General features: G+C 41.4%; 1 protein-coding gene across 1 annotated transcript; it reads right to left on the reverse strand.

Moving 5' to 3' along the window:
- Window positions 1–34,830: 34,830 nt before the first annotated feature.
- LOC140465015 (E3 ubiquitin-protein ligase RNF182-like) lies at window positions 34,831–60,593 on the reverse strand. The gene is made up of 2 exons (XM_072560802.1): window positions 60,539–60,593; window positions 34,831–36,276 (listed from the first exon to the last, which is right to left on the reverse strand). Exon 2 carries the CDS (start codon window positions 36,114–36,116, stop codon window positions 35,379–35,381), a length of 738 nt encoding a protein of 245 aa, XP_072416903.1. The 5' UTR covers window positions 36,117–36,276; window positions 60,539–60,593; the 3' UTR covers window positions 34,831–35,378.
- Between the last annotated feature and the right edge of the window lie 10,809 nt (window positions 60,594–71,402).

Consider the following 71,402-nt stretch of genomic DNA (forward strand, 5'->3'; position numbering starts at 1 on the left):
CAAACTTCTGAAAATTCTCACTTGTAAGTCGAACTCAGTTATTCAATATTCATTCCTCTGGGCACAACTTGCATATAGTGAATAAAGTACATGCACATTTTTTTAAAAATAGGAAAACATTGAAAATAAAATAGACATAAATCTGAATTATAGATTAGATTAGATTACTTACAGTATGGAAACAGGCCCTTCGGCCCAACAAGTCCACACCGACCATCCGAAGAGCAACCCACCCAGACCCATTCCCCTACATTTACCCCTTCACTTAACACTACGGGCAATTTAGCATGGCCAATTCACCTAACCTGCCTATTTTTGAACTGTGGGAGGAAACCGGAGCACCTGGAGGAAACCCACGCAGACATGGGGAGAATGTGCAAACTCTACACAGACAGTCACTTGAGGCGGGAATTGAACCTGGGTCTCTGGTGCTGTGAGGCAGCAGTGCTAACCACTGTGCCACCTATTATCACCTTCTTTAACTAAAATTTTGTCAGTGATGTCACCTTTAAGCAAACTTTACGCTAAAACACATAGAGTAACTCCAATCTTTTTTATTATTGTTTCCCATTATAAAAATAGTTTTATTAAGACATTTAGAATAGTTTATCATCTCAACTACATTAGAAATAATAATGGTCGCAAACACATAATCTTTTTCAAAAGATATTATTGATGACCATGATCTAGCTCAGACAGATTTATTTACAGCACTGTTATTTCTGTTAAAATAATTATTTGAAACCATGAAGAGGAGCATTCTGATTAGCTTTTAATATTACAATTAAAAAAGCTCTTATTGATCCTGATTTAATTTTTTAGGCCTTTTTCATGTAAATGTGATACAACTAGAAAAGGTTGAGAGTGCAAAAGAGACTTTAAGGAGTTGCATGCAACTTCAGTAACATGAACTATAGACCCTGATATAAGACAACATATTCCAGTGTCTTTTCAGAGATGTTCCTTTGATATTCTATTCTGACAAATTTATGGACAGACCTGTTCATATCTCAGTCTCCTGAGGGAGTGATGTAATCACATACAGTACTGACATACCTCCAGGAACACCAAACTAAATTGGTGCCATTCCATTGAACATTTGAACAACAAAGAGAATGTTGGTGGACAGACCAGGCTGGAGCTGTCCTCTGCTTTGATTGGAGCACGTAGAAAGGGAGTGTATGGGATTTCCTCCCTTGCCACTTTCTGACAGCAAATATCTTCCAGCCTCAAGTCATTCATATTTTGCTGTAAAATCATCCAGTCTGCATCAGACGTGGTGGGAGCTTCTGTGACAGGTCAAAGATCTTACCTGTAATGTGAAGGGCTAATGTTTAATGTGTAAATAGTCAGTTTGCTTCATTAGTGATGTAAGATATTATATGACAACACACTCTTGAGGAACATGATACTGTACTGTGTTAAGTTTTGTGTTAAACCTACTCTTGTGAATAGTTTGGAGATTGGTTAACAAAAGGGAAAGAGCTTGCACTAGTTCACATAATGCCAACCTGGGACAGTAAATGACAACACCTTGCATGGTCACCTCATTTTCTAAGGGTTGGTGAGAAATATGGGCATGTGCAGGCACATGTCAAATGGATTGGGAGAGGTTCTGGGGGAAGCCTATTAGATTTGTAGTAAAAGCTACCAGGAAGACTATTTGGATGGTTGGGACCTAGTGACTTGTTTAGGTGGAGACAGCACGACACTGGCCAAGAAGGACTCCCTGTCACCTTCCATCGTGCTGGAAGTTGCTCAATAGGGAAGAAAGTGGATATGCCCATGCTCAGAGTGAGCAGTGCAAATTATTCAACTTCACTGTTAATAGGACTTTTAAAGGAAAGGAACATTATTCACATCCCCATGCGCTGCACATGAAACAGATCTGCTCTTTGGGCATGTTAATCAGTGTCTCCCCTCCATGTGTAGCACCTCGCTGCTACAGACATTGTTGCCCAACTCATTGACAACCTCACTTTTAGACACAGGCCACAAACAAAGAGTGTTGTACAAAGAGGGCCATTGTGTGAGCATGGCCCAATGTCATGAAGATACATTGTTCCTCTTGATTCCATATGATGCAGCAGGTCCTCAATACAGACTTCCATCTGTGGAACTTCACTTGGGCAATGAAGTGATGTCACCATGCAAGTCAGACCTTCACAGAGAGACTAACAAACAGATGTAAGTTTAAAACAGTGAAATTTATACAGTAGTGCAAAATGAATTATAAGCCCAAACAGGTCTTTTTCTTGTCTCTATCATGTTATAATTTAATGTCCACCTTAGTTCTGCAGCTGGGGTTGAAGACAGCGTACTCAGCAGTTGAGACCATTAACCATGGAGGTAAGTTTGGACAGATCAAATACAAGCAGAGGTAAGTTGACCCTGCAAGAAATGTCTTGGGTTTGGGATGTGGGGGGACGGCAGGCAGGGTTAGAGATAGAGGGCCTGATCATCTCTGGTGTGTCCTGAGAGGAAATTTCTGAAGGCTCTATGTGATTCCTCCTGCAGCTGGCTGCCTCCTGGCATTGCTCTGTTTCCTTGTTGGGAAGGGACACCTGCAGTACGCACCAAGTCTTCCGTCTCCTGCTGCCATGCCTTCTGTTCTGAGCACCAGTGGCTGGGGCAGTAGATTGTAGGTGTGTATGCTCCTCTGGCAGCCACTGAGGATACTGGGCCTGGCCTTCCATTGGAGCCACGAATCTATTCATGGAGGCAGACAGACAAATCACAGGACTTTCTGCACTGATGCAGCTTCTGAACAATGAACACCATTGCTCATTCCTAGCTGCTGCTTCCTGTACCTCCTGTGCGTACACTACAGGGTCATCTGTTGATGGGAGCTGAACTGGCACATGGTCTCCAGCAGTCCTCCGAGTGCCTGTAGTGTGGATGTTTCATCCTCATCCAGCTGTGGCTCTCTTACACTAAGGTATCACCAGATTGAGGTTTCACACTTTCTCAACCTAATGGTGCCACTGAGGTTTCAGCATCTGAGTTGGTAGTAGTTACAGGAGATAGCCTTGCCAATGTTTCTGATACCCTAATCCTCAGAGGTCCAGAGGGTAGCTAGAGTTGCCCACTGAAAGACACGAGAGAGAAATTGCCAAAGACAGTGGCTAGATGCAATGTGCAATGAGATAGGGTGGTTAAGAAAAAGCATTTAGCACACTTGCCTTCATTGCTCAGACCTTTGAGTATAGAGGTTAGAACATTATGTTGAGATTGTACATGACATTGGTGAGGCAACTTCTGGAGTACTGTGTCCAGTTTTGATCACCCTGTTATAGGAAGGATATTCTGAAGCTGGAGAAGGTTCTGAAGAGATTTACCAGAATGTTTCTGGGAATGGAGGATTTGAGTTATAAGGGGAGGCTGGAAAGTCTGGGATTTCTTTCACAGGATTTATTTTACGCAGAGAGTGGCTCATGTGTGGAATGAACTTCCAGAGGAAGTGGTGGATGCATGTACAATTAAAACCTTTAAAAGACATGAATAAGAAATGTTTGGAGAGATATAGACCAAACACAAGTAAATGGGACTACTTTTAGTTTGGGAAATTTGGTTGGCATGGACAAGAGTCATAGAGATGTACAGCATGGAAACAGACCCTTCGGTCCAACCCATCCATGCATCCAGATATCCCAACCCCCAATCTAGTCCCACCTGCCAGCACCTGGCCCATATCCCTCCAAATCCTTCCTATTCATATACCCATCCAAATGCCTCTTAAATGTTGCAATTGTACCAGCCCCCACCACATCTTCTGACAGCTCATTCCATACACGTACCACCCTCTGTGTGAAAAAGTTGCCCCTTAGGTCTCTTTTATATCTTTCCCCTCTCACCCTAAACCTATGCCCTCTAGTTTTGGACTCCCCGACCCCAGGGAAAAGACTTTGTCTATTCACCCTATCCATACCCCTATAATTTTGAAAGCCTCTATAAGGTCACCCCTCAGCCTCTGATGGTCCAGGAAAAACAGCCCCAGCCTGTTCAGCCTCTCCCTATAGGTCAAATCCTCCAACCCTGGCAACAGCCTTGTAAATCTTTTCTGAACCCTTTCAAGTTTCACAACATCTTTCCGATAGGAAGGAGAGCAGAATTGCACGTAATATTCCAATAGTGGCCAAACCAATGCCCTGTACAGCCTCAACATGACCTCCCAACTCCTGTACTCAATACTCTGACCAATAAAGGAAAGCATACCAAACACCGCCTTCACTATCCTGACTACCTGCGACTCCATTTTCAAGGAACTATGAACCTGCACTCCAAGGTCTCTTTGTTCAGCAACACTCCCTAGGACCTTACCATTAAGTATATAAGTCCTGCTAAGATTTGCTTTCCCAAAATGCAGCACCTTGCATTTATCTGAATTAAACTCCATCTGCCACTTCTCAGCCCATTGGCCCATCTGATCCAGATCCTGTGTAATCTGAGGTAACCCTCTTCGCTGTCCACTACACCTCCAATTTTGGTGTCATCTGCAAACTTACTAATTTGTACCTCTTATGCTCGCATCCAAATCATTTATGTAAATGACAAAAAGTAGAGAACCCAGCACCGATCCTTGTGGCACTCCACTGGTCACAGGCCTCCAGTCCTAAAAACAATCCTCCAACACCATCCTCTGTCTTCTACCTTTGAGCCAAAGGTAGTTGGACCAAAGGGTCAGTTTCCATGTTGTATGACTCTGAGTTTATGAGTGACACTGACAGCAGGATTAATGTGAGAGTTGCAGTGGAATGGTGAGTGGTACTTACTTAGTTTTGGGACATAGATATCTCAGTGGTCCCAGTATTCTCCTGTGTTAGTCCAGGATTCTCTCCTCGACAGAGGCCAAGAAGCCTCATAACAGGTACCCCAACACTGCACATGCTTGCTGTGCCCTGTTATCATCTGCCTTCTCCTATGTGAAGAGAACATGAACAATCGAGTTAGTACAGGCACAAGTGGGTGTGAGGTGGTGAGGGAGTGAGAAGGCAGCACAGCGGCCATGCAAAGTTAATGGTGTGTGAGAACAGCTGAGGGAAGGTGTTGCAGGTAGTGGTGAAAGTGGGAAAGCTGAGTCTTCATGGGAGGTGGGTACAGTAACACAGAGTGAGTATGAGATGGCAAAGAGTGTGGCATTTATCCTGGTGCAACAGAGAAGGCCACTGAACATCTTATGGCACTGCTGGCCATTCCTCCTGACTGTGGAGGATGACCCAAATAGCAAACTTGGACTGGGCTGACAGGCTTTGCTGGTATGGCCTCCTCTGGAAGAGAACAGGCCTCTTCTGCACCTGCTCCTCGACCAAGACCTCCAGGTCTCTGCTGGAGATTTACAGTGCCGTCTTCTCCTTTTCCAACATCTTCCAGAAACCTCTTTGAGCGAGCTGCAAAGCTTCAGAATGCTAGTGCTCATTGAGGTGCACAGCAGCACTTTTAACAATAGCGTGGCCAGATTGCATGGCAGTTTTTCAGCAGATGAGTGGCAAGTTGTTCTGTGAACAATTTGGTAAGATGGGATCCAGAATCGATGCCATAGGGGCAGGGTAGATAGTAAATGAAAAGAGTTTAGCATGATAGGGTGAGAAAATTCGCTAGTATTGCAGAAAACAAACCTTCCGAAATCTTCAACAAAACTTGGACTGAGCCAAAATGACATGAGATTCAGTCCAATACTCCCCTTTCTCTCTTGGCTGTCCTCCTATGCATCTGCCAGCTGGGAACAGGTTTGACCTGAAACAATGAGGTTGAATATCAAACCAGTGAGGATATGTTTATGCAAATTCGGTCTTGAGGTTGTTTAGTAAGATGCACATTGGGTCAGCTCATTGACATACTTCTATTAGCGAGACCTGTCTGCAAGGTAGATGAGCCAGTTCATTGGCAATCACGTTTGATAATAAGCCTTGTAAGTGCTATATTCCAAACCACACAACACATTGCTTTGGTCAAAGTTCGAAAATGAATTAGAGGTGGCTTTGCAGTGAAGGTCAATGCTTTAAAATGTTTGACAGTTTAGATTTATGGTTTAAATGTATTTACCACCGTAATTCACCATACAATATATCCCCACGTGTCAGACATAAGCCAGCAGCCACTTTATGATGACTGACATCTCTGCTAGCTCTTGCCCTGCCTCACCGCAAGCCACTCTTCTCTTACTGAGGCACCACCACGGTGCTGCGGGGACTCCTTTGGCATTGGCTGCATCACAAAGGGAGACGGGGGATAGCAGATATCTCAGGGACTCATGCTAGTTCATTGTTCTGGTGGCAGAGCCCAGCCATTGTCTCGAATTGGACAAGGTGGTTTTGGAATTGACTGCCTCCTGGAAAATCGCGCGCCCCATGTTCCACCAGCACCATTTCCACATTCTCCATCCAGAATATATCCTGATATCCGGATTGGCTCCCCAGTGGCAAAATCCAGTTTATTACATCTGGTGATTTCCCAACAGATATTTTCAGAGCTATTGAATATTTCTAGCATCTTCTGTTTTTATTGCAGTTTTCCAGCACATTTACGTCTGTACACTTATATTATGTAAAACTAGCTTGCTGTTCATAAAGAGAATGTTCTGGAAGTTGGGAAGATGTGTGTCTGACCTGCAAGTATAGTGAGTCTGGCAAAACACAGTGAAAGTGAAGTCCTAGGTTATCAGATGTGACTTGGTTTTCCTTGCTAATTAACAAGAGTTAGTTTAAATATTACTGACTGCATATTTCCTTAATTCCATAATGTTATGCTGAACATTGTTTACTTTATTCCTCTTGTACTACACCCTGGGTAAGACCATCTGAAAACTGGCTGATAGGGAAGTAATTTGGTCCTTTATTAGTCTGAAGGGTTTGAAAGGGAAAAATATATCTAAAAAGTGAACTTCAGCAGAAATTCATGCAAAGTGTGAAAGGAGGTGTTTGCTGTATGAGAGCTAAAGCACACTAGTAGAATCTTTAGAGGCCTAGATGTGGGTATAGCTGAGACTAAATAGTCACTTAGCAAGGCTACCAGGTTTTTTTTGTTGTCAAGGTTGGCATTAAAATGTTTTTCACTGTCATGAGTCTGAGCTTGCAAGATTAAAGATTTTGAGAGTTTGACTTGCCTTGCATGTGGATGGATGTGTTAATGAAATCTTTTTTGATTGAATTGTTGAAATAATAGTCAGGAACTGATTGGAATGTCCAGACAACCCACTGTTAGTGGGTTAGTGCCATTTGATACTTACAAGGGCAGTGGTGACTGTTGTCAGGAGCAGGGATTCCAGGCAGGTGGAATTCATGCTCTCTGCTGGTCAAACAAAAGCTGGAAGCTCTCCGTTCCAGCAGTGGTAATTTGAACCTATTAGCAACCCACAATCAGTGAGGGAGCCCAGGCCACAGATGAGTGAGGGCAAAATCGAGGATGCGGGTGGAGGAAGAGTGTTGACAGCAAGGATACAGTGCAGTGGCCTTCTTTCCAAGTGCCAAGTCCCCTGGCACCCTACTTACTTGGCACTCTTCCCCTTACCCAACTGGCATCCTACTCCCTACCCAGATGGAACCCTGCCTACCTGGAACCCTACCCCTTACCCATATGGCACCCTAACATCCCATTTTTTAAATTTAACCTGGTTTTCTAATCAACACATTCAGAGCTGTTATTACACCCCTCTGAAGCAGGTGGTACTTGAACCTCGGTCTCTTGGTCTGGGGATAGGGACACCAGCTTTGTGTCACAAGACAGCCTCCTAACAAATGTTTTTCCTAAAATTAAACCTATTTTTCTAATTAACCTGTTCAGAGATGTAATTACACATCTCTGGAACACATAGGACTTAAAACTGGATATCTCAGTCCAGACGTAGGGACACATGAGGGCCCAAACATCACGTTTAACTGATGTACTTGTATTTACAGCAGCTGTGAAAGTGGTTTTAAACTTAAAATTACTCCAGCTGACCATTGTAAAAAGGAGGTGTGGTTTGCCTTCCCCCAACAGCTGCACTCTATGAACAAACTGTCAGAATGGAAGTACAATTCTGCATTTCTGAAGAAACCCTGATCAAAATCTCTTCGAAGATATGTAGAGCCCCTCCTCTTGTAAAAGTGAAGGGGCAGAGTGGCAATCTGTGTGAAATTGGCACTCCTCGGAAAACCTTGCCTAATGTAAGAAGCACTTTGAGAAGTTCAAGTGATCAGACATGGAGAGGAAAGGTCTACTGAACCAATATTTTGGAGTTCTTTGAAAGAAATAATATGTGTTTTGGATAAGGGGGATCCAATGAATGTACTTGAGTTAACCTTCCAGAAAACATTTGTTAAGGTCCCACATCAAAGGTCATTGTGGCATATAAAAGGCAGTAATATATTTGCAAGGATGGAAGATTAACTAGATAACAAGAAACAGAGAGTAAGTATAAGTTGTTCATCAAGCCTGAAACGTCGATTCTCCTGCTCCTCAGATACTGCCTGAACTGCTGTGCTTTTCCAGCACCACACTCTCGACTCTCAAGGTCCTACTAGACATGCTGGCACAGCACTATGCCAGAACACTAACCCAGGCAAAGGCAGCTACTGGACAGACACTAATGGAGTACACAAGGATGTTTGGTTGATGTTTCTGTGGAATATTGGATAATTAATAAAGCTGATTTGGAATGTTTCATATTGGGTTTTATTTCAGCACTTTGTTGTTGAATGAGGTATTCAATTGTGTTCGCAGTTGGATGAGATATTTAGCAACAGACCACCCAGAGAAGATGTAATGATCATTTATTTCCTTTGTCCTTTCCCACTTCTTCCTTATCCCACTTCACTGTTCAATTACTTGATGTATGCCCGATGGAATAGGCTGTATTCTCACGAGAGTGAGATTGTGCTGGATGCAGCCCTGACAATGCTTTGTCAAGTACTGCTCGGCTCTTTGAAAAGAACTCAAGAGGGCAGAAGTGTTATTGAGGCACCCCAGTGGTCTGTCAGATGACAATGTTGAAGAAAAGAATAGAATATCCTTTATTGACACGTATACTCAAATAGAGGAGTAGAGCAAAAAGTTTATAATGTCACATCTCATGGCATTGTCTTAGGCACAAAGTATTTTAGGTACAAATCCTACATACAAAAACAGGAATATAAAAGAAAATAAGTTGTATAAGCTTGTCGTGATGTATAGCTTAAGTTAGAAATAAGACACAGTTAAAAGGATAAACATTACAGTCAGAAAAATAAATTATATACAAACGTTTTGTTGCAGTAGCTCAGCACAGGGGATTCTACATGTGGTCTGACTGACCTCACAAGCTGCTGACCACCCATACCAGACCCAAGCCCAACAATTGTCCTCTCTGGAATGAGAGAAGAAATTGTATTTCACACTCTTCATGAAAACTGTGTCAATCGCCTTGATTTACACAAAAGTGGATGGTGGACTGTGTGATATTGCAGACACCATCTGCTCCAGGCTAGAAGAAATGGAGGAATTTATAAACATAGTCACCTTCACAGCTTTTGGAAATCCATCTGCTCTGAGGCTACTGACTGGTATCCACCTGGTGGCAACTTTCAGTGAGTACTTCTTCAAAGGTAATGAAGTAATAATGTTGTTCAGTGGGATTCAGGTAGTTGAATAGCTCCATGAAGCCTTTGGGTCTTTGTGGTATCCTCCTGAGAGCCTTTCTCTCCTTGCTCTTAGAGTAATAGACTTATTCAGCACGGAAACAGATCTTTCGGTCCAATGGTTCAGGCTGACCAAGTTTCCCAAACTAAAACTAGCTCCATGTACTCACATTTCCCTCTAAACCTTTCCTATTCATGTATCTGTCCAAATGTTTATCTAATTTTGTAACTGTGAACCTGCATCTACTACTTCCTATGACAGTTCATTCCAAATATGAACACTCACCCTCTGTGTGAAAAGTTGTCCCATGGGTCCATTTTAAATTGTTTTCCTCTCAACTTAAAATAATGCCCCCTAGTTTAAACTCCCCAAGCCTAGGGAAAAGACCTTTGCTGTTTGCCTTATCTACGCCCTTCATGATTTTATAAGCCTCAATAAAGTCAAGCCTCAACCTCCCACACATCAGTGAAAGAACTCCCAGCCTGTCCAAACCCTCCCTGTAACTCAAACCCTTCAGTCTCAGTAATATTCTTGTAAATCTCTTATGCGCTCTCTCCATTTTAATAATACCCTTCCTAAAGGAAGGCAACCAGAACTGTGCACAGTACTCCAGAAGTGGCCTCACCAACGTCCTGTACAACTACAATTGTCTCAATTCCTATTCTCAATGGTGTGAGCAATGAAGCAAGTGTGCCAAGAACTGCCTTTTCTACCATGACTATCTGTAACACAACTTTCAATGAACTATGTGCCTGGCCCCTAGGTCTCCCTGTTCAACAACACTCCCCAGGGCACTACCATTAACTACGTAAGTCCTGCCCTTACTTGCCTAACCAACATGCAACACCTCACATTTATCTAAATTAAACTCCATCTGCCTCTCCTCGGCTCATTGGCCCAATTGATCAAGATCCCGTTGTGCACTAAGATAACCTTCTTCACTATCTACTATACCACCAACTTTGGTGCTATTCACAAATTTACTAATTATGCTTTTTATGTTCTCATCCAAATCATTTATATAAATGGCACACAGCAGTACTCTTAGCACCGATCTCTGCAGAACACTGCTGTTCACAGGTCTCCAGTCTGACAAACAACTCTTCACCATCACTCTCTAGCTCCTATCATTAAGCCAATGTTATCTCCAACTGGCAAGCTTTCTCTGAATCCCATGTGATCTAACCGTACTAACCAGTCTATGGGACCTTGTCAAAGGCCTTACTGAAGTACAAGTAGACAATGTTTATAGCTCTGCCACCATCTACCTTCTTAGTCACAGCCTCAAAAAACATAATAAAGCTTTTCAGACTCTTTGTACAGACTTTTCCTCTCCTTATTCTCTCCATCACATTGTCACATTCCAAAGGGAATAGTGACTACTACAGGCATGATTGGTCTACACCTATCACCAAACGTTTCTAATAATTCAGCAAAGAGCCACTGGAATTGAGTCAGCAACTAACCTGAAAGCAATTAATGATCCTTTTTAAGATCGATTAGGCCTTTCCTGAGTTCTAAAACAACATGGGCTCCCACCACAGGCATCTCATACTTCAGTACTTGGGATCGGGCAGCCTAACTCCGGCCCTGTTGAAGCCACAGTTTTGCACCTTGTAGCAATAAGAAGAAATGCAAACTTATTAGTTTCATGAGGGAATTTAATTAGAAATGCAGACCCTGTTTATGGCACTATATTAATATTTGAATGAACCATTTTATTTGAATACCTCATTCTCCTGAACCCAGGTTTCTTGCATCCCTTGGAATATTTTACAATAATTGAATTAAAAAGGAGAATACTGAGTATTATTGAATACTGAGTATTATTAAACACTTTTACGTTTCACAACTAATAAATCCTTAACTGGAAAAGGAAGAACCAAAAGATCAACAGACCAACCAATCAGTTCAATTTTAAGAACATCTAATTTGCTTCTTATTCTCTTTAACCAACATTGCTTCCAGTTTCTATCCACATTCCAGCCAAACAATTACACCTAGCACCTGCTTCCTCTCTTTCTGATTTAGTATCACCCCCACTCCCCCTCTATTTCCCAGAAGGAAAATATAGATGTTTTTAAAACTTTGAAACAAACGTACTGGCCATAGTAGAGCTCCATTTTGAAGTATGCCAAACAAGTTGGACTGGTATGTGTCATTTACAAGATTTACTAGTTTCCCTATATGTTCCTGTCCCTTCAACACTTTCCCTCCACCTACTTGAAGTTAGGGTAATTCTAACAAAGAATCAGTGAATTGGGTGCAGGTAAGAAGTAAAAATTATTGAAAACCAAGATCAACTCAACTGAATCTCCCCCAAGGAGAAAGTGAGGATTGCAGATGCTGGGGATCAGAGTCGAAAGTGGGATTCTAGAAAAGCACAGCAGGTCAGGCAGCATCCAAGGAGCAGGAGAATTGATGTTTCGGGCATAAGCTCTTCATCCTGATAAAAAGCTTATTCCCAAAACGTCGATTCTCCTCCTCCGCAGATGCTGCCTGACCTGCTGTGCTTTTCCAGTCCCACAGTCTCAACTCTGAATTTCCTCTAACCCATCTACGTCCTGCTTTAATGGAGGCAGTGGAGGGGAGCCAGAGACAGATCTGCTCTGAGTGTGGCTCAGTCAGTAAAAGCTTTGAGTGCGTATAGGCCTCACTTTTAACTGCATTTTAATTTTTATTCATTTGGTTGGGTTTCCTGGACCCTGGAAACAAAGCAGATAAAAGCAGTGTTGAAGGGCTGATTCATTGAAACCAATCTGCAGCACTGCTGATTCAAGACAAAGAACTGGCATCTCAATAGTTTTTCATACTGTCCACCGTAAGGAATCTATGTCTTCTGTGTGCTTTTTCTTGTGTTATCTGGTCAAAGAGTCATGGGTTACCTCATATTACAACAGAATCTGGACCAGATGGGCCAATGGGCTGAGAAGTGGCAGATGGAGTTTAATTCAGATAAATGTGAGGTGCTGCATTTTGGGAAAGCAAATCTTAGCAGGACTTATACACTTAATGGTAAGGTCCTAGGGAGTGTTGCTGAACAAAGAGACCTTGGAGTGCAGGCTCATAGCTCCTTGAAAGTGGAGTCGCAGGTAGATAGGATAGTGAAGAAGGCGTTTGGTATGCTTTCCTTTATTGGTCAATGTATTGAGTACAGGAGTTGGGAGGTCATGTGGCTGTACAGGACATTGGTTAGGCCACTTTTGAAATATTGCAGACAATTCTGGTCTCCTTCCTTTCGGAAAGAAGTTGTGAAACTTGAAAGGGTTCAGTAAAGATTTACAAGGATGTTACCAGGGTTGGAGGATTTGAGCTACGGGGAGAGGCTGAACAGGCTGGGGCTGTTTTCCCTGGAGTATCGGAGGCTGAGGGGTGACCTTATAGAGGTTTACAGAATTATGAGGGGCATGGATAGGATAAATAGACAATGTCTTTTCCATGGGGTGGGGGAGTCCAGAACTAGAGGGCACAGGATGAGAGGGGAAAAGATATAAAAGAGACTGAAGGGGCAACTTTTTCACACAGGAGGTGGTAAGTGTATGGAATGACCTGCAGAGGAAGGGGTGGAGGCTGGTACAATTGTAATGTTTAAGAGGCATTTGGATAGGAAGGGTTTGATTAGATTAGATTACTTACAGTGTGGAAACAGGCCCTTCGGCCCAACAAGTCCACACCGCCCCGCCGAAGCGTAACCCACCCATACCCCTACATCTACATTTACCCCTTACCTAACACTATGGGCAATTTAGCATGGCCAATTCACCTGGCCTGCACATCTTTGGACTGTGGGAGGAAACCGGAGCACCCGGAGGAAACCCACGCAGACACGGGGAGAACATGCAAACTCCACACAGTCAGTCGCCTGAGGCGGGAATTGAACCCGGGTCTCAGGCACTGTGAGGCAGCAGTGCTAACCACTGTGCCACCGTGCCGCCCACGGTGGAGGGATATGGGCTGGGTGCTGGCAGGTGGGACTAGATTGGGTTGGGATATCTGGTCAGCATGGACGAGTTGGACTGAAGGGTCCGTTTCCATGCTGTACACCTCTATGACCCTATGACTCTAGATGTACAGCACAGAAACAGACCTTTTGGTCCAACTCATCCATGCCAATCAGATATCCAAAATTAATCTCATCCCATTTGATGGCACTTGGCCCATATCCCTCTAAACCTTTTCTATTCATATACCCATCCAGATGCTTTTAAATGCTGTGTTTGTACCAGCCTCCACCACTTCCTCCAGCAGCTCATTCCATGCAAAGTTGTTCCTTAGGTCCTTTTTGTATCTTTCCTCTCTCACCGAAAACCTATGCCCTCTAGTTCTGGACTCCTCCATCAAAGGGAAAGGACCTTGTCTACTTACCCTATCCATGCCCCTCATGATTTTATAAATCTCTTTAAGGTCACCCCTCAAATCCAAAGTGACAAATGTGTTACTTATTTATTTAAGATCATTCTTAGTTGTCAAAGTGCAAAGATTGTCCTATTTTGTTTCTCTGTAGAATGGATCAAATCCATGGGTTTGTTTAATAACATAGGGATAATATTATGAGTTGATGCTGCCTACAGGGACCTTTGCCTGCTCGTGGGAAAATTGGACACATGTTATCCGTAAATTTACCATTTGATTGTTTTTCCATCCAGAAGTCTTGCTTCATCTAACTAGTGCACTTCTGAAATTTTAAATTAGAGAAGAGTTAAATAGACAATAGATGCAGGAGTAGGCCATTCAGCCCTTCGAGCCTGCACCGCCATTCAATATGATCATGGGAGTTGACTGTCCAAGTTACTCCTGTGGAAAATTTCAAGACCCATGAGTGAATCAGTGTCTCTGCAATACAGTCAGTGAGGTGAGTCTCATGCTGCAGCCAGAGGTTTCAGTGATCAAGAACCACTGTCAATGTAAGTTATTGCATATTATTGCAAATTTTAATGATTCATCTCATTGCATCTATTATGTAGTTTTTTTAATGGAGGTAATGAGGAAAGATCAGTTATAATCATTTCACAAGGATGAGTCTCAGCTGTCATAAAACCTGTGATCTAATACCCAAGAGCAGGAATGACAGGATTATATAATTAATTTCAAAGGGGTTCCACCTGAGCAACAGCTCATTTCCATGCTTAGATAACTTGTCTTCAAAGGCCATTTAGAATGATTTTAGCTTCAAGTAACTAAAGTGAATGTTAATTCATGTGTAAGAGATTCAAATAATAATCCTTAAATTACAACTCCTACCTTTGAGCCTCTCTCAATAGGAGTACAGCTGGGGGAAACTGGGTGTAAAGGCAATTATCAATGGTGAGGTAATTGTGCTGATTTTCACAGGTGACTATTCAACCTTTGCTGCTGTTGAGTACAAGTTCACTTGTAGAAACTAATCTGGCAATTTCAGATCCTCTTAATTTTAAGATAGTATATAATACAAGATATCGCCAATGATTTTTTTGTAGGAACCACCTGGTAGAATTTATGGTTTAGAAATCAAGTGGTCTCAGTAATAGTCAATCAGTAAAGCTGAAAATGTCTTATGTAAACAGACTGCCACAAGCAAAAACATCAAGAACAGAATAGATGTTATAGCTCAAAACTTGGTCAATATGCAGCGTGAGCTCATCTCTTGCCTCATGAATTAACTGAATGAATTGTGTTATTCAGTTTTCAATTGTACAAATGCCTGGATTGGACACTGGTCCATTTAAGGGTGTTTCCACTTCCTTTCATTTAAGAACAGTATAATTCACAGACCGATAGGCAACACAGATACCTGCTGTTGTCACTGTATTAGAGGTAGTCTAATCCATTGGGACATCTCTTTGTTTTCTATCTTTCTTTTTTCAAATCTCCACAGATATATGCAAAGTTGTTCCTGTGAAACTTCGTACAGTTGTTTACTTGGCTATTGCGTGCTTTAAAAAGTAAACATTGAGAAATAATGTATTAAAGTTAATGAATTGGAAGTAATCAAGCTGCCCTTTTAATCATCAGTATTTCCCAGATGTTACATGGCTTCCAAACATGTCTTCTAACATGTCAGGTTGTTAGTGATTTAATGATGATTATTATCTTCAGAAGTTATCTTTTCAATATTTTTTAAATGATTTATGTTTTTGAATGTATTTTTTAAGCCCTGCTCCATACTAAAGATGAAGCAAACCAGATTGTGAAACCTTTGAAAAGGTGGCTTATGGTTTCGTTTATCACTTTCCTCAGTTAAAGTTAACTATACTGCCACATCCACCCATCCACCCACCCACCACCTCGTACGTTTTGTGACTTTAGATAAGTAATAAAAAAAATTTATCAGCCAAAGTGTGATATTGAGCAGAGCTGGAGACAGCGAGCTGATACTGTGTAGTAGATGTTTCCCTTGATGAGCCAAAGATTTATTTCATTGGTGCTTACGGAAAGACAATTGGGGTGCCTTGTTGAGCTTTTCATGTTTAATATCGAAGATGTGACCAATTCATATAAAATTATGAAGCTGAATATTACTAAACATTAGCCCAAGTGTTATTTTTGTGGGTGTCTTGAAAGTTCTCCCTGTGAGCTCTATTGCTTTCTTATACTATCTTCCTAAACTATTCTCATGACCTACATACACTGACCCTTTGATGTCCTACTCATTGATTTTTCTCTCTCTCTCTCACTCCAGGTAGAAGTACTTGTCACTGCCAGGACCTCCCAGATTCCTGATGCTAGCGCTATCTTTAAAGCACAGCGATACATCTGTTCAAGTACTTATATTCCATCGCTGCCCTGCACGGTTCAATTTTAATTGCTCCACACATTTCAGATGGATGATAATTGACACCCTGCTCTGTTGACAGGACCTGTTGGATGAGGGGAGTGTTGTGCAGTCACTGTCTGTAGAACATGCTCTGTGATGCTGATGATTAATGGAGGTCTGGAGGTGCAGCTACAAGATAGAATTGCCAGGTAACCGCTCTGACTTTCATGTCGGGAATTGTCACCATTTAGTTTCTCTTCGGTGAGTGGGAAAATGGGAAATTGCGTATCAGTGAGGTGAGATGATATATTAATGAGGATATTAATACATGATAGTATATGCCACTGTTTGCAAATTAGGGCTATGGCTAAAGGGGCTAAAGAGGAACTGAGGCCATTGAAGGTGCAGGGTAAGGAAAGGCCACAGGCAGAGAACTGTGAGGTGTGGCTGTTGGATGGGACAGGGAGAGGCCATGGGTGTTAGGGGGAGGCAAGGCCAGAGTGGGAAGTGGAAAAAACTGAGACCACAGGGAAGGGTCAAGCACAGGCTGGCAGGGGTCCACAATACTTCCTACGATTTCTGAGTAAAATAAAAATAGACTGAGATCCTGTATGACCCAGAGAAGGATTGCTATGGCAACATTAATGACAGGTAAGTTATTTTCAGGCTTTCAGCCTTGTTTCTATTGGATAAGGGGCTTTATGATTCTGACTCATATGTTTTATAATTCAGTAACTATTCATCTACACATACTGAACAGATCTTTCTCTGGTTTCATGAATTTTTACCTACAGCTTATATTTGAAACATGCTATTGTTACCCACACACATTATTTAAGTATCATAATTAATAGCCTTGTATTAATCAGTATGAGAAGACATAGAGAGCAGAATTTTAAGTAGTCAAGAGGGCTCTTATTCTCCAGCTGTTGTCAGTAACATGATATCTAAGGTTCAGGAGTCAGGCCAGAGGTGAGCGATGGAATTGACAGGAAGGACACAAGGGTGGCTCTCAGTAACCATCCTCCTCCCCAAATCCACATCCCTTGATCAGGAACTGGGTACCTGACAAAGAGGGACACACTCCTGTGGCCCCAGGAACTAGGAAGCAATCCCACCAACCCTGTGAACCTCTGTCAGCTAGATAAAGATCAGTGACTGCAGGATGAGGCCCCTTGTAAGACTTTGCAAAGGCTTGGAACAGTGTTGGGGTGGCTGGGCTATCTAAGGGTCTGTCTTTCCTGGGCTTAATCATGACATGCAGATGCCAGTGTTGGACTGGGGTAGTTAAATTTTTGACAAAAGTCACATAACATGAGGTTATAGTCCAACAGATTTGTTTGAAATCACAAGCTTTTGGAGCGCGGCTCCTTCGTCAGGTTAGCCTGACAAAGGAGTGGCACTCCAAATGTTTGCGACTTCGAATAAACCTGTTGGACTGGAACCTGCTGTCACGGGTCTAATCCTGACCAAGGCAGAAGGTGACAGAATTCCTCCAGTAACTTTCAGCTCAATTAAGTGTCTGTCCAGCCACCAAACCCACTTCTGCAGAGGGCACTAAGTTCCAACCAGTTAGTGAATTTACAAACAACTTATTGTCAGCTGTCCAGAACAACAAGGGTTATATTTTTTTCAGTGACGGGCTAACATTTCAAATGCCTAAAATACAACTACTAACATCATCAATACATTTGAGACTGGAAATCAAAGACATTTTTATCAAAATGACAACTATCCTGTAACCTGACTTCCCAGGCTCATTGTTATTTCAAATTTCTTGGCCAGTTTAGGAGTGTGATGTTGCAACAGTGCCTCCTGGAGTCCAAGTTGTTGTAATCTGCATACCTCTTTGAAATATCTTTGTCTTTCTGGCTTTGAAGTTCAGTGCAACTACACATTTAAGATTGCAGAAAATCTGCAAATATTCGAGTGTTATTTTTAATGGCACCCCTGCAGCTTATACTTCTCTAAAGAGGCTAGAGAAATAGGCAGCCAACTTGCTTGACATTGACTGACCTTTTGTAAAGGCCATTGGTTTGCACTCACTAAACTGCACACATCTTCCCCCAGCCACTGTGGGGGGGGGGGGGGGGGGGTGTACATTGCCAGATTGAAGGAAAGCTTTGAGCTTCAGCTTCAAGAGAAAACCCAAATCTATGATGAACTTTACATTTCAGTGGGTAGAACCTTTGGAATTTTACAAGTGTCTCATGGCTGAAAAAGCAACAGGGTGCCCATGCTGATCCTGAGAAGGAGGGCCCATTGTTTCTTCTGACCATCAGGCATTTAACAGGACAACAGGGGGTGGTGGAGGGGGTTCCTTCATCCAGAATCAGGAAGCTGACAGGAGCTGCTTGCCAAACAGAGGCCAGCAAATCCGATGATCGGCTATGCCACAGGAAAGACCATGGCTGCCTATTGGGTTGCAATCCTGGAGGATCCAGGCCAAAGGTAGGTGAATTATGAAGGGGAAGGTATGTAGTGAGTTTTGAGAGTAAGGCTAGTGCTGGCACCCAGGAACCAACCTCTGCCAATGACATGGCCTTGGGTAGATACTGAGTGCCTTTGATTGAGCTCCCGCCTTCAAGAAGCATCCCCTTCAATACAAGCAAATGAGCAACGCACACACTTTATTCATTTGGAAAGGATGCTGGTTAGCAGGCTCTACCCATCTCCTCTGGAATGCTTCAATTCTGGGGATTGAAACCATCCTGTAATGTAAACATGTATATTCCGTTACACTTAGACGCTTAGTACTTTCAGAACTGGTTGTGCCATAGTAATGTGGGTCGGTGTTAATAACACAGCATTACAACATTGTGAGACAAACAGTGTTGCTGTGGCCAGTGGCTGGATTTCTTAAAACCTTGTGTCATATTGTGTGTTCCTTCTGACAGTTCAAACAAAATATCTAAACACTTCCATCCAAAGATGTGCAGGCCAGGTGAATTGGCCATGCTAAATTGCCCATAGTGTTAGGTAAGGGGTAAATGTAGATGTAGGGGTATGGGTGGGTTACGCTTCGGCGGGGCGGTGTGGACTTGTTGGGCCAAAGGGCCTGTTTCCACACTGTAAGTAATCTAATCTAATCTAATCTAATCTAATCTAATCTCATTCAAAATGTTTTTGTGAACTTGTGTTTTGGCCACAGGGGTGAAAGATTAAACAGTCTGTGCTCAGTCAACCTACTTTGTAAATATTTATTATTCTTCTACACACGAGCCTGAGCAAAATTCACATTGATTTGACAGTGACAGATACATACATCAGCACCATATGTATTTAACAATTACATACATGTGTACATATGTCGCTTATTTTTCATAAATCAACCAAACTTGCCCTGGTTCGTAAAGGACAGACACAATTAACAGTCCAATAAATATTGCTGTTTTTCAGATGGTTTGTGTTTTCCTCTTGTGTTGACTCTTCCCCAACATGGTGCACCATTATCCGATGATTGAGTCTGGAAGACAAACTGTTGAGGAAGACACAGATGTGGAGGTGATTTGCTTCTCCCTCCCACAGGTAAATACTATGCCTTATTTTGCTGACAAGCTCAGTGCTGAGCTGAGGAACTTTATACATGTGGAATTCACACATGAACTTACATCCATGCAATTTGCAAGAAAGCAAATTGTACTTCATCACTGTGCATTGTCACTGTTTAATCCATATAAACAAAAGAGTTAGTACAAGGTTTTTTTTAAGATCAATCCAGTCAAACTCGGAGACCTTTGTTTGTTTCTATGAACTATAATCGTATGGGCGGCACAGTGGCACTGTTATCTCACAGCACCAGGGACCCGGGTTCAATTCCAGCCTCGGGCAACTGTCTGTGTGGAGTTTGCACGTTCTTCCTGTGTCTGCGTGGGTTTCCTCCGGGTGCTCCGGTTTCCTCCCACAATCCAAAGATGTGCAGGTTAGGTGAATTGGCTATGCTAAATTGCTCATAGTGTTAGGGGATGTGTAGGTTAGGTGCGTTAGTCAGGGGTAAATTTAGGTTAATAGGGTAGGGGAATGAGTCTGGGTGGATTACTCTGCGGAGGGTCGGTGTGGACTTGTTGGGCCGAAGGGCCTGTTTTCACACTGTAGGGATTCGGATTCTAATTCTAATAATCATTGACTGTTCCAATTCAACGTTACAATAGGAATTCATTGTTAATTTCGGACATTTATATTATAACTAGATTAGCTCTTAACTTAGTGTGGGATTTGAACAGTGGATTATTGGAATGGAATCTCAGACTGAAATCACCATAGCATATTGTCAGATCCATAATAGGTCAGACATGCCATAGCTTTGAGTATTTATAATCCATATAACGTATACATGGTGATCTGTGATGACACTTTTCTTATCAGCAGTTCACATTTTAAGCATTTTAGGATATTTCCATTGAACCGAAGCAATACCAATTGACCAGATTATTTGAATGTTGAGCCTAGCTGACCATATATCTTTAAGTTGCACTTATTATTATATTAGAATTAATTGAATGAGTAATATTCATACAATATTCTTTTATTCACTGACTGCTGAATTCACTGAATTACACGGCAGAAGGAAGCCATTCTACCCATCATGTCTGCCCATCATTGTACATTATGATGTCGTGCCATTTGCCTGCCTTTTCCTCAGACTCTCTACATCATTTGAATCAGACCAATCATTCAATACCCTCTTGAACCTCAACTGAACCTACCTCTGCCATTCTTCCAGGCAGCACATTCCAGATGCACACCACTCACTGCAGTAAAGAACTCCTCATACGTCACACTTGCTAAATTTGCACATCACTTTAAAATCTGTGCCCTCTTGTTCTTGATCCTTTTGCAATCAGGTATCCACTCTATCTAGACCTCTCATGATTTTGCAGACTTAAATAAGATCTCCTTCCAGCCGACTTCTCTCCAAGTAAAAGTTTGAACCTTTCCAAGCTATCCTCATCCATGATGTTTTTTATGGCACCATATTTGTAAAATGCCTTCAAACACTGTCTCCAATGCAGTCACAGTCTTCCAAAAGTATGGATTCTGAACTGGACACAATACTCCAACTGAGGTATAAAAAGCATCTTATATAAGTTCAGCATAATCTCCTGGTCTGGAACTTTGTCAACCTATTAATCAAACCTAATAATGCATGCTTTATTAACTACTCTCTCCACTTACCCTTTCAGTGATCTGCACATATGTGCATTCAGGTCCCACAGCTCCTATGCACCCTTAAGTATTGTACATCCTATTTATTTAATATTGTCTGTCCATGCTTTTTTTTAACCAAAATTCTCCTCACATCTCTGCATTGAACTTAATTTGCCACTGACCTGCCCACTCCACCAACTTGTCAATGAGGTTCCACATTGTTTCCAATTCTTCCAAGTTTTCTATCATCATCAAATTCTGAAATGGTCCCCTGCACTCCAGCGTCTAAATGATTAATATATAAATTAAGTATAGCCACCATCATAGTCCCAGAAAACCATGGGGCTGCTCAGAGAGGGATAACGGGTGGTGTTTTAATCCGAAGGTGGGACTTTCATGGTGACCTCAGCTAGTATAGAAATTGAACCCAAGCTGTTTAGCATTACTCTGCATTGCCAATTTAGCTAACTGATCCCAGGAAAAGCAAGGGTCCCAATACCAAGCTCTAGTGAACTCCACTACAAAAGTTTCTCTGTCAGCCTTTTCTGTTAAGTCTTCAGAAACTCTAGCAAGTTAGTCAAACACTATTTTGTTTTTAGAAACTCATGCTGGCTCTTCCAATTAATCCACGTTCTTCACATGTGAGTTTTTTTTTTAATTCATTCATGGAATGAGACCTCCGCTGGCTAGCTAGGCTAGTCTTTATTGCTCCAACCCTTAATTATCTAGAGAGCAGTCAAGAGTCAATCACATTGCTGTTTGTCTGGAATCACATGTCAGCTGGAACAGGTAAGGATGACTGTTCCCTTCCCTAAAGGGAATGGGTGAACCAGATGGGCTGTTCCCAACAATTGGCAATGGATTTGTGGTCATCATTAGCCTCTTAATTCCAGATTTTCATTGAATTCAAATACAACCAACTGCCATGGCAGGATTAAAACCAGGATCCTTAGAACAATACCTGAGTTTCTGGATTAACAGTCCAGCAACAATACTACCAGATCATCACCTTTCCAACCCCATTAGTGACTATTAATGCTATCTTAAATAATTGCTTCTAGAAGCTTCCCCTTCACTGAAGTTAAGCTGATTGGACAGTCATTACTGGGCTTATCCTTAAAACCTATTTGAACAAGGACAAAATGATTGGCAAATCGCAACCATCTGGCACCTTCACTGACCCTCCAGGAGATTGAAAGATTAAGGCCAGTGTCCCTACAATTTCCACTTTCCCTTTCTTCATTACCCTTGGCTGCATCTCATCTGGTCTCAGTATTGTCATCTTTAAGTATCAATAGCCTATCCAATACTTCCTCCTCATAATTTTGAAATCCTCGAGTGACAGAGGACAAATCCTCCACTATTACTATCCCTTGGATAAAGTTAAAAGTTACAACACACCAGGTTACAGTCCAACAGGTTTATTTGGTTCTGTTGGACCATAACCCATCGTTGTATAATTTTTAAACTTTGTTTACCCAAGTCCAACACCAGCACCTCCATATCATGACAATCCCTTGGGGAGCAACTACCTCCTTGATAAAGAAAGATGTAAAATATTCATTTAACTCCTAAATCGTACCTCTTGCCTCCATGTGCAAATCCCCTTTCTGGTCCCTAATTATCTTTTATCACCCTTTTACTTTTGATGTCTTTGACTTTGAGATTTCCCTTTATGTTGAATGCCAGTATTTTCTTTCTTTTTTTTGTTACCTGAACTTCCTGTATTCCTTTTTGTTCTCAATTTAATTTTCTACACCAGTCGTAAGCACACCTTTTTTAAAAATGTTAATTTCTATCTTCTTTTTCATCCCAAGAGTTTTCCCTCCCTTTCCCTTTTAAGGGAATATATCTTGATTGTACCCAAAATATATCTGCTTAAGAAGGTGGCCCATTGGTTGGCTATAATTTCTTCCATCAAACCTTTGTTCGAGTCGATCTAACCAGCTTCATTTATTTTTCACTGAGGATGCTCTCCCTCCAGTGGTTTATTCTTACTCTGGATTGCCTAATGTCTTTTTCTATCATCATCCTATGACAAAATGAACACTGCCTCCTAAATGTTCCCCCACTGATTCTTAATCTACTTGGCTCACTTCTTTACCAAGAACCTGTCCAACAGTGCATCTTTTTAAGTTGAACTGAACATAAGAAATTGAGGTTTGAAGAAAAAGAAGAAAGCATAGGTCAGGCGTGGACAGCAGGGATCAAGTGAATCTCTAGAATAATATAAAGGCAGTTGGACTATACTTAAGAGGGAAATCAGGAGGGCAAAACTTTGGCAAATAGGCTTAAGGAGAATCCAAAGGGACTCTACAAATACATTGAGGACAAAAAGGTAACCAGGGAGAAAATAGGGCCCCTCAAAGATCACCAAGGCCACTTATGTGTGGAACTGTAGAAGATGGGGGAGATACTAAATGAGTATTTTGCAACAGTATTTACTGTGGAGAAGAAAATGGAAGATAGAGAATTTGGGGAAATAAATAGTGATATCTTAAAAATGTCCATATTTCAGAGGTGATGGTGCTGGATGTTTTAAAATGCATAAAGGTGGATAAATCCCTAGGACCTGATCAGGTTTCCTGAGAACTCTATGGGAAGCTAGGGAAGTGATTTCTGGGTCCTTTGCAGAGTTATTTGTATCATCGATAGCCCCAAGTGTAGCGGTTGGCTAACATGGTCCCACTAATTAAGGTAAGGAAAAGCCAGGGAACTACAGACAAGAGAGCCCAACGTCAGTAGTGGGCAAATTGTTGAAGGGAATCCTGAGGGACAGGATTTATGTGTATTTGGAAAGGCAAGGACTGATTAAGAATAGTAAACATGGCTTTGTGCGTGGGAAATATTGTCTCACTAATGTTATTGAGTTTTTTGAAGAAGTAACAAAGATGAAGGCGCAGCGGTGATCTATAAGGACTTCATTAAAGCACTCAACAAGGTCCCACATGGTGGACTGATTAACAAGCCATATGGATACAGAACTGGCTTGAAGATAGAAGACAGAGGGTGGTGGTGGAGGGTTGCTTTTCAGACTGGAGGCCTATGACCAGTGGAGTATCGCAAGTATCAATGCTGGATCCACTGCTCTTTGTCATTTGGACATAGGGGGTATGATTAGTAAGTGTGTAGATGACACCAAAATTGCTAGTGTAGTTGACAGCAAATTAGGTCACCGCAGAGTACAATGGGACCTTCATCAGATGGGCCAATGGGCCAAGGAATGGCAGATGGAGTCTAATTTAGATAAATTTGAGGTGCTGCATTTTGGAAAGGCAAATCAGGGCAGGACTTGTACACTTAATGGTAAGATCCTGGGGTGTGATGCTGAACAGAGAGACCATGAAGTGCAGGTTCAAAGTTAATTAAAAATAGAGTCTCAGGTAGACAAGATAGTGAAGAAGGCATTTGGTATGTGGTCAGTGCTTTGAATATAGGATTTGGAAGGTCATGCAGGATTTGGAGGCTGTACAGGACATTGGTTAGGCCACTTTTGGAATATTGTGTGCAATTCTGGTCTCCCTCCTATCAGAAGGATGTTGTGAAGTTTGAATGGGTTCAGCAAAGATTTACAAGGATGTTGCCAGAGTTGGAGAGTTTGAGCAATAAGGAGAGGTTGAGTAGGCTGCAGCTGTTTTCCCTGGAGTGTTGGATTTTGTGTTTATATATTTTGTGTTTTGAAGTTTATAAAATTGAGGGGCATGGACAGGGAGAATAGCCAAGGTCTTTTCCCCAGAGTAGGGGAATCCACAAGTAGAGAGCATGAGTTTAAGGTGAGAGGGGAAGGAAGTAAGAGGGACCTAAAGGGCACCTTTTGACACTGTGTGTTGTGTGTATGGACAGAGCTGCCAGAGGAAGTGGTGGAGGTTGGTGCAATTACAACTTTAAAAGGCATCTGGATGGGTATATGAATAAGAATTGATTTGGAGATGTCGGTGTTGGACTGGGGTGTACAAAGTTAAAAATCACACAACACCAGGTTATAGTCCAACAGGTTTAATTGGAAGTACTAGCTTTCGTAGTGACGCTCCTTCATCAGGGGGTTGTGACAATTACCTGATGAAGGAGCGTCACTCTGAAAGCTAGTGTGCTTCCAATTAAACCTGTTGGACTATAACCTGGTGTTGTGTGATTTTTTAACTATGAATAAAAAGGGTTTAGAGGGATATGAGCTAAATGCTGACAATTGGACTAGATTAATTTTAGATATTTGGTTGCATGGACAAGTTGGACAGAAGGGTCTGTTTACATGATGTACATCTCTATGACTCTATATAACTGCTGTGGGAGGATTTTCTGAATGCTGTCTATGAACTTCTGCCACTCCCTGCCCTTAATGTTACCACTGTCCTAGCCTACATTCTGATAGTTAAAAGCCCCAAATATAACAATTCTACAGTGTTAGCATCACTCTGAAATTTCCCAATAGATTTCTCCTTCTGTATCCTTGTTGATAGTTGGTGGTCTATAGAATTTTTGTTCCTTAGCTCGAGTCAAATTGATTCTGTCTTTGAACCCTCTGGGAATCCTCTTTCTTCAGCTAGCATTGCAATTCTCTGCTTCACCAAAACTCCCATACTACCACTACCCTCCAACAAGCCCCAAACCCCCAACCCACCTCAACTTTCCATGTTGTTCTACATTTACTAAACACTTGTATCCAGAATGTGTGTTCTCACTACATCAACATATTTTCACAAGTCAGTCCCTAAATTTATTTACTAGATTCTGTGCATTCTCATACATGCACGTAACTCTGATTTTAATTTCATTACGTTCTCCCTTACGCTCACTTCACCTATTCACCTTTCTATTCTCTATACTATTGTTATGTCTCTTCCAGTATTTAGGGTATTCCATGGTACCTTGTCAAATTTCTCCTTTGATTCCCACACCCTGCCAGGTTAATTTAAAGTCTTCCCAACAGCAGTAATAAAATGTCCTGCAAGTAACTCTGTCCAAGATCTGATCAGAAGCAAACACATCTGGTTTATACAGGTGCCATCTTCCCATTCATCAGTTTTATCGTTTGTTTCTATACTCGTGCATGTAGAACTAGGAGTAATATTAAAATTACTATATTTGAGTTCTTGCTCGCTAAATTTCTACCTAGCTCCCTAAATTTTGATTACAGATCCACATCTCCCTTCCTACTAAAATAATTGGTACCTATGTGGACTACTACTAGATTTAGATTTATTGCTTCATGTATGTAAAATATACAGTAAAAAAATGTTTTCTCATATGTTATACGCAAAGTATTGCCACATACTGGCTATTCATCCATCCTCTGAAGAATGCACTATCACTACTTTTGACATTATTGATACTGGTTCCACACAGGGGACATATTATGCTGGAGTCAAGTCTGTGGCCACAGAAGTGCCTAACAAATGAATCTCCTATCTTTATTGCCTCCTTTCTTCTTCCTGTCCCCCTGCACAGCCAAACCATTTGTGGAACCACAAACTTGGCTCTGTCTGCACTCCCCTGAGGAATCGGTGCTCTCACAACAGAAAGCAGGTTTGGAAGCAGAACCCTAGGGTACTCCAACATCACCTACCGCCTCCTCTTGGAATGTCTGGCAATCATCCATCGTTTTGCTGCCTCCAGGCCATTAAGCTGTTGTGTAACCACCTCTCTGAAAGTGTTATTACATAACACTCAGACTCACAGATGTGTGATATTAATTCCAGCTGCTATTCAAGCTCCGAAACCCAGAGCCCAAGTTTCTGCACTAGTACAGTCTATGACTTCCCACAAATTGCTGGCTATATATTCCACTTGACCAAGCTGAGTGGCCATGTCTTAAAATTATTTCCTTTCCACTAAATTAATTCTATTTTGGATTACTTAATTGATAACACTGGATTCCTCATTCCTGGTGTTTCTTTCTTAAATCCAAATAGAGCTACTTATTTAAAAATAATAAGCTTTCCTTTTAAGCTACAATTTAAAGACAGTCCGTAACAGCAGTTTTTCATCAACCAATTATTTTACAGATTTTCTGTGATGTTGCAATTATTTTACTTTCCACTCTCCTTACAAACCCAGCGTTGGCCAAATCCAAATAGCAGAATCATTTGCCTCCCAACTTCCAGGTAACCGATGTCAGCCTGTAGACTTGCCCACAATTTATAGCCTTCCACTCTGAGCTCCTTCCTCACATGTCCAATGCATTCTCTCTGTAACTGTTTTCTCTCAAATGGTACTGACTGGTATAAAATTACTGGCAGCTCCTCATTCAGAACAGGTTCTGTTCTTGAGTCAATTTTCAAATTGATTTGTACGCACGTTGGAACACAATGCAGGACAACATAAAGGAGCAGTTCGTAAATACAGGAAGTGTTTGTAAATAGAGTCATAGAGATGTACAGCATGGAAACAGTCCCTTCGGTCCAACCTGTCCATGCCGACCAGATATCCCAACCCAATCTAGTCCCACCTGCCAGCACCCGGCCCATATCCCTCCAAACCCTTCCTATTCATATACCCATCCAAATGCCTCTTAAATGTTGCAATTGCACCAGCCTCCACCATACCCTCTGGCAGCTCATTTCATACATGTGTGAGAAAGTTGCCCCTTAGGTCTCTCTTATATCCCCGACTCCAGGGAAAAGCCTTTGTCTATTTATCCTATCCATGCCCCTCAATTTTGTAAACCTCTATAAGATCAGCCTCAGCCTCTGACGCTCCAGGGAAAACAGCCCCAGCCTGTTCAGCCTCTCCCTATAGTTCAAATCCTCCAACTTTGGCAACCCCCTTGTAAATTTTTTCAGAAGCCTTTCAAGTTTCACAACATCTTACCAACAGGAAGGAGACCAGAATTGCACACAATATTCCAACAGTGGCCTAACCAATGTCCTGTTCAGCCACAACATGACCTCCCAACTCCTGTACTCAATACTCTGACCAATAAAGGAAAGCATACCAAATGCCTTCACTATCCTATCTACCTGCGACTTCACTTTCAAGGAGCTATGAACCTGCACTTCAAGGTCTCTTTGTTCAGCAACATTCCCTAGGACCTTACCATTAAGTGGATAAGTCCTGCTAAGATTTGCTTTCCTAAAATGCAGCACCTCACACTTATCTGAATTAAACTCCATCTGCCACTTCTCAGCCCATTGGCCCATCTGGTCCAGATCCTGTTGTAATCTGAGGTAACCCTCTTCGCTGTCCACTACCCCTCCAATTTTGGTGTCATCTGCAAACTTACTAACTATACCTCATATGCTCACATCCAAATCATTTATATAAATGATGAAAAGTAGAGGGCCCAGCACCGATCCTTGTGGCACACCACTGGTCTTTAAAATTACACCCATGTATGAAATAGTTTATGTAAATATGAGCATTTGTAAATTGGATGTTTATAAATTGGGGACCCATGCAAAACAGGAAAGGTAGCAAACAAGAGAAATTAGGATTGTATTAGATTCAAGGAGGGAGAATAGAAGTTTGGGCAAAAAAACCACCAGATCTGAAGATTGGGAGCAGTTCAGATTTCTGGAAATAAAGACAAAGGGGTTGATGAATTGTTGGTCATCTCTCACAATTCGACACCAGAGCAGTTCCTGTGGATTGGAGAGTTGGTAATGTAATCCTACTATTTAAAAATAAGAGCTAGAGAGAAAACAGGAATTATACAGTATTTAGCCTGACATCAGTAGTGTGGAAAATATTGGAGTTGATTATAAAGACTTGGAAAATAATAAGAAGATTGGACAGAGTCAACATGGATTTACAAAAGAAATCATGCATGACAAATCTACTGGAATTTAATCAGTTAATGAGTGTGGCTTATTTGGACTTTTGCAAAGCTTTTGATAAGGTCCCATATAAGAGATTAGCATGTAAAATTAAAGCAGATGGAATTAGGAGTAATGTACTACTGGACAGAAAACTGGATGGCAGAAAGGAAACAGAGTAGGAATAAACAGGCAGTGATTAGTGAGGTATTGCAGGGATGTGTGCTTGGACCCCAGTTTTTCACCATATATACTAATTATTTAGATGAGGGAACTAAGTATGATATCTCCAAGTTTGCAAGCACCAGAAAGCGTGGTGAGGAGAGTGCACAGATGCTTCCGTATGATTTGGACAACTTGAGTGAGTAGGCAAATGCATGGCAGATGATATACAATGTGAATAAATCTGAGGTTATCAATTTTGGTAGCAATAACAGAAAGGCAGATTTTTATCTGAATGACAATTGATTTGGAAAAGGGAAGATACAATAATATCTTCTCATCTGAGTAAGGATGTTCTAGCTATGAGGGGAGTACAATAACTGTTTGCCAGACGGTTTCCTGTGGCGGGTCTGACATATGAAGAGAAATTGGATTGGTTAGTACTATATTCACTGGAGTTTAGAAGGGATGAGGGGGGAAACACTGGACAGAATATTTTAGAAACTTAGAAAGCTCTAACAGGATAAAACAGACTAAATGCAGGAAGGATGTTCCACATAACTAAGGCAACCAGAATTAGGGGTCATAATTGAAGGATTTGTGGTAGGCTATTCAGGACTGAAATGAGGAGAACCCCAGAGAGTGGCCTACTTCTGCTCCTATTTTCTATGTGTCTCCTTTTGACTGCTCATCAAGTAGCAATTGAATGAAGGTCTCTGCTTAAGACCAATACAGCAACCATTTCACATAAACAGCACCTAAATCACATTCTTAATTGTTCTAAATAAATAATTAATTTCTGGATTACCTGTTGTTTCTATCAAATAAATATTTTGCCCCAGAGATCTAAACAAATATATATTATCATTCAAAAATTATGAAAGTAATCATTTGGTAAATATCCTGAACTGAACAATCAGAACTTAAAAACTACCTGATACTTCACGTTTATTTCAAGCCAACAGTAATCATGTAAATGAAAGTAAGACAGTGAAGATAAGTGTGATTTTCTAGAGCTGGCCTATTGCTATTTACAGTATTCATTATGTTGGTTGACACAGTATGTCTAAATGGAGCACTTTGATGAATAAAATCAGGATCAGGACTTTTGTGGTGTATCCCTACCTTTGTGCTGGAAGATCTAGACTCAGTCCCACTTAGCCAAGAGATGTGTCATAACATATTTGAGCATGTTAATTAAAAATGAGAACAAAATCAGGACTTCCTCTCGTTTGCACCCTGTAAGCTGAATTCTTTGCTTCAAAATTCATGTCTCTGCAAATCTGACATCAGAGAAAATGTCGCAAATCTTTGCATTTTTGTTCCAGGGAAGAAAATGCAAGCAGGTAGTAAGTGTGCAAACCCCAGGAAGGGTTTGGTAAAAGTGTAAAGACTGCTACTCAAGCTGCTGGGTGCTGAGGGGGCTGGTTAAGAGACTCAGTACTTTGGGAATTCATCGTTGTTATAATGAAAACAATATGATTAAACTAAACCCACTACTCTTTACCCCTCATACCTCATCTCTACAAATTCCATCCCTCATCCATCCCAACTTAAACCACTTCATGCTCCTCTATTCATTCACCATGGTCCCTCATTATAACTATGTCCTCCATTCATTTATGGTGGCTCTTCGCTCTTCACTAATCCATACCCCCAGATCATGGCCTTTTATAGTTCCTGTGCCAACATAGTGTCAACACAGGTGAACCTCTGATCTCTCATCCCTTTACCTTTATGCCCTCCACACCAACTCATGCAGCCATTGTGAAATGAAATCCGTTCTAAACGTCGAGTGCAGATTTTATTATATTTTTAAAAAGCTCATTTAGATATAGGATCCCTACAGTGTGGAAACAGGCCCTTCGACCCAACAAGTCCACACCGACCCTCCAAAGAGTAACAGGCCCAGACCCATTCCCCTTCCCAGTTATCCTATATCTACCCCGACTAATGTTCCTAACCTACACACCTCTGAACACTATGGGCAATTTAATATGGCCAATTCACCTAACTGGCACATCTTTGGATTGTGGGATGAAACTGAAGCACACGGGGGAAACCCACGCAGACACTGGGAGAATGTGCAAACTCCACCCAGATAGACAGTCGCCTGAGGCTAGAATTGAATCTGGGTCCCTGGTGCTGTGAGGCAGCAGTGCTAACCATTGAGTCACTGTACCACCTCATGTTATCATGTTATTGATAACATTCAAATTTATTCAAGCATTTGTCACGAATAAAAACAAATATTTCTGTAAAATACCTATTCACACATAATAACCATTTTTTTCAAAAATCATTAACGAGCCAGGGAACCTAAATGCATATTCATATTTATTCTTGGCCACTACAAATATTTACCTGACTTCTCTGAGAGGTACCATACCTCAACCCAAAGGGATATCATACCTCTTCAAGTAAGTCTGGTATCTTAAGACATTCCCTCAATTATCTAAAGCCTACGCATCATGTTTTAGAACAGTAACAACAATTGCTTGTGTTTGAAGGCAGAAGCACTTTGTGTGTCTGTGGTTCACCAAAGTACATTCTGTCCTAATCCCCAAGAAGAAGGTGGATGCCAAATCTGGCAGCAGAACAGTATCACCATCCATATCTACAAACTCTACCAGCTTCAACAATAATGACAGACAGATTCCACATGTTCCCTTTAAGTGGTACACTATCCTGACTTGGAACATTTCATCTAATCTTGGCATTCGAGTATTCTGTGTTGAAAAATGTGGTGCTGGAAAAACACAGCAGGCCAGCCAGCATCCGAGGAGCAGGAGAATCGACGTTTCGGGCATAAGCCCTTCTTCAGGAATGAGGCTGGTGTGCCAAGCGGGCTGAGATAAAAGGTGGGTGGGGGGAGGGAATTTGGGGGAGGGGCGCTGGGAATACGATAGGTGGAAGGAGGAGGGGGTGTGGGTGGAGAGGTCGGGAAGAAGATTGCAGGTCAAGAGGGCAGTGCTGAATCAGTGGGTTGGGACTGAGATAAGGTGGGGGGAGGGGAAATGAGGAAGCTGGAGGAATCTACATTCATCCTGTGTGGTTGGAGGGTTCCTAGGCGGACGATGAGGCGCTCTTCCTCCAGGCATCATGTGGTCAGGGTCTGGCGATGGAGGAGGCCAAGGACCTGCATGTCCTTGGCAGAGCGGGAGGGGGAGTTAAAGTGTTAGAGTATTCTGAACAAGGCCTGCATTTGTTGTCCATCCTAATTGGTGTTGAGGAGGTGGAGGGCAGCCACTTTTTAACCACTGCAGCCCATTTAATATTTACAGTGTTTGTGTTTTAGGAATAGAAATACAGGCTTTTGATCTAGCCAAAGTAAAGTGAAGGAATGAGAATATACTTCCAAGAGTGTTGACTTGGAGGGGAACATGCTGGTGGTGCTGTTCCACATACTTGATGACCTGTCCTTCTAAATAACAAAGGGAGGAATTTGGGAGCACTGCTTTGTTCTGAATGGTGTTGAGCTTCTTGAGAGCTAATGCAACTGCACTAATCTAGTCAAGTGGAGAATATTCTGTCTCGTGTCTGACTTGTGTTTTTCAAATGGTGCACAGGCTTTACTGAGTCAAGAATGAATTACTTATTGCAGAGACCTGCTGTTGCAGCCACAGTATTTATATGGCTAGTTTAGTTAAGTTTCTGATTAATGGTAACCACCATGATATTGATGGGGGAATTCTGTGACAGTAATGCCTTTGAATGTAAGGGAAAGGTCTTATCATAGGACAACTCTTTCATTGCAGGAAGAAACTATTTAACCTTTGCCTCTCTAAACTTCTACAGTGCCTACATCTCATTATCTAATAATGTGCACCTCTCCAATTTCCAATACTATACAGCTATGAAATCTCCAACAATATGCACCTCTCCAATTGTCTGTATTGCTCTGCATGTTCAATGTCTGTAATTTTCTCTCATTTTGGGAGTGTGGAGCTATCTCCCACCTCACATACAGTCAGTTCTTCTATCTTGCAATGGTTGCATTCGTGTGCAATCCTACGTTTTAGAAAAATCATGCTTTAGAAACAGCACTTAAAGTATAGTTGTTACAGTCAAAAGATGTTTAAAAGTTTGTACTTTAGAAACAACGTCCCCAATTCGTCAATCGTGTTACAGCGAATTCATGTGAAATGCATGTTGTAGCAGAACGATCTGTAATGTCCATCTCCTCAATCTCAACAACATGTGGCTCTATTATCCCACAGTATTCAATTACCTAAAAAAGCAGCTCCAATCTCCCACAAATGTATATACTTCACATGTTCACCTATGTATCTCTTCAATCTCTCGCAAAGTATAGCTGTAATCTTCACATCATTTCCAATAAAATCCAGATTGCTTGAATTTCCCTGAGACACAGTCATCTGAATTTCTTCCCTAACCTCTGGCATTACATAAAGGGTTTGGAGCTTCAACACCTAAAAGCAGGGATTTTTTTGTGGCCAGTTAATGCACAGTTGTGAGAAGATAAAATGACTTCATCCTGAAAGATAATTATCTGAATTGAAAGAAATCTAGATAGCTCTTTTATGTCCCAAGTCCTTCTGCTCCACTGTTGTTTGCAATTCCAATATCTTTTATCATGTGCTTTATAGAAGCGTTATCTGTGACTGCTACTTAGCTTTATAACAATACCATTAAATATAAAGTTCAAAAATGACCATGAATATTATTCATTATCCAGGTGTAAAACCCTGGATTATCAAATGGTGTAACAATCACAAGTACAGGTTCACTTTCATTTCAACTTCAGCCCCAATCAAACTCTCCTCTGTCTGTTTCTGCAGGCCACATCGTATTGGTGGCTGGCTTCACATAAAAGCATTTTCCACTTTTATTAAGGTGCCAGATTAGTGCATTCATGAAACTTTGTTTAACAGCTTATTTTTCAAACAAATGAATCCTGGAAAATGTATAATTCAATTGCAAAAATGTTTAAACTATACACAAATATTTTTGATTATAATACAGCAAAGGATTAGTGCACCTATAATAAGACTCTAAGTTTTAAAGGCCTATATTCCACATGCATGTATGGTTTGTTTGGGTATAGTCAGTACATTGCTTGTTATCAACAGTTCAAATGATATGCTGTTTGATACCATTTGCCAGTTTTTGGGATACTTAGCCTACTTTAGCATCACTCTGGCACTGAAACCAGTCAGTGCTTGCAAAACTAACAGTGTCCAATATTAAATGTAATTGGGAAACAGTTTCTTAATAACCCTGAGAGTGCAAAGAATCATGCTGACAATTAATTTAGGATTATCAGTCTGGTTTGCAATGTGGTGCACCTGCATGTACTGAAAGCTACATATATTAATACACAGGGCTCTGTTCTTTACAGACAGAAAGAATACCTGCAGACGCTACACCTGTTACAACACATAAAAAAGTTGACAGACATGTTAAGGTTCATTCCTCTGGGCAATGCCCTAACTAATCAATCAGAGTCAACCTGCCTTCGTTTAAAATTTAAAGAAACCATGGCAGTTAATCATTAACTGGTGCATTCTACATAACAATACCTCTGTCAGAGTCCAAATGACAACCAATCAGTACTCTCCTATCTCTCAGTTAAAATGCCATTTTGTTTTACATTGGTATTTATCATGAGTTATCCTGATGTGTGTAAGATGAAAACCTTTGACAAAATCTGTCTTTTCTCAGCAATATCAAGTTCTGTACGAGCAAACGTCTAACATATTAACATGTGCCTTTACTTCCCTTTGTGCTTTTCAGTTCATAAACATCTCACTTTTGAAAAAAGTAATGAGCCACAAGAATATATTACACACCAAGTAAAACAACTATCACTGTATATAACAACTTTCTACTGCAGAACAGACCTTCCAGCCAAAGCACAATTGCCAAATTACACAGTTCACAAGCCAAAGTTAATATAAGACACAAAACTTGAATTCCTACAACCTGTCAATGCGAGTGTAACTCTTACATACGTTTAGATTTTGCTTTCATGAAGATATGCAATCTAAAAACTCATGACATAAGCACTGACAGAAACCATAGACCATAAGCATAACAAGACTGGAGGGAACAAGACTGACAAATATGATCCCTAGTGTGACCTTCTGAATCACAAGCAGATATACACCAAGGGGTAAAGAGCTGAAGTACAGCAGTCCCAAAAGCCAGACTAGAATTTTGCCTATTGCACGACAAAGAGGAGGAGTGCAATTCCAAATTGCCCACTGCTGAGACATTGAGGCTATTGAACCAAAATTGGAGTCGTAGAATTCCGTGACTGATGCTGAGCTCTGAGATTGTGGGGATTCCCTTTGAACCTCCATGATGGTTATAACCAGACAGTTTGAGGATCGGGAGGGGCTTCCAAAGGAAGATAACCTTTTTGGAGTCAGCAGAAGCTCAGATGGGCTATCCATGGCAAACTTTCTATTCTTCTCCTTGCATACAAGGACAGCAAGAATATTATTATCATCTGGGAGTCCACCAACTTCATCGACTAATACACTGGTCTCATACCTGCAGAAAGGACAGCTAATTATGCTTTGTGAGGAGTCTCCAAGGTCTACAATTTTGTGCAGGCACCTGGCACACACCCTGTGAAAGCATTCCAACAACTTGGGTTTCCTGTTCTTCAGATTGTAAGGGTTGTAACAGATTTTGCATTCCAACTCCTCAGAAGAAAACCACTGTTTCTCAATAGGATTCTCTATAGTCTGGCAATTCATAATGAACTGTTCAACCACAACAGCAACAGCTTATTTTAGAAGGTCATTTGTGATATCCAGTTTAACATCAGTAAATCCAGACCGGAAGCAGCATTGCACATGGATAACCCTTCGCCTGTCTTTGTGATTGTGGTCCCAGGCACGTAAACTATCAGACAATCTGCAGGGAGAAAGAAGGTACACATTGTTCATTGTGTTGAAGCTTTAAACTCTGCTCAGAAGAACAAAGATTTTAATTGTTATTATGCAGTAAGTGAATGGTTCTCAATAGGACTAATGTTAACCAATGAGTAGCTAGCCATTTATATGCTTTATAGGGTTTGTTCAGCAAATCTGCTGGCAAAGACCTTCAGCATAAACACCAGTTGAGAAATCAGTACTCCAGGACCAGAACTGCAAAATGAACTTTATTCTTTGACCATTGCAATTCAAAACTGACTAGTCGATCTATATTTGTGAATGTATTCATTGTTTAAATAAGATAGAAGTTCACGTAAATGCCTTGAAGTTTAGTTAAGAAGGCAATTTACATTGTCAGAAAAACAGAAACTAAAGGGCAAATTTTTAAAAAGTTAATAATAAATTTAAAACAGCTATCAGCAAGAACTGTTCCTGAAATACTGATCAATACTTAGAATAATCTGCACCCTGGTAGAGGTAGAAATATTTGAGACATTTAGAATGCAAGTAGATATATTAATATAGGGATGACCAAACTTTGTGAATCCGAATCTTAGAAATATGGAGGCCATTACTATAGTTTAACTCTGTTTCCATTGATAATGGTTCCATTGATACTGCTGCCTCACAGCACTCGGGATTTGGGTTCAATCCCAGATTCTGGGTGGGTTTCCTCTGGGTCCTCCAGTTTGCTTTCACAGTCCAATGATGTACACGTTATGTAGATTGGCCATACTAAATTGCCCATAGTGTCCAGGGATGTGCAACCTAGGTGTATTAGCCTTGGGTGATGCAGGTTACAGAGATAAATGTGGGGGTTTGGGGGGTGGGAGGGGGGCAGGCAGGTTGACTGAGTCTGGGTGGGATCTCTTTGGCGAGTTGGTGTGAACTCCATAGGCCGAATGACCTGCTTCCATACTGAAGGGATTCGGTGATTCACTTGAATAATTCTAGTTGCCCCAATACATCTGCAGGGGGCGGTACAGGGTCACATCTCAGCTTAATTGCTGATCCTACCAAATATTGACTGGCAATGGATTGTTTCCATGTCATTCAGCAGTCCCCCATTAAAAGATGTAGGCAGGTTTTAAAGAAGTTGTCTAGCTGAAGAACTATTCCAAACCAAACAGTGGAACATTTGGAAAGGCGAGTCAAAGATTGATTAAAGAGGTGAGTTTTAAACCAGTCTTATAGAGAGGAAGCTGAAGGGGCAGAAACCTTACCGGGAGGTGGGGGGCAGGAGGAGTTGCAGAGTGTCAGGCCAAGTCTAAAACTAAGATGGCACAGTCACATGGTGAGTAAAAAAGGTTTTGCCACAAGCAGTCCACCATGACGAGTGTCCCCTTCTCTCTGAGGCACTGTCAGAAGAAGGAGAATATTGGCAATGTTACAGAGTCTGTGCTAAATAACAATGTTTTCATTTTTCATAACAATGTTTTCATCTACTTTTTCTACATGTGTTGTTATTCGGATATTCTATTGTATATTGAGGGTGTCCAACCTAAGGCCCACAGACCACATTCAGCCCATTTCATATGTCCCCACATCTGCTTTAATTTAAAGTTCAGTCACAGATTTTGCAAAGAGCTATTCCTGTTGCAGACTCTGCAGTGAGCCAATCAGCAAAAAATGTGGTGGTGGTGGGTCAATCTAAAATTGGAGGGATAGCAGTAAGCAGTCTGAGGCCTGCAGCCATAGTGGTAAGTCTGCGGCCTGCCTCTGGGAGTAGACCTTCTGCTTTCGGTACAGGTCTCTAGCATCAGCAATATTTCACAGGAGGAAAAGAGCAGAATCTGGAGCTAGGGAGGTACCCTTTCACCGCAATCAGCCTCATTCCTAGGGACCTTCTCGCAGCAGTCATTAAGGCAGAAGTAATACTGAATGGTGTTCTGTCGGGCAACCTTGCTCCTATTGTATAAAGGAAGGTTCTCAGTCACATTCTGGTAGAGCTGGTCTTTTTGTTGGAGGCACCCTGGATGGCTGTGACAATCAGAGCCAAGCAGGAGTGTAGAATCCAGGCCAGCTTGATCGGGTCATCTTGGCTAGTCATAGATAGCCAACTGAGGTCACCACCTCCAAAAGTCAAAGAAAGAGACAGGCAACTTCCCATGGGGAAGTGGCTAGAAGGAGCCTGAGCTCTGGCTGTGCAGCTAAGACATCAAGAAGCCACAAGCTCCAACCTTGTTGAGTGACTGGTTGGGATTGGCAGCTCCCAGATTACTCCCCCAGTAGGTAAACAGCCTGGTGGGACATGTTGAAATTCGTGCAGTGGACTGCCACCTCCAATCGCTGCAGCACTGCCTTGAGTTGCCATGCATTTTCAGATTTCTGAAGCCGTTTTGCTGTTCGTGGTCATTTATTCTGAGTTTCTTTTGAGGTTCTCTTTGAGATCAGTGAAGTTGAGAGTGCAAAGCCCCTTGGATAATAATCTTGCAATTAAAGAGGGTAGTGTAAAACACATTAAAATTCATAAGAAAGAGGGAGTGACGGGGAAAGAAAAGAAGAAAAAAAGATGTGGGTGAGGAAGAGAGAGAGAGAGCGCCCAGGCTGAAAGTCAGCAAATTTTAAACTCCAGCTTTCATGAATATTCTGCTGAGACCATAGAAATTAGGAAAAGGAGGAGGCCGTTCAGCCCCTCAAGTTGCTCTGCCATTCAGTATGATAATGATTGACCTTCTATCACAATGTCACATTCCTGCTCTCTCCCGGAAGGCCTTGACCAGTTTAGAGTGTGCCTTGCTAGAGGTGATGCAAGGTGTGTTAGCTAAAATTCTTAGGGTCAGCTTCAGCTGCCACCCCCTTCCCCGATAATTGTGAATTGGGGCTGATTCTTTTTTTTCTTTCAACCTTTGCCTGACCAAACGTGTGAAAAATGACTATTATTAAGCTTTGAGGCTTGGCACTTTTTAAATTGTCATTTATATTCATTAATCATTTCAAGGAACAATTTATTGTTTTTGGATATTTTTGATGAATTTCATGTTTACTGTTGTGGCTCTCTGAGGACGATAAAAACTGATATATGATCTGTCCATACGGATAGACTGGCCGTCACTGCCCTAGCTAAAAATGGCCTCTTCACTATGTGACCCATAATAAGGCATTATATCAGGTTTCAGAGATGGCACTTAAATTTATAGTATACAGTTTAAGATAAATGGTGTAAAACTCACCTCCCAATGCAGAGCCTCCCTCGATAGGTCAGACAATTGTTTTTTTTTGCACATCACATTAAATAAAGCATGAGCCAGGAATGAAGACTCATAATTTATAATTCACAATTTGTATGGAAAACATTTAACATAATTTTTCATAGAGAAGAACTGGTAAATTAACAGATTGAATGACAAATCTATTAGTAGAATTTCCACCTCATAAAAAGCTGTCTGGGAAGAAGAGGTTAAAAAGAAATCTATTCAACAATTTATCACATCTCTCAGAACACCTCAAGACACTTTACGTCCAAATAATGGTTTCCTCCCACAGTCCAAAGATGTGCAGGTCAGGTGAATTGGCCATGCTAAATTGCCCATAGTGTCAGGTGCATCAGTCAGGGGGAAATGAGTCTGGGTGGGTTTCTCTTTTTGGGCGGCACAGTGGTTAGCACTGCTGCCTCACAGCGCCAGAGACCCAGGTTCAATTCCCGCCTCAGGCGACTGACTGTGTAGAGTTTGCACATTCTCCCCGTGTCTGCGTCAGTTTCCTCCCACAGTTCAAAAGAAACGTGCAGGTTAGGTGAATTGGCCATTCTAAATTGCCCGTAGTGTTAGGTGAAGGGGTAAATGTAGGGGAATGGATCTGGGTGGGTTGAGCTTCAGCAGGACGGTGTGGACTTGTTGGGCCGAAGGGCCTATTTCCACACTGTAAGTAATCTAATTTAGTTACTTTGAAGTTCAATCAATGCTGTTTTGTAGACGAATGCACCAGCAATTTATTCATCATTGAGATCTCATAAATATTAATGAGCTGATTGAGTTGTTAATCTAATTGTTTGCATTGGTCTAATGAAATTATTCATTTGTCTGAGAGTCTGAGTTGTTTCCAATGTAGCATGATAATGTTGATGGAGGACGGGTGCTCGCTAGGAAAGAATTAAAGAAAAAATTGATGTGCTCGTGATTGTGTTAGACCACAGAGTGGAGCCCGCAGAGAGTTGGGTTCCTATTGAGAGAAGTTGAGAAGTTTATTGACAATTAATTATATATACAAATATAAAATCTAAGACTTACATCAGTTCTGATATTTGTGATAGTTCAGTTCTCATGCAATCTTGTGTTCTAAGAAAAATGGTGCAATAGCTGTACCTTTTAAACTAATGGCGCTGGAACCAAACTAAAGCCAATAAGGAAAGTTCGCATTCTACAAGAAACGGTGTAAATTATTCAATCCCATTAAAGCCAATTTGCGATGAAGAAACATGCATTATAGTGGAACCAATAGGTCCCATCTGAGTTATGTATTTACTTAATATAAGTATTACATTACTTACATAGTTAATACTTATGCCAGCAGATTAACAGATAAATTGGCTGGCTGCTTGCTAACAGATCAACTGACTGAACAGAGATGGGGATCACTTATACGACAGCATCACATGTTATGATATCATCTAGTTGTCTTAAAAATATCGTGCACTTTTGAAATAAAAACATAAAATGCTGGAGATCTCTTGCATCTGCAGTACATTGATTTTATTTTAATACTTCTGAGACACCTGTGCAATAATACAACATCCCCTATTTTACTCTTTAACAAATGCAGAACCTGTTCGGATAAATATAGATAAGGATGAACATCAGCATATTATCTTTATACATTAAGACGCCAGTTTGATAGACATATAAAACAACTAGATCTAGTCCATATACTATCATGGTTATAGTATGCATAGCCGTATTCTGTGATGTGCAATTCATTGGTGTGGACAGATGTGTTTAACACATTCCGAATGTATGTTTGCCAGAGAGATACCTTCTGTTTCAGAATCATCATCTTGTTTGTTTATCATGTCAAGTCAGATGTCTTGTCTGTTTCATTGTAGGATTAGAGCATTATTTGTGCTCGTGTCGTACAACTGAGCTGGATACAACAGCTCAGATTTTCTAATGAAGCGTAGATGAGAGTTATGCATGGGGACGCAGCAGAATCCCCAGTGCAGCAGACAGTGTGGGAAATGCCTGGGAAATTCTCTACACTTGAACCCTCTGAAAGTATCCAGTGAAGAATTCAGAGGCCTCTGCTGCAGTTAAGTAAATGGTTACCCAGGGAAAGTTAGACAATTAAAAATCTAAGTAACTATAAAACTCAATTTACCCTGCCAACGATTGGGAGGATGTGATTGCATTGGATAGGGTGTACAGGAGATTCATTGGGATCTTGTCTGGGATGGAAAGTTTCAATTACAAGGAGAGGCTGAACAGGCTGGGGCTGTTTTCCATGGAGCATGGAGGCTGAGGGGTGACCTTATAGAGGTTTATAAAATCATGAGGGGCACAGATAGGATGAATAGCCAAGGTCTTTTTCCCCGGGGTACTGGAGTCCAAACCAAAAGGGCATAGGTTTAAGGTGAGGAGGGGGAAAGATTTCAAAGGTACCCAAAGGGCAACTTTTTCACGCAGAGGGTGGTATGTGTATAGAATGAGCTGCCAGAGGAAGTGGTGGAGGCTGGTACAATGACAACATTTAAAAGGCATCTGGATGGATACATGAAAAGGAAGGGTTTAGAGGGATATAGGCCAAATGCTGGCAAATGGAACTAGATTAACTTAGGATATCTGGTTGGCATGAATGATTGGACCACAAGAGTATGTTTCCATGCTGTCCAGCTCTATGACTCTAAGTGGGAAAGGACAAGCATACAATATTAACACTGAGAACAATCTCTGAAGGTTACTACAGACTGGTTAGTTTGTCCCAGGACCAATTGTTCCTATCTTGATGGGTGGTGCTTATTGTGTTATATCAGTTAACCCTTTCAGGTACTGTCTAATGCAACGTCCTATTTCTCCAAACTTTTTTATTTTTCTCTCTCACATGTGCTGCCAGACATGTTGAGTATGTCCAGCAACAACAGTATTTTGCTTTTGTAAAACACATTTAAAAACAGGTTTAAATTTAAAGTTATTATCAACAATATTAATTGCTTGTGCTGTAATGCATTTAATGAATCCATCTGAAGGAATGATTGATACAATTATTCAAATAATAATATCGAGTTTAAGACTGGTTTTGCTGGCAATGAATTGGAAGAATTATGTATAAAACATTGTAAAACCACAGTTTAAATGCTGTGAGGAAGTCAATTTGGCAAAACTGTTTGTAACAAGAACCTTTAGTATAAGACATGGGATGTTTTACCTTCATCTAAAGAAATGGGCTTGCCCCTGATCTGAAAGATGACATACCCATCAATACAACACTCCATCAGTATGACATTGAAAACCAGTTTGAATGACATGCTCATGTCTTGTAGTGCAGCTAACTCTTTGACTCAGAGGTGAGAATTGAACCGACCTAGTATTGGCTCGTTTGAATTGAATTATTTTAAAAATGTCTGTTCACAAGTGGCTGAGATTTTTAAATGCAATTTGCGTTCCACAACTCTATCAATTTTCCCACAATTATGGAAAACCAGGAACACTGATAAAAAATTAAAGAGGCTGATGAAGGGTGGCACAGTAGTTAGAACTGCTTCCTCACAGTGCCAGGGACACAGGTTCACTTCCAGCCTCAGGTGACTGTCATGTGGACATTTCATGTTCTTCCCATTGGCTGCATGGACTTCCACCAGGTGCTGTGGTTTTTCTCCCATAGTCCAGATGTACAGGTTAGGTGGATTAGCTAGGCTAAATTGTCTGTAGTGTCCAGAGATGTGTAGGCTAGGTGGGTTAGCCATGGGAAATGTGGAGTTATGGGAACAGGGTGGATGTCTGGGTTTGGGTGGGATGTTCCGTCGAGGGTTGATGCAGATCGATGGGTCAAATGACCTCTATCTGTGTTGTAGGAATCCTATAAAGGAACATGAAACTATCACTTCACTTATTAACTCTTTAAGAGCAATTGAAATTGATACATACTGATTGGATAACCAGCTATCTTGTGTTTTCTGGGATCGTCCACTAATTCTACGTTTGCCCCACAGCCCAATTCTTAGCTCCCAGGATAGCATTTGCCTGCTATTTCTCAAACAATGACTGGAAGTATGCTGGAGAGTCTCATCTTGCCAATGTCCATGTTAGACTAAGCTAATACTTATCTTTGTCATGAATGCTCTGTGGGACTTACTCAGCCATGAGGGGGAGAGGAACATGGACTGACTTGTGCAAGAGAGCAAAATTTAAGAAACAGTTTGAAATACGAAACGGAGAAAACTATCAGCTCGTAATAATAATGGAACTTATTTTTTCTGTCAGTTCTTGACTACTTGTTCCTCAGTCCTGACATTGCTTCGTCTTCCAACCTTCACTACTGTCTGCTCCACCACCATAAACCACACCATTACCCAAACCCAGGCCTGAGGAGCTTGAGTGGAAGAGGGTGCATTGGGAGTTCTGGTTGAAAATGATGGGGAGTCCGTGTACTGACAGCTCAATTATGGCTGAGCAGGCCCTAGCCCCAAATACAGTCCCCAAATTCACTCACTCCAAACCCCAGATCATGCCTTCCATCCCCCACTCTGACACTTCTTCTGCTCAGTGTCTCCTGACAACATATCTCCATCCTATTCCAAGCCTTAGCCCCCAAGTCTGAGCCATAGTCTCCTTTACCTTACTCAGGAGTGACCACTTCTCTTGTGACTTGCTGGCCTCTAGGATATGGGCAAGGAAGCTCAGACACGCTTGGATTTGCCTTCACATTCCCAGATTATCACAGCACCTTTGTCATGTCCACCACCAGCTCCTTAAAGATATAAGCTCACCCCTTGCAATCAGTCTTGGTGTTATTGCATGGCATGATTATTTCCTATAATCACAATGCTCACGGTATTAAAACAATCACTGATCACAGACATATTCGGAAACCTTCCTAAAAAATCATGACCCTCTTTTTTTTTCTCTCTGTTGCAACAGCCATCTCTCATAAAAGACCTAAGGAGGTCAACCTTAGTTGTTTACCATACCACACTGTTCAAAGATGGCTATGTGTCCAGACTGCTAGATGGATGTCTGGATGTCCATGTGGATCTGCTGAGGTTGTTACAAGTCCAGTTTTGATTGCTGTGCAAAAGGTAGGATTGGATTTCCAACATGTGTCAACCTTCTCAGTTGATAATACCGATGCCTATTTTAGGATTGATCACTCCGCGTATACTTTCTGGAAAGAACCCAAAGCTTTTAAAAGTTTGATTTGGAGGTGCCGGTGTTGGACTGGGGTGTACAAAGTTTAAAAATCACACAACACCAGGTTATAGTCCAATGTAGATAACCACCTGATGAAGGAGCAGTGCTCCGAAAGCTAGTGCTTCGAATTAAACTTGTTGGACTATAATCTGGTGTTGTGATTTTTAACTTTCAAAGCTGGTTGTTTAACTCCCATTGTCAATAATCAATTCAAAGCAGGTCTATGTCAATTAGATAGAGATACATGAGTTAGGGTAATGATAATGGTCACTCCCCTTCATTGGCAGTACAACATTAAACCTTCAAATAGTTTATAGTTTGTTGGTCTGGAATGGCTTGAGCAATAAAGTAGATTGTTACACATTGGTTATCATTGAGAAAAGCTGTAAATTGATTTTTGATAGAAAGAATGGCCTCCTTGTTCTCATGGTTTGAGTAGCATGGATTGTTTATGCATTTTCAGAAGTTCATTATTATAAACAAAAGAGCACCACGAGGGTGCCATGTCAATCCACCTAATGTTCTGTACCAACTTCTTCCCAGTGTTTGAAGAAGTCAACCTAAAGATACAATCCACACAAGCATTCCCATCTGAGCTATATGATCTAATTCAGTGCTTACATAGTCTATTCTGCAAAAGATGAATAAATAATTTCTTTTGGATACCAAACACTGATTCAGCTTCCTAATCACCAAGTCATTTGCAAGTCAGCAACAACTTTATATTTTGAGCAGTGGCTTGACCTGACAAGTAACAATCTGCTGTTTTCTCTGAAAGGTCTAAATTTGAAGATGTTCAAGTGTGACTCCATAGCTAAGTCACAGAAAGATTCCAGCTTCCAAGCACATTGCCGGTTGATGTTCTAATATGATGAATATTGTATTCTCAAATTACTGATAAAAGACATTGATCGGGAGAAATCAATTCGAAAAAGGCAAGGTCTTCCCAGGCTCTGAACAACATTGGCCATGGCAAAACAAAATTGGGGAAATCAAGCAAAGCTTTTCTCAAAAGAGAGAGCAACATCTCATTTTCTAACTAAAGTCTGGACATCAAAACACTATTCTCGCTGGTGCACAATGAGAATCTGAACAATTGATTTGGAGGTCTAGGGGTAATTTTGACACCGAGCCATCATTCAATAAAAATGAAAATCCAGAGACTTGTATTACTGGTAGCTGAATAAATACTGCCAATTTTATATTTACAACAAAAGTCAATAACAGACTCACAAGTGTAACATTAATGACATTGGCAAAACACTGAACTAACACTAAATTGTAGTTGTAACTTCAGTTAAACACAGACTTCAGTCTTGCCAGTAATACGAAGTAAGGACATATCTGTTGTACAGGTGAAGTATGAGATAAAGAAAGGTCTTATACTTTATCCCACCTTTTATGACCTCAGGACATCCTAAAGTGCCACATTTAAATATGTTATCACCATAGTGCCAAAAATGTGCTTACTAATTATCCACATACTTCCACACCCAGCAATGAAATAAATGATCATATCTCCAGAAGAACTCCTCTACTAATTTTCACATAGTGTAATGGTATATTTTAAATCCATCTGGGGAGATCTTTTGTTAATTATTTCATCTCCAATCCAATGCTAACAAATCAATGCTCTTTTAGCACAATTTCAGAATGAAGGGCCAATCATGACTGAGAGGGAGCAAAATTTCTTCACACAAAGGATTGTGAATCTTGGGAATTCTTTACTCCAGAAATCATTCATCATCGTTGAAGATAGTTAAGGCTGAGCCAGGCAGATTTTTGGTTTTTCCAGGCATCAAGAGTTTTGAGGAAAGGCAGGAAAATGGAGTTGAAGCTTGAGGTCAGCCATGATCATTGGACCGTATAGTTTTCTCCCTTTCCCTATCCATTTTATGTCTTGACTACTGCACTGAACTCTAAGACCAGGTCTTGTGTTCAATTCTCTGACATGGGGCTTGGATCCACAACCTTCTATTTTCTTGGCAAGAGCATAAGCAATGGTTGTCATCAACTGATTGCTTTTGACCCTCAGTTAATATGATTAATATGGATTTCATATATCTACTGTATCCAAGGAGTAAATACGCAGCAAAACCAATGAAATACATTAAATTCAAAAGTCCTCTGTGTGCTTGATTGTTGGTTCATTTAGGTGACAGTATATTTTTGATTGCATCAATACAAAAAGCAAAAGACTGCAGAAACTGGTATTCTAAAATTTAATAAAATGTAGATTGTTAATTTCCCAAGGTACAAAAACAGACACATGACATGACTCTTATTACCCTCTTCCTTTAGAAGATGCAAAAAAAAAGCATAAAAGGGTTACTTAAAGCTCAAAACAACATACAATACCATTCATTAGAAAATACTGAAAATACTCCAACAGCATGCAAATGGTGAGAAACAAAGACAAAAGGATGACCTTTCACTTGAAATATCTTTCTGATGGATTCCCTACTCTTTTGGGCAGATGTGTCTCCAGCACTTAGGGTCATCTCGACACTCTATGCCTTCAACAGTCCTTAACAGATGACCTTATTGTGACATACACAGGCTACAAGAACTTCAGACATCATTGATGGGCTAGACTAAAGTATTACCTCAAACATTATTGCTGAAGTGGTCTGGCTGTGGCATTCTGCAAAGTTCAGTGACACTTCTTTAGAGAAATACTGAGTTGATGTACTGGCTTCATTTGATAGTTCTAGGTACAGATACCTGACCTTGTGTACTCAGCTGATGTTGAAAAGATAAAAACCTGCAGATCTTTTGAGGTACAAAAACATTTGCATAACATGCCTTGTGTGATCCTCTTCCTTTAGAGCATGCAACAAGATATACACAAAGGGATACCACAGCTGCTCCCATAGTAGCATCCAGTGCAGTTCACCATGAAAACAGGCACCTTTGAGGCAAATGATGAGGCAAACTTCAAGGAAAAGCTGCCAGAACAGATCCAAAAACTGGCAAAAAAAAAATGAAGAAAAACATTTTCAGTTCTAAAGTGCATTTCCAATGAGTGTGATGCAGGCAGGTTCATTTGCAGTGTTCAAAAAAAAAGGAAAATTATCTGAAGAGAAGAACATTGCTGGGTAAGTGTAGAGTAGTGGGCTTTTCTGACTGGCTGTTACAAAGAGCTCAACATGGATGCACTGGGTTCTGGGCTGGAACCTTCCTAGGATTCTATTCTATATAAATATCATCACAGCAATAGCATCTCAAAGGAACAAATATTTAAAAAGTTACACAAGTCTAAACAATACATATTTAACAGTAATAGTGAAAATGAAAGAAACAGACATCTATATTATGAATTGTTTTAAAAGGGATGCTGATTTTCTGAAATGTTTAGACATTTCGAGCATATTGGGGGGGTGGGGGGACCTTTAATAATAGAACAAAGAAAATTTACAGACCAGGAACAGGCCCTTCGGCCCTCCAAGTCTGAGCCGATCCAAATCTACTGTCTAAACCTGCCGCCCAATTCTTAAGCGTCTGTATCCCTCAGCTCCCCACCTACTCGTGCATCTGTCCAGATGCATCTTAAGTGATGCTATCGTGCCTGCCTCTACTACCTCTACTGGCAACGCGTTCCAGACACCTACCACCCTCTGTGTGAAGTACTTGCCGCGTGTATCCCCCTTAAACTTTTCACCTCTCACCTTGAAAGTGTGACCTCTCGTTATTGAATCCTTCACCCTGGGAAAAAGCTTGTCTCTATCCACCCTGTCTATACCCTTCATGATTTTGTAAACCTCAATCAAGTCCCCCCAATCTCCTTTTTTCTAATGAAAACAAACCTAACCCACTCAACCTCTCTTCATAGCTAGCACTTTCCATACCAGGCAACATCCTCGTAAACCTTCTCTGCACCCTCTCCAAAGCGTCCACATCCTTTTAGTAATGTGACAACCAGAATTGTACACAGTATTCTAAATGCGGCTGAACCAATGTCTTGTACAATTTTAACATAACCTGCCAGCTCTGATGCTTAATACCCCGTCAAATGAAGGCAAGCATACCATATGCCTTTTTGACTACTCTATCCACATATGCAGCAACCTTCAGGGTACAATGGACCTGCACTCCCAGATCTCTCTGCCCATCAACTTTTCCCAAGGCTCTTCTGTTCACTGTATAATTTGCTCTAGAATTAGACTACCCAAAATGCATCACCTCACTTTTGCCTGGATTGAACTCCATCTGCCACTTCTCCGCAACTCTCCAGTCTATCTGTATTCTTTGACAGTCCCTTATCCTTTCTGCTACTCTGCCAATGTATGACTGGGCATTCATGATTTTGTACAAAACAAACTGGGGGAGGCTAGGTTAGTAATTCATAGATTCAAGTAATTTTCTGGGGACACTGGTTCAAATTGAATTTGAATTCAATAATAAAAATCTGGAATTCAGGGTCTAATGATGGTCATTGTCAATCGTTACAAAAAAATCCATTTGGTTCATTAACATCCTTTCGGAAAGGAAACTGCTGTCCTTATCTGGTCTGCCAGACCACAGCAATGTGATTGACTCTTAACTACTCTCTGAAATGGCCTATTCAGTTTTACCAAGGGTGAGAAAGTCTCAAAAAAAAAGAAATGAAATTGAACAGATGACCTGGCATTAACTAAGGTGCCAGAATCGACAATAGCAAATACAGCGCTGTTGACCCAGGTGAGTTTCTGCAGTGCATCTTGTAGATCGTACACACTGCTGTGACTGAGCGTTGGCGGGAGAGGGACTGAATGTTTGTGGATGTAGTGCCAATTAAGCAGGCTGCTTTGTCCTGGATGGTAGGAGAAAGTGAGGACTGCAGATGCTGGAGATCAGAGCTGAAAAATGTGTTGCTGGAAAAGTGCAGCAGGTCAGGCAGCATCCAAGGAGCAGGAGAATCAACGTTTTGGGCATAAGTCCTTCTATGCCCGAAACGTTGATTCTCCTGCTCCTTGTCCTGGATGGTTCAAACCACCTTGAGTACTGTTGGAGGCTGCATTCATTCAAACACTACAGAAATTCACCAAAGCTCTGTAGACAATGCTTTCCAAACCCACACCACCAACATCTATAAAGACAAGGACAACAGATACATGAGAATACTATCACCTGAAGGTTCCCCTCCAAGCCAATCACCATCCAGACATGGAAATATATTGCTGTTCCTCCAGAGTTGCTGGGTCAAAATCCTGGAACTCTCTCTTCAATGATATTGTGAATGTAGTTATAACAAATGGACTGCAGTCACTCAAGACCAACTTGGAATGAACAATAGTATTCACCCTGTGTATTAATTTAATTTTGAAATTCTAAGCATAACAGGTATTTCTTTGTTCAGATCTAAACATGCTTTCTTTTTTTACAATGCTATTTCAACAGGCATTCGCACATGATTGTTGTACAGTAGGGATCTCCTCTAACAAAATTCTTTGGGAAGAGACGTTTCCAACAGCAATGCCTGAATCAAAGTTAGATTATTTCTCTATCTTCGCAGATGGGTGATTGTGAATACGTGAGGTGGTGGAGCATCCCTTGGGCAGCTTGATCACCTGGCATTTCTCCATAGATTGTTCTCTTCCATTCCAGCCAATAAAACCAATAGGTGGCAAGAGTCATGATGGGGAAAAAAGTAATGAAGAGCAGCTAGTAAAAGGAATGATGAAATCCTGAGTCTCAGCAAAAGGAATACCAATAGAGACACAGAAAGAGCCAAGAAGGACTTTAACATGATGAATATAAAAGGAAAATGCAGTGTAGATGCTGGATATTTGCAATAAAAGCTGAAAGTGCTAGATTAACTCAACAGGTTTGAGACCATTTGCAAAAGAGAAAAAACAGAGTTAATGTTTCAAGTAGATTGCTGGAGAACAGTTGTATTCAATTTGAAGAGTTGAGTAGAATTTCTTACATCCAAAACAGGTGAAGTTGAAAGCGCAAAGAGCATTTAATTAGGCAGGGAGGAGGCTTAAGCAATTCCTGGTGTCTTCCCAGCTCCATTGGGTTGGAGTTAAGTATTGTTGGGAAGGTCTATGGTCATGTAAGGGCCTCAGCCAACCACTACTGGGGTTAACACATCTGCAGGTGGGCCTGCAAATGAGCCACTTTCCCTCGCAGAGAAAATAGAGGGCAGGCAGCCTGGTGAATTACTGAAGGTCAAAGACTTTGGGTAATGGAGTGGTCACTCACTGTCAACCCCTGCTCTTACTTCCAAACCACCTGCTCGTCTCCTGTGCAACCCCCGTTGTCTTCTAAATGGTGCTGCTGGCTTTGGATTTGCTCGCAGCTCCTGTTGGGAAGGATGTCTGCCCCATTTCCCCACTCAGGGACCTTATTTGCTGGATTAAAGCCCTCCCTCTCAACCTTTTACCTGCATGATGGCAAAAAGGTAGAATGGGCCTTCTTCCTAAGTCAGTGCCAGTGCCTTGTCACCCTTTCAGGCAGTTAATGAGACCAATGGAGATTCCACCTATTAATTCTGCTTGTCTCTATAGATGCTCCGGACCTACAGAGGTTTTGTTTGATGTTTCATGGCCAACGGCTAAATGTTGCATCCCTATTAACGCTGAATGCTATTCCGGGTTGCAGGTAAGAAGTCCATTTCACTGGAAAGTTATGGGTCATGAACTTTCCTGATCCAGATCCAACTGGAAGTTTGAGTGGGACTAAAGGTAAGTTAACAGACCAGATTTCTATCAAATGTAGCACCCTTTTACAACCTCGACCTGCTCCATTTTCATCCAAAAACAGAAACAAAACCACCCCAACTAAATGTCTTGGGGAGAACTACATAACATAATTCCATAAATTCTGACTATTTGTATTTGTGAACTTTGTTTTTTTCCCCCACAGATTTGAAGAACAGCAGTGCCAACTCCTCTGGCAAAGGACATGAAGCTAATTTCCAGGAGCTTGATTATATTTGATGGGCACAACTTACTGCGAAAGGTATTAACTTTAGACCATAAATTGTAAATCCAATGTTCATACTGTGAATTTACTACTTGAAATCCATTAGGTCAATCAAGCTGCAGAAATATCCAAAATAAAAACAAAAGTTGCTGGGAAAGCTCAGCAGGTCTGGCAGTGTCTCTGGAGAGAAATCAGAGTTAGCGACCCTTTCTCAGAACTTGGTTTTTGATTAAAGAGCACCTCCAGTTCTCTTAGTTTTCACTCAGAAATATCAGGTCTGTCAAGGTGGATAGGTGCTTTGAAAGGGTTAATACCAGGGTGTGCCATAAGCCCCATCTACTATGATGATGTCATATAAACCTGTGGGCTGAACAATTTAGGATCAGAAAGGAAAACTAATGTCGGGTCCTCTGCTTAGGGCAAAAGTTTATAAGGGTCTGAGCGACGTGGGCTTTGGGAAGATGTCTGACCAAATTGGGTGACAACTGTGGGGAAGCCCATCTTGATGTCATGAGCAACTCGTTTCATCTTTTGTGCTATTCACAAGCAACAAGATAAGGTTCTCACAAGGCAGCAGTGAGTTGCCATTTGATGGGGATTACTCTGGTAAACTCCTCGGCTTGTCTGATTATTATTCAGCCACCCATCTTACCAAACCAGTTAAACAGTCTTAATTTCGGGTAAACTTGACAAAAGAACCAGAGTGACCACCTGGTAGATCCAGCTCACTGCTTACTCCAAATGACCTCCATGCTGGAAATCAGACGACACCAGCTCAGTGCACATTCCTTGGCTGCCAACATGTTTGTGGATATTGGTATTTGATACGTGGCAGCTTCCAAAAACCCCCAATGCTCTTCTCCAGTTCAAAACAGACAGTTCTGCACTTCAATGCTGTACTGCAGGCTGTACTGAAAACTATTATTGTCATACTGCAGCAAGGAGACTGTGCGCTCAGGGACACTTCTAACAGCATGCACACACTCTGAGCCAACCAAATGCTCACCACATTCGCACCTTGCATTGTCTTGCCTTGTCATTTTGTGCATAGCCCCCTCAGCCAGACAACTGAGCTCACATTACTGTTGTCTTGCTGTTATCACTGAACACAGACACAAAGGCAGGAAGCTGGTCATGCTTGTCATCAGGTCTCAGTCAATTCAAAGGGGGTTCAAACATTCACCTGGGGTTTCCCAGCACAGAATGTCAAAGGCAACCTCCAATACCAGTCCAGGCCCTGTTCAGGACATTCAGAATCAGGATCTACAATCACATTAAGGGGTAAGAAGCCAGATGACAGGCAGCACATCACCTGTCTTGACTCTTTCTGCTCTATCATGGACTTTTTCCTCCAGGAATGGGGGACAGGTAGATATTATAATGGATGAAAGGGAGTAGCACAACTATGTCTGTTGGTGCCAATGGAGAGGTGTCCTGAGTGAGTTAGCAATACATAGAGCATACAGGATTAGTGCTGTCAGAGATTGTGGTGAGTGAGGGAAGATGTTGCAGGTGTCAGTGAGATTGGTAGAGCATGAGCATTGGTGAGAGGTGGGTCCAATAGCAGTGATACGGAGTGTGAGGTTTTGGGGAGAAGATGGTGACATTAATCCGAGCAGAGTAGAGAATGGTATTGGCCTTCTCCCTACACTGCTGGGTATTCCTCCAGAAGGCTGAGACTGCTTTAACCTTGGACCAGGCTCACCATCTTTTGGTATCGTGGTCTCCACCGCTGGTCATGGAGGAGAAATACCTGCATCAGTACCATTCCTTCCAGCACAATCTCCATGACCTTGCTCTTAAAGCAGGGGACCAATTTCCCACTGTCTACCATATTCAGGGCAAATGTCAACTAACATGCAGGGCAGTTCCAGATAGTGCTTGTACAGATGCAGAGAGATCACTTAAAAATTGTGCAGCTGCAAGGGATGTTAATCAATTTCGGGATATACGCTGAGTGGTGAGCTGCTGTGAAAACAGCGTGAGTAAAGATGGATTGAAAATCCATGAGAGAGACTATAGGGGCATGATAAGTAATTAATGAGGTGAGTTTGGAGAGATACATCAAGACAGTCGTTAGGCCTCACAGTGACAGACCTGCAAAGACTTGACCAAGATGATGCAAATTTCAGCCTATCATCTCAACAACAATGTCTATCATATCAATGTAACCTGTAGTTTTAAATTTTTTAATTCACTTGTGGGACGTGAGCATCACTGGGTGGCCAGGAATTATTGGCAAGTGAGGGGTATTCCATCACACTCCTGACTTTTGGCTTATAGGCTCTGGGGAGTTAGGAGGGGAGTTATTTGCTGCAGTATTCCTAGTTTCTGCTCAGCTAGCCACTATGGTGAGTCCAATTGAGTTTCTGGTCAATGGTAACCTCCAGGATGCTGACAGTGGTGGATTCAGTTATGGCAGCATTCAATAGTTAGATTGTTTCTTACTTGAGATTGGATTGCCTGGTATTTATGTGGTGCAAATGCTCCTTGCCAGTTGGAAGGCCAAACCTGGATATTGTCCAGACCTTGTTGCAATTGAACATAGAATGCTTCAGCATCTGAGGAGTCGCATATTGTGAACATTGTGAAATTTTCAGCGAATATCCCAACTTCTGACCTTATGATGGAGGCAAAGTCAGGAAGCAGCTGAAGATGGTTGGACCTATGACTCTGAGGAACTCCTGCAGAGATGTCCTGGAGCTGAAATGATTGACTTCCAACAACCACACCCATCTTCCTATATGCTAGGTATGACTCCAAGCAGCTTGCCTGGAGAAAGTGAGAAATGCAAATGCTGAAGAATCAGAGTCAAAAAGGGTGGTGCTGGAAAAGCACAGCAGATCAGGCACATCCAAGGAACAGGAGAGTCAATGTTTCAATTCCTGATGAAGGGTTTATGCCTGAAACATTGACTTTCCTGCTTCTTGGATGCTGCGTGACCTGCTGTGCTTTTCCAGTGCAATCCTTTTCGACTCCAAACAGCTTTCCCCCCTAATACCCATTGACTTTAGTTTTGCCAGGGCTCCTCGATGCCACACTTGGTCTTGACATCAAGGGCTGTCACTCTAACCTCTGGAAGTCAGCTCTTTTGTCCATGTTTGAACAAAGGCTGCAATGAGGTCAGGAACAGAGTGGTCCTGGCAAAACCCAAACTGGGTCTCAGTTAGCATTAGTTGCTAATATGCAATAAAGTATATCTTGTCTTCTAGTTACCTATACCATGCAAGACCATCCAGACCTTGTAATTTCCTACACTTAAAAGTGGATGGTAGCAGCAGCATAGTGTGCCAACATACCCATAAAAACAGCTTGACACCATTTCAGAATTACAATGGCAAAGATGCTCTATGAATTCTATGAAGTAACAGCATAGAAGAAATCTATCTGGACACTTGAAACTGCGCCAAATCCTCAGAGCAGTTCAAAAACCAATGGCATTGCCCTGTCTCTTCCTCATCCTTTTTATTCTGTTGCTTCTATAGATCTCCTCTTGTCTCTTGAAATATGCAATAATCGAAGCCTCAAGTACATCTTGAGCCAGATGCGTAGCATGTTTAAGTTCTCTGTGTAAATACATTTCTCCTAAGCCATCTGTAATAACTCAGGAAGCCTGACTGGAAAGGAGCATAGTTTATTGCTGCACAGCAAAATAGAGCTATATCTCATGGCATACATATAGAAAGTACATATACTAGTCCCAGCTTGAATAGAGGGTCTGCTTTCTTCTCTTTATACCTATAAATGTTATCACACAAAACTGAATAGCATCTTTTCCATCACCAAATCACCATGACATTTTTTTTAATATATAAACTACTAACCATCAGCAGTAAAATCACCTGTGTAGCCAATTAAGTATTTATAAGCAAAGTCCATTATGGGCAATGCCAACCATCAAAAGTGAAGGGACGGGGGTAAGGAGAATGAGAAAGGACTAAACTAAATTGGAATTGGAGAGGGAAATGAAGCCCATACCCCTTCACACTGGATATCCAAAGATCAGGAGCTTGGGGATGAAGTCATAGAGATGTACAGCATGGAAACAGACCCTTCAGTCCAACCCGTCCAGAAGATTTTTCAGTTAGCTAAAAAGGGGGTGCAATTGCCCACAACCAAAATATACATGGTTCACAGACTCCACAGTGCCACAAAATAAACGGTTCCCCCACGGTGCCCAACTTTCTCCAAAGGCATAGAAATCAGCGATGGACAATGTGTGCTTCCACTCCAATGACAATCGGGCAAGAGGGAAGACAGTCAGCAGAGATGACCACCTCCCCAGCCTGTTTCCAAGCTGAGGAGCAGACCCACGAGGAGGTGGTCAGGTCTCCCTACATCCCTTCATACCAGGTGCCTAAAGACCAGAAGCACTGAGCAGAAGTGCAACCAAGAACACAAAAGAAGGTTTTTCAAACAACTAAAAAGGGAATGCAAACACTCACAACCAATATGTACATGGTCCACAGCATTACAAAACAAACAGCTGGGCTGGGAGCCTGGGTGTCCTTAATCAAGGGCTCAGGTAATGAGTTGCAGCTGGGCAGCCCATTGCCTGTTATTCAGTGAGCTCCTCAAAGAGGTTAATTGATGATTCTCCATGAGCATTATCACACTCTCTCAATCTCAGTTTTAAACTGATGATCTTCATCAATGTTAACTAAAGGAAAAATGTACTACTGTTGACCCCATTAAAACTTGCACCGTGTTAAAAAAAATTGACATCTCCTCTTAGCCTTCCCTGCTGCAGTGCTAGAACAGATTCATAGTAGCTCAATTCTCACCTCAAGCCTCTGATTTCTCATTCTCAGCATTATTCATTTTTTAAAGCTGTTAAAGTGGAAAATAAATTATAAACAACTCAAAAAATAAGTATATAAATCAAAATCTAAGATCTTAGTTTATGCCACTTTGGTGTAATTAGTAGATAGTTGTAATAGTAGAGACAGAGTTAATGACTCATACAAATGTCATCTGCGCACGAAGAAGTTGCCCTGAGCTGACACTTGCTCTCTAATAAATCAAAATAACTAAACCACAATTTGCCCAGAGGAACTTGCTTATTTCAAGTGCTCTTCCAGCACCACTAATCCAGAATCTGGTTTCCAACATCTGCAGTCATTGCTTTTACCTATTTCAAGATGAAACCTGAAACACAAATACCATCCATCAATCTATCATGAGCAATTTAATTTGACTGGGTGAAATGTAAAGTATTATAATTTGGGTATGGGTGGAATTACTCAGCGGCTGGATTTTGCAGATTGCTACATATCTTATGCTCACTGCCAGAGTGAAAAACTGCTGTTCTGTTATTTCAATTTTGAATGATGGGCAACTTCTGTTTTAGAATGTACCAATCCCTGTTGCTCAGAACTGGAAAGGTCAAATTTCTGTTTCCTACTTGCTTTCACAACAATTTTGCCAAGGACAAATATATCTGCGCGGTTAGAAATCGGTCATGACCCATTTTCAGGTGTAGAATTAGCAGTGCACAGGTTGCACATACCGCTCCACGAACAAGTGGCTCACCTGAAATTAATGCCATGGGACGCACATTATCTGTCATTCATGTCAGCTGCTGGATCCTGCTGTGCTTTGAAAGACAGCCCACTCACTTCAGACAGATCAGTGTCTGACTAATTGCTTTTGCTGGCTGCGCTGCTTCGGTCTGCTATGGAATCCACATTGTGCTTCCAAAGAACTGTTTGACTTCTTCAATGGTAAATAGTTCCTAGGTCATATCCACACCTGGAAAATCTAAGCAGAGCAGACGTGTCTGGTGTCTCCTCTACTTCGACTGTTCAACCTTCCAGAGTTCTAAGCTATTCATTCATGAGGAACCTTACACCTAGTTTTGAATAACAGCCATGGTCAAACATCACTTATCTGAACACATTGAGAGCAAACAATCACACAGCTAATTTCATTACCATCCTTATTATATTTGTATGTAAAACATGGTCATAAATACTTAGCAATATCTGGCCTAAATCATCAACCTGAAAAAAAATGTTATGATCAAAAATAAAGTTAAAATTCACACAACACCAGGTTATAGTCCAACAGGTTTATTTGAAAGCATTAGCTTTCGGAGCATTGCTCCTTCATCAGGTAATTGATGAGCAGGGTCATAAGACACAGACTTTACTGCAAAGGATTAAAGTGTTATGCAACTGGAATGATACATTGAACAAACTAGATTGTTGTTAAGTTTTTCATCTTTCAGAATGGGTTGCAGTGTTCAGTTCAGACCTTTTTTGAGTCACATTCTCGAGACAACTTAAAGTTCTTTTAAAAAAAGTGACATCTCATCTCAGACAATGTGTTAAATGTGTGAGGTTAGAGAGTGTCTGTATCCCAGTCTTGAGTCAGACTGGTTCTATTTCCAAAGTAAGAATTTATAAAATGTTACATGGATTGACTGCTTGCAGATTGTGCATTTTTTGAGTAAAATAGAATGTATCTGCAAATATAATTCTGCAAATACAAATTCACCCCATAGACTTATATGTGTGTGCATGTGCATGAGAGAGAATGTGTGTGTAAGTAGGTGTGTGCGTGTGAATGTGAATGCACGTGAGAGAGTGTGTTTGCATGCATGCAAGCTTGGTAAAGTGTGTGTGTGAGTGTGAGAGAGTGCGTGCGTGGGTGTGATTTTAAGGGCTGTATATGTGTGTATATGAGAGAGAGTGTGTGTATGACAGGGGGTCTGCCTGAGTGTGCGAGTATGTAAGAATGTGTATGTGTGTGTGTGAGAGTGTATAGTGTAGTGGACACGAACCCAAGGTCCCAGTTCAGGCCATCCTCATGGATACTAAACTTGGCTATCAGTCTCTGCTCGGCCACTCTGCTTTGTTGCCTGTCCCGAAGTCCACCTTGGAGGATTGTCACCCGAAGGTTCGAGGCCGAATGTCCCTGACTGCTGAAGTGTTCCCCGGCTGGAAGGGAACACCCCTGTCTGATGATTGTTGTGTGGTGTCCAATGCGTGGTAATCCTTTGCTATAAATTCTGTGTCTTATGATCCTGCTCCACAACTACCTGATGAAGGAGCAGCACTCTGAAAGCTAGTGCCTCCAAATAACCCTGTTGGACTATAACCTGGTGTTGAGTGGTTTTTAACTTTGTCCATCCCAGTCCAACACCAGCACCTCCACTTCACAATCACGATCAAAAATGACATCTGTGTTCTATCTTTCTCTACACTGTGTGCATCTTACGAGAACAGAAATGCCATTGTACCTGCAGGCCATTTACTTTTAACAGTTTTGTTTTAGATCACATTGCAGACAAGAAACAAAACACTGGACGTTGGTACTTTAATGTTTGTTTCTCATTTTAATGTGTTTTATTGTGTTCAACAGGCAATCAAATTCTACAAAACATTTTTACTATTTTCTATTAATTGAAGATTTTTAATGTTTATCATCTTGCTGACCCAATATGATGGCTAATTCCAGTTTGTAAAGATTTGAAAACGTATCCCTTTTTCTGTATTCAGTTGACAATTTCAGAATTAATATTATTTTTTTGATTGACGGTTGCTGAGCACTTTTGCCAGTCTTGTTCATACAAATATTAAGGTGCAGACTATTCATTTTGGAATGAATGTAATTTGCGTAGTAATGACCAGCAAGATGCACAATAAATGCCAAGTGTCCCTTGGACAGAACTATTTATGGAAATTATTGAGAGAGTGTTAGAGGTTGGGAAGAATTCCTTACTATGAATATGATCAAAGCATTTGTAGTGATTTGGAAACTGATTTCTTTTTGCTATTTCACACCTTTATAATTCTTCATCCAGTCCAAGCAGACTGCGTTTTTTGAATGAGGAATATTATGCCTACAGTGTGTTTCAGAAAGAGAGATTATCAAGTCATTACTTTAGTCTTCACACCATCAGGCAAGTAAAAGAGATATAGGTGCTTTTGATAGTCTTTCTTCTTCATTATCTGTTAGGTTTTACCAGGATTATCTTCTTTTCATGCTCCCCATGTATGATTGATCAGCTCTAGTCAAGATGATTCTACTGGCCTAAATTCCAACTGAAAACTGAACACCCATCTCAAATGACACCATGCATTTAAGTTTTGTTTTTGCACAACTTGACAAACTAACAAGAATTGTATTACAAACAAGACCTACCCGTAGGCCTGTTTGGTTATTAACTCTTGAATTTTCCATCGTCTTTTTACTTTTTATGGAAAACAGCACTTTCTGTTCCCTCATAAAACCAACATTCTGTGAATTCACATTATAAAACAATCAGAAGCACGGAACTGTTTTTCTGTTTTTCTTCGTACTTGAAAGAGGCTGGACCTCTTTGATCTTACTTGTGAAATAGTAAATGAACATGCCAACTATTTTTGCAATTCTACTTATCTATTTACCTTCTGCCCCTATCTCTACACAGTCTGTGGATGTCTAACATTCATAGCTAAGTGCCACATTTAAATCAATTTGAATTTATGAATTGACCTTGGGGTTGTAACTTAAACAGCGCTTAAGGTATGATCAACAATGCACAAGCACCAAGTGCTGATACCCAGCACGCAGTGACCAGACAGAAAAATGTGTTTGTTCATTTCAGTAAAATTGATTTTATTTTGTGAGATCCACACTGAATATCTTACAACATATCCTATTGTTCATTTCCTAATATGCTGTAAATATTTCACGTTAGACAAACATCATTTCATGGTATTTGATGAAATAACGATACCAAAACACCCACCATCCATCAAACCTCATTTCCAAAAGGATGCACTGACATTTGTAGAACTCATATCTGATCTGTATGAAACAAACTGACATCAGACTTGTTACAGAGTATCTTCCAGGGAACAATTTGACTTGTATTATCGAACCATGTTTAAAGGTAAGACCAGATTGCTTAAGTTCAGTTTTATCTTTTCTAGGGAAGCAAGTTTGTTCTGAAGGTGATTTATATCTTTAATGCTCGCATAACGTCTAAAACGAAAAAAGAATTACCTGTTAAATCCCAGATTTATGGAATGGTGCACTCCATCATCAGAACTGTGTAACATGCCTTTGTTGCTTCAGTGAGGGACTGATCATCTCTGTCACCTTGGTAACAGTGTGAATCAAAGAAAAAAATGAATAAAGCACATAACATTCAGAGCCTGCCCATGACTTGCTGATTTGCTCTCTGTGAAGCAAATGGCTCAAGGCAAAATGCAGCACGATAATGACCAAAGAGTAACTGGTGGTGGAAGTAGGTTTAAATGAGACTCGGTCAGACTGCAGCTCATTCACGCTCAGCCTGTCTGGTAATATAATGGCAATTTACATTACAGTCCATACAATGTAGAGTGGAATCTATGACTAATGCCAAATAAGAAACCAGCTACCAATGCAGAGTAATATGACTGTATGTGGAATTCAGGTGGACAAGTATACATCACCTCACAGGTGCGGTACCTACAGAGACTGCGGCAGCAGCTTCTGACTGAACCAGGCTATTTATAACCCTGATCCCAGCTTCTCAACTACATACTGTAGCAGGATGTGGATGGAACAAGCTCATTCCATTGACTGTTTCATTTATATTAATACAAGCTTTAAGATGAAAGCCTTTTGCTTTATAGGTATCTCTAACCCTACCTAACCAAACCTATTATGTACCTAAACTTCTGTGCTCACAAGATTAGTAAAGTTTATTACTATGTAAAAATACTGTTTGCTTAGTTGTTACTTTCATGGTATTTACTTGACAATCATAAACAGAGTTAACCTTATTTTATCATATAGGTAGTTAATAGAGCAAACCTAAATCAGGCCAGTTTCTGTGGCCTAAATTCAGCACTAATTAACATAACCTGCATCTGGTCATTAGTTGCCAAGGAAAACTAAATCTTCCCAGACTCAAATGACACATGTATCACTAAATGCAGCAGCATAGGCAAATAAGATTGGGTGGGGGGGGTGGTGGTGGTGGTGGTGGTGGTGGAAAGAGCAAACAAACACCGGAGTTCATATAGAATTGAAAAGCGAAGTTATTTACAGTTTATGCAGAACCTTGTCTGAACTACACTTGTAGTATTGAGAACAGTTCTAGTCTCCTTGGTATAATATAGAAACAGAGAAGGTGCAAAAATACAGTACTAGTTTGTATCAGAACTGAGTGGTTATACCTATCAAAGAAATTGAACAAGCTAGGAGTCTTTCTCTATAAATTGAAGGTTGAGAGGAGGCCTGATTCTTTAAGATTATGAAAAGGTTTGGGGAGATGAAAAAAAAATTATACCTAAAAGGGAGGCCAAACTTGGAACCATAAATATAAGATAGTCATTATATTCCGCAGAGAATTCAGGATTGAGAAACCTCTTTACCCAGAAGATGGTTAGAATGTGAAACTATGTAACTGAGGGGAAACAAGAGAAGCGTATGCAGGAAAAAGCCATAGGATAAAATGATTGGGTTAAATATAAACAGATGAGAGGCGGATCCTGTACAGCATAAACACTGGCATGTACTTATTGGCCTGAATGGCCTATGAATGGTACTCTGGATGAGGAACTAAACTGTGAAGTGTTTTGATTATATTTTAGGTGCTGCACAGCCACTTAACACTTAAAAACAGCTCTAAGGTGAGTGTGCACATATCTGATGGTCTGGACAGTAAACACCATCTTGATAAAGAAGCATGCAAGTGCATATCCAATGACTATCAGCAGCAGTCAAGAAATAGAGATAATGATACACTGATTTGGTGGTAGTTTGGTCATTTTCAAACTCTATGCCCGGCCTATGCCCGATCTTTACCACAAATCCAGAACAGATGACACATAGTCCAATCAAATTTATGGTGGCAGAAATACACAGTGATGAAAATTGGTGATTGGATGTTCAATTGCAAGATTGTGCATAAAACTGGCAAAAGAGATGAGTTATTAGCTCATCTGTCAGAATCAGCTCTGTGTCCGAATCATTCTTTATGAATATTCCAATGAAACTCTGACCTACCCACTACAAGTGTCCAGAATTGTACACTGCTCACAACAGGGAGAGCCTGGCCTTAATGGTCCATTCACATTTTCCATATTGTTATGGTACTTGATCTGGTACAGGTAGATGTTCATAAGACGGGTTCCGGAAACATAATGTCATGCTTCACCTATACAAAATGCTAGTGCGACCACAGTTGGAATATTGTGTACAGTTCTGATGACCCCGTTACAAGGATGTGGAAGCATTGGAAAAGGTGCAGAGGAGATTTACCAAGATGTTGCTGGTCTGGAGGGAAGGTCTTATGAGGAAAGGCTAAGACACTTGGGTTTGTTCTCATTGGAAAGAAGAAGGCTACGAGGGGATTTGATAGAGACCTACAAGATGATCAGAGGAAGCTTTTGCAGGTACTACTGTGAAAATCTCTTCCATGGCAGCAAATTTAGAAAAAAAGAACTTGCATTTAAATACCGCCTTATCACAACTTTGAATACATCTTAAATCACTTCACATACAAATGAATTACTTCTTAAAATGTGGATGTGCATTTTATGTGAGCATAAGAGGTATAGTTAGTAAGTTTGCTGATGACACCAAAATTGAAGGTGTAATGGACAGCGAAAAGGGTTACCTCAGATTACAACAGGATCTGGACCAGATGGGCCAATGGGCTGAGAAGTGGCAGATGGAGTTTAATTCAGATAAATGCAAGGTGCTGCATTTTGGGAAAGCAAATCTTAGCAGGACTTATACACTTAATGGTAAGGTCCTAGAGAGTGTTGCTGAACAAAGAGACCTTGGAGTGTAGGTTCATAGCTCCTTGAAAGTGAAGTTGCAGGTAGATAGGATAGTGAAGAAGGCGTTTGGTATGCTTTCTTTTATTGGTCAGAGTATTGAGTATAGGAGTTGGGAGGTCATGTTGCAGCTGTACAGGACATTGGTTAGGCCACTGTTGGAATATTGCATGCAATTCTGGTCTCCTTCCTATCAGAAAGATGTTGTGAAACTTGAAAGGGTTCAGAAAAGATTTACAAGGATGTTGCCAAGATTGGAGGATTTGAGCAATAGGGAGAGGCTGAACAGGCTGGGCTGTTTTCCCTGGAGCATCGGAGGCTGAGGGGTGACCTTATAGAGGTTTATAAAATTATGAGGGGCATGGATAGGATAAATAGAGAAAGTCTTTTCCCTGGGGTGGGGGAGTCCAGAACTAGAGGGTATAGTTTTAGGGTGAGAGGGGAAAGATATAAAAGAGACCTATGGGGCAACTTTTTCACACAGAGGGTGGTACATAGATGGAATGAGCTGCCTGAGGAAGTGGTGGAGACTCGTGCAATTGCAACATTTAAAAGGCATCTGGATGGGTATATGAATAGGAAGGGTTTGGAGGGATTTGGGCCAGGAGCTGGCAGGTGGGACTAGATACACCAGGCTAGGGCAGGAGGTTAGGCCATCGTTTTTGGCTTAGTTGTAAAAGGGTAGGAAGGAAGACATGGCTATTTTTTAAAAATTCACTCATGGGATGTGGGCATCGATGGCTGGCCAGTTGCTCACCCCCAGTTGCCACTGTGAAGATGGTGATGAGCTGCTTTCTTGAACTGCTGCAGTCCACATGCTGTAGGTTGACCCACAAGACCCTGAGGGAGATAATTCCAAGAGTTTGAATCAGTGACAGCCAAGAAATAGTGATATATTTCTGAAGTTGAAAATCACGCAACACCAGGTTGTAGTCCAACAGGTTTACTTGGAAGCAGGATCTAGAGGTATTTTACGTCCACAGTACCTGATGAAGGAGCAGCGCTCCAAAAGCCAAATCTTGCAAATAAATCTGTTGGACTATAACCCGGTGTGTATGATTTTAAATTTTGTCACTCCAGTCCAACACCAGCTCCTCCACATTGTAATATGTTTCTAAGTCAGGATAGCGAGTGGCTTGGAGGTGGTGGTCTTCCCATGTATCTGTGACCCTTGTACTTCTACCTGAAAACGATCATAGGTTTGGAAGGTGCTGTCTAAGGATCTTGGATGAATTTCTGCAGTGCATCCTGTGGATAGTAGACATTGCTGCTGAGTGTCGGTGCTGGGGGGAATGGATGCTTGTGGATGTAGTGCCAATCAAGCGGGCTGCTTTGTCCTGGATGGTGACAAGTATCATTGGAGCTGCACTCATCCAGGCGAGTGGACAATATTCCGTCAACCTCCTGACTTGTATCTAATAATTGGTGGACAGGCTTTGGGGGTGAGGAGATGAGTTACTTGATGCAGCATTCCTAGCTTTGACCTGCTCTTGTAGCCACTGTGATTTTGTGATGATTCCAGTTGAGTCTATGGTCATCAGTAATACCAAGGATGTTGACAATGGATAATTCAGTGATGGTAGTGCCATTGAATGTCAAGGGGTGGTGATTAGATTATCTCGCATTGAAGATTGTTATTGTATGGCATTCATATGATGCCAATGAGGAGAAACTGAGTAGACTGGGATTATAGTCATTGGAATTTAGAAGAATGAGGAGAGGCATAGACTATTTTCTAAATGAGGTGAAAATTCAGAAATCTGAAGTGCAAAGGGACTTGGGAGTCCTAGTCCAGCACACTCTTAAGATAAACTTACAAGTTGAATTGGTAGTTAGGAAGGCAAATACAATGTTGGCATTTATATTGAAAGGATCAAAATGTAAAAGCAGGGCTGTGCTTCTGAGGCTTGAGAAGGCTCTGGTCAGACCATATTTGGAGTATTGTCAGCAATTCAAAGTTTGTGAGAAGATTTGTAGCTCGGGTGCTCGTTGTTGTGGTTCTGTTCGCCGAGCTGGGAATTTGTGTTGCAGACGTTTCGTCCCCTGTCTGGGTGACATCCTCAGTGCTTGGGAGGCTCCTGTGAAGCGCTTCTGTGATGTTTCCTCCGGCATTTATAGTGGTTTGAATCTGCTGCTTCCGGTTGTCAGTTCCAGCTGTCCGCTGTAGTGGCCGGTATATTGGGTCCAGATCGATGTGCTTATTGATTGAATCTGTGGATGAGTGCCATGCCTCTAGGAACTCCCTGGCTGTTCTCTGTTTGGCTTGTCCTATAATAGTAGTGTTGTCCCAGTCGAATTCATGTTGCTTGTCATCTGCGTGTGTGGCTACTAAGGAGAGCTGGTCGTGTCGTTTCGTGGCTAGTTGGTGTTCATGGATGCGGATTGTTAGCTGTCTTCGTGTTTGTCTGATGTAGTGTTTTGTACAGTCCTTGCATGGGATTTTGTACACTACATTGGTTTTGCTCATGCTGGGTATCGGGTCTTTCGTTCTGGTGAGTTGTTGTCTGAGAGTGGCTGTTGGTTTGTGTGCTGTTATGAGTCCTAGTGGTCACAGTAGTCTGGCTGTCAGTTTGGAAATGCTCTTGATGTATGGTAGTGTGGGTTGCGGCATGTCCTCCTTCCGTTGTCTTTCCCTTAGGCATCTGTTGATGAAATTGCGGGGGTATCTGTTTTTGGCGAATACATTGTATAGATGTTCTTCTTCCTGTTTTTGCAGTTCTGGTGTACTGCGGGGTGTTGTGGCCCTTTTGAACAGTGTCTTGATGCAACTTCATTTGTGTGTTTTGGGGTGGTTGTGTCAGTAGTTTTGGCCCCATACGTCAGGAAGAATGTGCTGGCCCTGAAGTGGTTCCAGAGGAGCTACACAAAAATGATCATGAGAATGAAAGGCTTAACATATGAGGAACGTTTGAGGATTCTGGGTCTTTACTTGATGGAAGTTAGGAGATTGAGGGGGTACTGAATTGAAACTTACACAATACAGAATGGCCTGGACAGAGTAGACTTTGGGAAGATGTTTCCATTAGCAGGAGAGACTAGGATCCAAGGGCATGGCTTCCGAATAAAGGGCAGATGCTTTAGAACAGGTAAAAACAATAACTGCAGATGCGGGAAACCAGATTCTGGATTAGTGGTGCTGGAAGAGCACAGCAGTTCAGGCAGCATCCAAGGAGCTTCGAAATCGACGTTTCGGGCAAAAGCCCTTCATCAGGCGCGAAACGTCGATTTTGAAGCTCCTTGGATGCTGCCTGAACTGCTTTGCTCTTCCAGCACCACTAATCCAGCTTTAGAACAGGGCTGAGAACAGCTAGAGAGTGGTGAATCTGTGGAATTCATTGCCGCAGAAAGCTGTGGAGACGAAGTCATTGAGTATATCTAAGTCAGAGATAGATAGGTTCTTGATAGATAGAAAGGGGATCAAAGGTTACGGGGAGAATGGGTTGAGAAATATATCCTGATGAAGGGTTTATGTCCGAAGTGTCGATTCTCCGAGGATGCTACCTGACCTGCTGTGCTTTTCCAGCACTACATTCTCGAGTGCAGGTTCATAGCTCCTTGAAAGTGGAGTGGCAAGAAGATAGGATAGTGAAGGTGGTGTTTGGTATGCTTTTCTTTATTGGTCAGAGTATTGAGTACAGGAATTGGGAGGTCATGTTGCAGCTGTACAGGACATTGGTTAGACCACTTTTGGAATATTGCGTGCAGTCCCGGTCTCCTTCCTATCGGAAAGATGTTGTGAAACTTGAAAGGGTCCAGAAAAGATTTACAAGGATGTTGTTAAGGTTGGAGGATTTGAACTATAGGGAGAGGCTGAACAGGCTGGGGCTGTTTTCCCTGGAGCTGAGGGGTGACCTTATGGAGGCTTACAAAATTATGAGGGGCATGGATAGGATGAATAGAGAAAGTCTCTTCCCTGGGGTGGGGGAGTCCAGAACTAGAGGGTGTAGATTTAGGATGAGAGGGGAAAAATATTAAAGAGACCTAAGGGGCTACGTTTTCACACAGAGGGTGGTACATGTATGCAATGAGCTGCTAGAGGAAGTAGTGGAGGCTAGTACAATTGCAACATTTAAAAGGCATTTGGATGGGTATATGAATAGGAAGGGTTTGGAGGGATATGGGCCGGGTGCTGGCAAGTGGGACTAGATTGAGTTGGAATATCTGGTTGGCATGGACAAGTTGGACCGAAGGGTCTGTTTCCATCCTCTACATCCCTATGACTCTATGCGTAAACATATAAAATTATGACAGGAATAGATAAGATAGATGTAGAAATCCTGTTTCCATTGGCTGGTGAAACTAGGACAAGAGGGCATAGCCTCAAAACTTAGGGTGAGGAGAGTTAGGACTGAATTGAGAAGGAACTTCTTCACCCAGAGTATTGTGGATCTACGGAATTCCCTGCCCAGTAAAGTAGTTGATGCTACTTTATTAAATGTTTTTAAGGCTAAGATAGATTTACTTTGAACAATGAAGAAATTAAGGGTTACAGAAAGTGGGCGGGTAAGTGGAGATGAGACCGTGAAAAGATCAGCCATGATCATATTGAATGGCGGAGCAGGTCAAAGGGCCAGGTGGCCAACTCCTAGTTCTTACGTTCTAAATGTTACTTGCTACATTGTCCAAATCTTTATGCATTTGAACATGGATTGCTTCAGTATTTGAGGAATTGGGAATGATGCTGTACATTGCACAATCATTAGCAAACAACCCCACCTCTGACCATATGATTGACGGGAGATCATTGATGAAGCAGCTGAAGATGTTTGGGCAGAGGACAATACTCTAAAGAACTCCTGCAGAAATGTCCTGGAACTGAGATGACTGACCTCCAACAACCAAAACCATAGAGGGTGGCACAGTAGTTCAGCAGCTAGAACTGCTGCCTTACAGCGCCAGGGTCCCAGGTTTGATTCCACCATCAGGCAGATTATTGAGGAGTTTGCACAATCTCCCTGTGTCTGTGTGGGTTTTCTCCGAGTCCTCTAGTTTCCTCCCATTGTCTAAAGATGTGCACATTAGGTGGACTAGCCATGGGAAATGTAGGATTAGAGGGGAGTGGGGGTGGGGGTGCGAGTTTGGATGAAGATGCTCTTTGAAGGTCAGTGTGGACTCCATGGGGCAAATGGCCTGTTTCCACACTGTAGGAATTCTATGATCTTCCTGTGCGTCAGGTACAACTCCAACCAGTGGATTTTTGTCCCCTCATTTCCCTTGATTCCAGCTCTGTTAGGGCTCCTCGATGTCACGTTCAGTCCAATGTCTGAGTCAGAGGGCTTCACATCAAGGGGAATGCTCCCCTACTTCAAAAGATGGCAACACGACTGCACCAGCAGGCCTCTACCTCTCTGAGGATCCCTCACCACCTTAATACCTCAGGTGTATCTCTCTGGGTATCTAGCTCCTACACGTTCCTTCCTCAGCCCTAGCAGCACCTACTGCCGGAACCTGATTGACCAGCTGTTCCCAAGAGTAGCTCTTTCTCCCACTTTGGGGCATAAGGCCCACTCTCAGCCACCTTAGCCTACCCCAAATTGTGACGTGTGACAGGTGGGTTTCTTCCAGCTGGACCAACCCCAGCTGCCTTCAAAGGACCAATCAATTCACACCCCCTAAAAACCAGTCTGCAGCCACTGCTACAACATAAATAAAGGCAGCACCAAATTGGATTCCACTGTAAGTTAGAACATGAATGAGTAGTTAACCTGTGTTTAACAGTTTTTGACTGAGGGAGAAAGATCAGCCAGGGCAGCACAGTCTGACTGCCCAATTCATTGGACCATACTCCAGATTTTTGGGCCTTAAGGCTACAATAGGGCAGACTGCCAACATTAAAACCTCACTTCATGGGAACATACAACAGTTTGCCTTTATTGACAATTTGGGTTTTATTACCCTGATAAAATACACTGTTCTTTTAAGTGGAAAAAAAAATTAGGATCAAAGAACAATTAGTTTAACAGTGGTTCACTGCTGTACTTTTTAAACTATCTCGTGGGATTGGGTGCCACAAGAAAACCACCATTTATTGTTCATCTCTAATTTGCTAGAAAAAAGTAAGAAGCCGTTCCCATGTATTGCTGCTGTTGTCCTTCTGGATGGTAGAGTTTGTAGACTTGGAAGGTGCTTTCGAAGAAGTCTTCTTGGCTAACATGCGGCTGAAATATTAGCCTTTATTGGCAAGAGGATTTGAGTACAGGAGTAGTGAAGTCTTTCTTCAGTGGTATGGTAGCTTGATTAGACCACACCTGGATTATTGTGTGCCGTTTTGGGCTCTTTATCTCAAAGGTATTATCATCATAAGGAGAGTCCAACAAAGACTCAGGTGGCTTGTTCCTAGGAAGGCAGGACTTTCAGTTGGAGAGAGATTGAGCAAACTGGGCCTGTGTTCTCTAAGCATTTCATAAATTTTGATGAGATCACCTCATTCTGCCAAACTCCAAAGGGATAGGGTAGATATAGGCATGATATTTCCTATAGGTAAGGAATCTAGGGGCATAAATTTACTACTTATGTCAGAAATAAGGAGATATTTTGATGACTTGGAGGATTGTGAAATTTTGAAATTGTCTCTGAGGGCTGTGGAAGCTCTGTTTAAGATAGAGTTTAATAGACCCCTGATAACCAGCAGTGTACAGACTTATGGGGATGGTACAGGTAAGAAGTGTTGAAGTATTCAATCAGCTATGGTTGCACTGAATGGCAGGGTAGGCTCAACAGCTGAATAGTCTACATGTTGTTCCTATGTTCCTGATCTAATTACAGCCACAGTGTGCCAAAAAAAGTTGCAATATTTTGATTGTATTTGTTTTGCATATCCTTGGGTCAGTTAATAGCTTTTTAAAAAAGCCTGAATCAAATTATGAATGAGTTTCAAATCAGGAACGGCAGCACTGCACAGAAGCCTCTTCTCCAATAAGAACTCAGTTACGTGTTGCCATTTTGTCAAAGAAGTTGTCATTTTAAAATTAATACTTCACTTAATACATCTATTAAAAAGTGCTACATTTCTGACTGACAAATATAATACTGCAAATTAGATAACACATTACACATAGGATTGGATTGGAAAAGTAATCAGAAATTGCAGCAAAAACAAACTCTCTTCTTTCTGAAATGAAAACACTGGAAATACTCTGCAGATCCAACATTATATGTGACAGAGAAAACAGAATTAACATCTCAGGTTGTAGAACTTGCATAATTAAAGAAAACTAAAGCATTGAGAGGTGGCCCTCCAAATCTGGCTTTCTGTACAACATCTTTTCCTCGTGTACCTTACCCTTGAGGTAACAGCCTTCCACTGAGGGAGCTGGCATCTGGAATTCCCTTCAAATATCCCTGACCTCTCCTCTGTCTCTGTTTCCCGAAACTTCAAACCCATGTTTTCGATTGAGGTTTTGATCGCTTCTATTAACTCACAATTGCTTTGTATCCTCTCTTATTATTTACTGTTCTCTATTCTACACTGTTGCTGCTGTATAAAGTAAGTTAAGATATATTTGCATTGAAGGCACGAGTAAAATTGTTGTAAGGGTGGGAGTCAGGAATTAGGAGATATGACAATAAGGATTGTAATACCAAATTATGTAAAAACAAAGAGGCAAGAGGTACTCAAGGTTAGAAATAGAAGGTAATTATAATCAGAGTAAAGTTACCCTACTCAAAGCCTCAAGGACAAAGCTGCAGGCTGCAAGGCACTTCACAATCAACAATCACAATATCATTAAACAAAACCAGGAACATTTTCTGCAAAAGCAAGTAATCGTGAGTTGGGTTTAAGCAGGTGATTAAAGAAAGCAGCATCCTGTAGGTTGCAGGGAAATGTAAACCTGAATATAGGAACAACACATTGCATTGTCAAAAATCATGGTTTTCATTTATGCAGCAGTTCAGGTGGCTCCTCATTCCAGCAATATATGAATTCGAAGTCGGCCTCAATTTTTCACCAGAAATGTATGCTTTCCTCATTGCATATGGTTCGTTAGCACATACAGTCAAGACATTAATAAGCATTGTTTGTGTCGATGATGTATGGGAGTGTAAGGTATATTTACACAGAGGGCAGACCGTACATGGGAACTGAAACAGAA

This window comes from Chiloscyllium punctatum, chromosome 41 (genome assembly GCF_047496795.1).
Source record: "Chiloscyllium punctatum isolate Juve2018m chromosome 41, sChiPun1.3, whole genome shotgun sequence".
Taxonomy (NCBI): domain Eukaryota; kingdom Metazoa; phylum Chordata; class Chondrichthyes; order Orectolobiformes; family Hemiscylliidae; genus Chiloscyllium; species Chiloscyllium punctatum.

Bases quoted from the DNA above. Each gene is read 5' to 3' on its own strand.
- LOC140465015 (XM_072560802.1), bottom strand. From the start codon at position 36,116: ATGAATTGCCAGACTATAGAGAATCCTATTGAGAAACAGTGGTTTTCT.